The 66,578-nt window shown below is 42.3% G+C and overlaps 1 protein-coding gene across 9 annotated transcripts; it reads left to right on the top strand.

Annotated features, from left to right (window-relative positions):
* The first annotated feature begins 19,268 nt into the window (after window positions 1-19,268).
* Window positions 19,269-56,926, top strand: NKTR (natural killer cell triggering receptor). Of its 9 annotated transcripts, none has more exons than XM_057370863.1 (17): window positions 19,269-19,317; window positions 19,554-19,633; window positions 27,802-27,876; window positions 30,153-30,260; window positions 30,916-30,960; window positions 32,637-32,724; window positions 40,732-40,761; window positions 41,581-41,726; window positions 42,566-42,788; window positions 43,351-43,500; window positions 44,562-44,649; window positions 46,884-47,029; window positions 47,950-50,883; window positions 51,544-51,639; window positions 51,768-51,827; window positions 52,648-52,743; window positions 54,445-56,926. In XM_057370863.1, exons 2-17 carry the CDS (start codon window positions 19,576-19,578, stop codon window positions 54,521-54,523), a joined length of 4,422 nt encoding a protein of 1,473 aa, XP_057226846.1. In that variant the 5' UTR covers window positions 19,269-19,317; window positions 19,554-19,575; the 3' UTR covers window positions 54,524-56,926. The 9 variants fall into 9 exon arrangements, with proteins under 9 accessions (XP_057226846.1, XP_057226844.1, XP_057226845.1 ...); XM_057370861.1 differs by having other exon boundaries at window positions 52,645-52,743; XM_057370862.1 differs by having other exon boundaries at window positions 43,348-43,500.
* Window positions 56,927-66,578: the final 9,652 nt, after the last annotated feature.

The raw sequence follows: 66,578 nt of genomic DNA, 5'->3' as shown, positions 1-66,578 counted from the left end.
AGGACCGGGGGAAACGGGCCGAGAGGACCGGGGGAAATGGCCTGGGACCGGGAGGACGGGAAGGGGGCTGGGAAAAAGCTGGGGCCGGGCCGGGAGCGGGCTGGGGATCCGTCGGGATGGGGATGGGGTCTGGGGATGTGGATGGGGCTGCGGCTGGACTGGGGATTGGGATGCAGATGGACATGGGGATGGGATGTGGGGATGTACATGGGATTGAGATAGGGATGGGCATGAGGCATTGGGTTTGGGAAGAGGGTGTGGGTATGGGGATAGGGATGAGAACTGGATGCAGATGGGAATGAGGTATAGAAATGGGGATGAAGATGGGGTTGAGCATGAGAATGGGAGTGGAGATAAGGTGCAGGGATGGGGATGAGGCTGCAGATGGGAATGGGATGGAGGTGTAGGGATGGGGATAGAGATGGGGATGGAGTGTGGGGATAGGGTGGGGTGGGGACTGGGATAAGGGTGGGGATATGGGAATGAAGATGGTGTGGGGATGTGGACGGGCATGAGAATAGGATGTGGGGATCACATTGAGGCTAGAGGAGGGTAGTGGGGTTGGGGTGCAGGGATGAGGATGGGGATAAGGCTGAGGATGGGATCTGGGAGCATTTAAGTGGAAGCACTGGTGGGAGCTGTGCCAGAGCACCAGCAGCAGCCAAGGAAACAGTGGGATTTTCCAATGATGCAAGTCCCACAGCTCGGACCCCACAGCCAGCTCTCCTGCTGTTGTGGCACCTTTATTTCCTGGCTGAAATAAAACCAAGCTCTGTAGCTCAGTTCTCGTGCTGGTGCTTCAAGACAAACTCGGTACCACTGGACATCCCAGGTGACAGATGGATTTTTCCTTTTAATTTGGAGCAGCCGCAGAAGATTAACTGGGACACAAAGCAGATTCCCATCTTCCTTCGTTCTGGGGGTGCCAGGCGTAGGAACAAGTCAGGAGGCTCTAACCTGACATGGTGCCTGTGCCTCAGGGTTGTTCATGTTCGTGGGGTTGTTCAGCCTGGAGAAGTGGTGGCTCAGGGGAGACCCCACTGTGGCCTTTCAGAAGTTAAAAGGGGCTTAGAAAGGAGCAGGAAAGCAACTTCACATGGTCACATAGTGATAGGAAAGAGGGAATGCTTTCAAATTAGGAGAAGAAATACTTAGATTATATATTTGGATGGAATCCTTCCCTGTGAGGGTGGGGAGTCCCAGGCACAGGGTGCCCAGAGAAGCTGTGGCTGCCCCTGGATCCCTGGAAGTATCCAGGGCCAGGTTTGGAGCAGCCTGGGATAGTGGAAGGTGTCCTTGCCCACAGCAGGGGGTTGGAAATCAATGACCTTTAACAATGTTCCCAAACCCAAACCATTTTATGATATGATTCTGTGTTCCGCATTGCAGGTGTTGTAGCAATAGCACAACACAAACTGTTCTCACCGGACATTCATCTGAAAAACAGCAGAATAAAAAGAGTAAACAATCATTCCTGAACAAGGGAGCTCTGAACTCAAAATTCTGGATGTGGAGGTGTTACCTGAGTGTTACAGAGTTGTTGCTGTCTGTAAGGAGCAGCAGCCCTGCTCAGCACCATGTGAAGTGAATAACCACTGATGTTCTGCTGTTCCTCTGACAGCTCCGCTCCCCATGAATGCATCCCACTGCTGCAGGTCTGCCTTGCTTCACACTCTGACTGCATCCCTGCTGAAGGTTGGTGCTTTGGACACCTTCCACTACCCTAGGTTGCTCCAAGCCCTGTCCAACCTGCCCTTGGACATTTGCAGTTTGAATGCTGAGTCCAAACATTTATAAGGGAAAAATATTTCCATGTACACATCAGCAGTGATCTCATGTGGTGCAGGAGAGAAACAAAAAGCTGCTTTTTCTCTTGCCACAACCCCAGCTGTAAGAAATGTGAACAATGAGGCACAGAGCAACACTGAAGTTCCAAAGAAAACAAGGTTACATGCAGACAGGCTTGAGCCAGATAAGCTGACACAATCTGTATCCTATATGAGAAGCTTTGCCAGGGAATTTGAAGCCAATCTTTGCTTCCATTTTTAAGCAGCAAATCCTTATGGCAAACTAAAATCTGTAGAGAAAAGCATGGACTTAGTATTTGGGGCAAAAGACATAAAAATAAACATGTACCACTAAATATTGGACTGTTGGGAGAATCTTTCTCTGTTAAGCACTACAAAACAAACAATCATAAAATCCACAAAACAACCAAAGCCAGGGCAGAGTCTGCAACAGCAGCATGGTTTGTATTTTAAGGTTTCCTTCCTCAGTGTGGTATGAAGTGTGGTCAGCACACATTAGATATGGCACATGCAGGGTCAGGCAGCCCAGCCAAGGGGATCAGACAAACTCAGGCAGTATTCCCTAAAACCCCAGCGAGCTGTGGAAGTGCCAGCCAACATGAGAAGTGCCTTGCTGTAAAAATACCGGGCAGTTACTTCACTGAGTGGGTTTTTAGAATGTATTAAATGCAAATTCACTACTTCTTGCCATGGCATGGGGGTTAGAAAGAGGCAGGGCACTCATCTACTCAGCTCCCCAAGGCACTCTGGAAAATGTGATTTTTTTGACTGACCTCCTGTTTGAATTATCCTGCCAGCCACAGAACAAAAGACTGCTTTATTAGATTGCTTGCCTTTGGGATTTTCTTAGGATTTAATGATCCTAGTCATGACTGGGAAAGAACAGAGCATGGCAAGTACAGAAACTTTCTCTAAAATTTTAAATTAAACAAGAAGAGAACACACCGACATGCAAAACCCTTGACAGCTTTCTGGATGAATACAAGTTGGCATTTGGTGGTTGTGTTAAAATAGACATAATGGCTTGTTAGAGCTCAAATGTCTTCACCAATACTTCCCGAGTGAGCAGGAGGGCTGGACACAAATCCTGGATTTAAAAGGCCACAGTGCTGGTTCCAAGGTAAATAATCGTGAATTACCCAACTGATAGCACACAGCTCTGCCTGAAAGGACAGGTACAGCCTGGTCTGAAACAGAAGGCTCTGACAGGGTTTRTGCATTTCACAAATGCTTATTGATAGTATGTGGATGTGCCTTGTGTGTGTCTGAGTAGYGGAGTTAAACTCTATACTGAAGGCAGGTTTAAATGAGATATTGGGAAGGAATTGTTCCCTGGGAGGGTGGGGAGGCCCTGGCACAGGGTGCCCAGAGAAGCTGTGGCTGCCCCTGGATCACTGACAGTGTCCAAGGCCAGGTTGGATGGGGCTTGGAGCAACCTGGGATAGTGGAAGGTGTCCCTGCCCATGGCAGGAGATGAAATGAGATGAGCTTTAATGTCCYTTCCAACCCAAACCATTCTGTGATTCTGTGACCTTAGATATGCAAACAGTGAATCCAGAGGATTGTGAAATGGGGGAGGAGTGTAAGATTAAAACCTGCTCAGCATGCTCAATTTTACACCTGCCCAGGAATCACAGCCTCAGCACAAAGGTGTTGAGGAGACATCAGTCATTTTCTGAGTGGAGATTTGATGTCTTACCCACAACAGTGGATCAGAACACTCCTCTGACAGTGGCTGGCAAGACCAGGTAGCTCAGGACCTCCTGTAGCAGCTACATTTCTGTCCCACACTGTCAGAAGGGAAACAGGATGTCGTGAGAGATGTCATTAAATGTTTTGTGTCACCAGCACATCAGTGTAAGAGCCTGGCTGAGTTGTACATTCACATAGTAATGACAGTCTCCAAATCCCATCATAATGCTCATTTCATTTCCTCCCAAAACATCCGTGATGGAGGAACACGGGAAACAAAGTCTTAAATTTTCATTTCCTAGGAATTTGGGAAGCTGATTTGTTAACCTTTGGAACAGCTTATTTAATACTGTGCCAGGAGGTAAATCCTTCTATTTGCTGTACATTATTGCAGAAGAACATGTCATAATTTGTAATCTAAATCCTCAATCTTGTGAGCACTTGATGAGCACATGGGAAGTTTATTTGTCTGATTCTCCCTGAATTGAATGCTTTCCATCACATGCCTTTAAGAAAGGTAATGTTGGCTTGTTTAAATGTTCTGCAGATACAGGGCTTGTTTTAATATGAGAAGAGTAATTCAATAATTTTTCAGTTCTGTCATATTCATGTTAGTGGCTTATTGTTAATAAATAAATACTATCACAAAGGCAAAGGAACAGGGATGCTGATTCAGATGGAATGCACAAGTAGTCCATTACCCTATTTTCAAAAGTAACCATAAGCAGATGTCAAAAAAAGAATAAATGATACTTCCCCCATGAACTAGAGCTTCCAATGACTTTCAACCCAGAGAAATCCATGAACCTGATGTGGTTTTTCTCCTTCCTAATCCTCAAGAGATCTCTCTAAAGTCCTGCCCTAATTTCCCTTTCAATTTCCCAGGAAAACTTTCTACACCCAYAACCCCCGGCAAGGAGCTCAAAGGTTCAGCTGCCCACAGCATGAAGAACCATCTCTTCTTCCCTGTATTAATATTGAAATATGCAAATCCACACTGACCTTCTTTGCAATGTTTTCTGTTTCGTTTTGTTTTTAAATTATGAATTTACCCTGAGTTACCGTGTCTTTACCATGTTATCATAGCTTACATACAGATTATTTCCATCACTCCTGCTCTCACTGTCTCATGAACCCTGAGAAATCCCTGAGTGTCCGGGCTTTCTGTTCTTCSACTCCCCTGCTCACACTCCAAGGACAAAGAAAGCAGCCAGATCCTCRAGGCAGCTCTCAGCAGCTTTTCACTTTCTGCCCAGGTTTTACAGGAGGTAAAAGTGACTCAACTTTTGAAATCTTCCCACACCGTGCTGTTCATCCCTGTCCTGCTCTGCCACGACTGTTGTGGTGAGTTGTGAGACAGAGACTGGAGCCAGAAAAAAGAGGAGATACACCTACTCCTCCCTGCAAGCTATGTCAGCTCCCTGCTCGGGTTCAGAGCGGAGCCCCGGGCAAGCGGTGCAACMAAAGGAGCAGTTCAGGAGGAGGTGAGAGTGTTTCAAGCTTTGAGGAGGTTTCACGTTACGTTCACCCTGGAGTCAAGCAGCAGTTCGGAATATTTTTATCAGCAGGGAGCCCCGCGTACTTTGACTATTAAAAGCCTGAACAGCATAAGCAGTAAGCCAGATGTGCTTTCTGTCTGCTAAATGTAACCCCATCACCGGAGTTTCATTCTGGGTCCGTTTGAAACGAGGACTAAAGGGCATGATGCCTCTGGAAAGGGAATTAATAATCAATTACACATTTAAACTGGCAAAGAATCCCACCATTTTAATACTTAAATGAGCAGAGTGGGAATAAGCTTTGATTTTATTATATTACTTCCTACTTCCCTGTGCCAGGAAGAGCTGCTTGGCAAGGCAGGGCAGGCAGMGCCATATCTGCACCTCAGCTCAGGCAMGGGACAGGGGCAAGGGCTGGTATTYAAACAGAGCTCTCAAGCCCAGGGTTGGCAGGTTCAGGGGCAAAACCTCTGAGCAGGAATTCTCAGGTTTCCACAGCAGCCTGATCCAATGTTCCAGCTGCCCTACACCAGGGCTGACCCCGAGCACCTGCAGCTAAAGCCCTGGGAGGGGCAGGGAAGAGGCTGCAGAACCTGTTGGTGCACTCAGTGCTGTGACAGTCACCTCCTTTCCCAGCACCGCTTGTCCCCACACCTTGCCAAGGTCCCTCTCTGGAGAAGCAGGTGTGAAATGCTTGGTGCACAGACATGGTCCCTCAAAGGCCAGGTTCACCTCAAGGTGTTCAGGGGCCACCWGCTCAGGGTGCAATGTTGTGAAGATGCTCCCAGATGCTCCCAGCAGGTTCTGCTTGTGCTGAGATCACACCRATGGGGCAGCCAGCAGGACAGTGATGTGACAGGGTTTCTATTCTTTTTAAAGACCTATCAAAGGGCCACAAAGATGTTCTGAGGGCTGCTCTGGAGCCAGACTGGGAGAACTGGAGAAGAGAAGGCTTCAAGGAGACTTAAGAGCAATTTCCAGTCGCTAAAGGGGCTCCAAGAGAGCTGGAGAGGGACTTTGAACAAATGCCTGGAGTGACAAGAAATGGCTTCCCACTGCCAGAGGGCAGGGTTATATGGAATACTGGGGAGAAACTCCTTCCTGTGAGGGGTGGGGAGCCCTGGCACAGGGTGCTCAGAGAAGCTGTGGCTGCCCCTGGATCCCTGGAAGTGTCCAAGGCCAGGCTGGATGGGGCTTGGAGTAACCTGGGATAGTGGAGGGTGTCCCTGACATGGCAGGGGATAGAACTGGAAAATCCCTTTCAACCCAGACCATTCTATGATTCTATGAAAGATGTTTGCAGTTCCTTCATTCACCTGGGATTGTGGCTGAGGGGCAGAATCCTATGTCCAAGGCAGAGACCTAATCCTGACAGTGCAGGATGGACAAAGACAGAGCCTGAGCACTCAGAGGCTGCAGTGGCCTGGAGGGGAATGGAAATGCAGGTGATAACCATGATAAACCTCCCAACGGGGGCTTGGTCCCACAGCACCCAGGCAAGGACAGCACAGTGAGAGTGGCTGAGAGTCCAGCACATGCCAGACAAGTCTAAAGCATCAAGGCAGCTCCAGGAAGCCGGGAGCAAGTCAGGATCAGCAAGGCACAAGGCAGGGCACAAACAGACTTCATCATCTCTCAGGCAAGGAGTGAGCTCCAAAACAGCTCCTGAAATACAGGCAAGAGACCTCAAACAGATCCTCCCACAGCAGATCCTCCCCCACACAGAGAGCACAGCAGAAAGACCCAAGACTATGGCTGAACCCTTGTCAGAGCTCCCCCAGCCCAGACAGCCACAATCCAAGGGGAGGGAGGAGGTTGTGGAGCTCAGTGGTACATGCATGGGCCTGATGAAGTCTCCTCTCTCCCTGTACATCCTCTTGTCACGCTGCATTAACATTTAAGACCAGACACAGGCCAGGAGCCTCTCAAGCAGACCAGGACTGTGAGGGAGCTGTTTGCAGCTTTGTGCCCCTTAAAACAGGGCCTCCCTCTCTCTGTTCCCTCTCCCCTTGTAATTCACAGCATTGTCAGGCTTTAAAAATTTTCATCTGCTTCATACTGGGGAGCTTTGGCATTTCTTGGGAATTAATAGGTCATTCAGCTCTGGATAAATGTTATGACAGCTCTTCCACTAAAAAAGCCATCATTGCTTCTCCTCCTCCTCCTCCTCCTCAGGCGGTGATGTGACAGCTGAAAAGCACTGACAGGACATAGTTTAAAAGCTCAGGCATTTTTCTGCCCCACAAATAGGTTAATTGCTGTATCTCTACTTGTAAATAAAGAAGGTTGGAGTTCATCCTCTGACCTGAGAGCAGGGCTCCTGTTGATGCACTCCTGAGCTGTGCCCTGTTCTCCCCACCAGGACAAGGTGGCTCCTTCCTTCTGCTGACCAGCAGGAGCTGCTGCTCCGTGGCTTTCTCAGACCAAGCCTGAGTCAGTCCAGAGATCCCAAAAGCACCCCAAAGCAATGCCAACAACTGCAAAGTACAGCCACAGATAAGTGCTCATACCAGTGTTTGACTGTCTTCACTGGTTTGTACACATCCATGTAGTCCTTTGGGTGGGTATGTCCCTAATTCTTTGTAGAGTTTGATCTAAAAGCTGTCTGATTTTCTCCTCTGATTCCCAACTCAAAAAGGGAGAACTTTAATTCACCTGCCATCCACAAGTTGCCACACCCCTTTTAGTTCCACCCCTTACATGACAMGTTATCAGACTCTGTGGAGAAACACATAAGGAAAAATCCAATCCCAAATGAGGCCAGATGGGATACTCTCCTCATCCTTTTTCGCTCTCAGTAACTGAGGATTTGGGTGCTGATACTTCTACATTTTCCAGTGGGTTTATTGTTTTGTTTTGGTTTTTTTTTTTTCTGTCTGACCTGTGTCACTGATCAGTCTGGCTCAGCTGGAGGTCCAACTTCTCCCTCAGTGCCAGCATGTAGGAATGCATCACTTCAAAGAGGCAGGACTGACCTTGGTTTGCAGCATCYCCCTGTCCCCTGAGGCACTGTCAGACACCAGATAAAGAGCCTCTGTGCTTGATGAGTGCTCTTGCTTCCTCTGAGCCAGAAARAATATTTCAATTTCACAGCCTGAGTTTCCTTTGTTAACCCTTCCTCACTTGCACTCAGGGTATTTTTATTCTCTCCAGTCTCCAAGAAGATGCAGACTGGAGGTTATATTTGACTAATTAGCAGTAGGCAAATAATAACATTAWAATGTTCAAAGAACCTTTCTTCCCCCTGAGGATTTTTAGGACTAGTGATTTAGAGTAACAGCATCATCCACCACAAAAATACACCCTGCTGTGGCACTGTCATGCTGAATGCACAGCACTAGAGAGCTGAAAATTTAGAAAAAGCTTATCAAAAGTGGCCAGTTATAATTAGAGGGTGGATTGAAGTCTGGCGGCAGCAGCCAGGAGCACCAGAGCTCACAGCCCCTCTAAAATGCTGTTGTTTGATGAATGCTGGGGATGGGATTAACACGGGACGAGGGACAGTGGCACCTACAGTGACGTTACATGGTGTAGCACACCCTACATTCAAAGAGAGAGTGACAGTGGTGTTACTGCTCCCTCCACCCCTGCTTCATGTCCCTGCGTCTGCAGGATGCAGCCTTTGAAGTCTCATGGATTCATTGAATCATTTTGATTGGAGAAGATCTCTAACATTATCAAATCCAACCATTAACTCAGCAGTGCTGTGCTCACCATTAAACCATGTCTCCAAGTGCCACATCCATCTGTCTTTTTGAACGGGATAGGGAAGATGTGTGCCAATGTCTTTGCAAACAATTCCGTGGGTGAGGGGATGGCTGTGAACAGCTTTGAAATGGCTCTTCATGTCTCTGTTAACTTCAAGGCACAGGTTTGTGACAGAGCCCAGTTCGGCTCCTGAACCAGACAAATGGGGCTGCACAAGCCCAAGTTTCTGAACTTTGGGGGAAAAGGACAGAGTCATGGGGGAATATGTGGTGGGTAACTCGGGAAGGCCATACCTTCCTGGTACCTCAGCAATAGGGAAAGGAAGAGGGCACCGTGCGGCCGGGAGTTTGGATAAAAGACCTTCCAAAATCTTGAAAGAGAAAACCCTGTGGGTGTGTGCCCCAGTGGTCTCTCTCCCTTTGTTTGAGTAAAGTTGCAGGATTCCTCTGTCTCCTTTATGGACACCGGCTTTTCCCAGCAGGATTTTCCATACAAATACATTCAGGGAAGTGTTTTATTACTGTGTGCAAAATATGAGGATTTAAGGTTCGAAAGGCTGGAATAGTGAGAAACCAAAGAAAATCCCAGCTTGCTTTCCAGAGGAAAGGTAGTTTTATATAAAGTAGATATCATAACCATGATATGGAGGAGAGTGCAGCTGAAATTTCGAATCCTTGAAAACATTTTTTAAAAAGTACCCCAGCCACCTTTGCTTTAAAAATCCCATAGACTTTAATTCTGATTTATGATCATTTGGGACTGGACTTAGGGATGAGCATCTGGAGGTGAGGTATCACAAATACTACATAAATTGTGCCATGGCAGGGAYRCCTTCCACTATCCCAGGCTGCTCCAAGCCCTGTCCAGCCCGGCCTTGGACACTCCCAGGGATCCAGGGGCAGCCACAACTTCTCTGGGCACCCTGTGCCAGGGCCTCTCCACTCTCACAGAAACCTTCCCGTCTTGCTCCCACATCCCTTAAAACCTCATTGCATCCTGAGATAGAGAGCTGCTTCCTGAACAATGCCCACACATCCCCTGCATCCTGCTCAACAAATCCTGGAGGATATTTGGTGGGTATTAAGGGAAGGATGTAGAAAATTACAATGTACTCCTATTTACACAAATCCCAGAGGTCAGGGAGGCAGGCTCAGGCTTACAAGTGGTTTCAATGTTGTTTTCTCAATTTCCCTCCAAAGAGCCCACATTTCACTGCTCTCGGCAAATGATACCTCTGCTCACAGATATTGTTTCTCCCAGAAACCTCCCTTCTAGGGCAAAGCTCATCCAACCGTGGCACTACAGCATTCCCGTTRTGCCTACTTCAAATTAACTTGTCTCAGTTTTCACACATCAGATACCTCCAGTGCTTGTAACAGCCCATAAAACTGCATGGGAGAGACCAAAGCATAGGGAAAATTATTTGGAAAGTCTGCTCCATTAGGGAGARAACAAACCAAGAGAAAATTACCAGCTCAGGAATGAAAATGGACTGCGTCCCCCAAACATGATGTTTGCTGGGAACATTCATGCTGACTTTTGCAAATGCTGCAATTACTGTCTGGCTGCCCTAAATAGTCACATTCATCTCGGGAGACTTTCTCTGCTCTGTGTGATTTTTTCTTTTCACAGCTCTTCCCCTGAGCTGTTTGCTCCCCGGCAGAGTTGTTTACATGCTCGTTATTTTTATGGGTTTCCCCTTCATTTCCTTGTAAGTAGAACAGCAAATAAAAGGTGTGGAGAGGGTGTGAGCAAGTTCCTGACAGGGGTCAGTGGCAGCTCAGTCAGGCCAAGCAGCAGAAGGTGGTTTCTGACAGCAGGTTCATCCTACAATTGTTTGAGACAAGTAAACGGCTGGGGTTGACTTTAGAGAAGGAAAATGATTGATGTGGTGCTCTGGCAGGAAAACAGGAAGAAAATTAAGGCAGAGACACAGTTTTCTTTCAAGAAATGAAYTGTTTTCACCTCAGAATTAAAGGACACGTTATTCCCATTTATAACACCAGGAGAATTTGATTCAGCCACATCTTACTTGTCAATGCCAGGGATGAAGGAGAAAGTGTGGCCATGGAGATGTGATTAAATACCCTTTAATAAAGTTTTCCCATTATTTTCCTTGGCTCCTGTTTTAACTAGACCCAGGTGAATCCAATGTTTGGGTCAGAATTTATAGTCAAAACCTTTTTCCCCTCGAGGGATCTCAGTCTGGTCACCTCTGAAGATGTTGGTCAGTAGCACTGAACTGGGCAGCACTTTACAGAATGGGGAAAAATCATTTTCTAGTGCAGCCAGGATGTAAAAGCCCAGGAACAGAGATTCATAGAATGGAATCATGGAATCATAGAATCATTTACATTGGAAAGATCTTCTAAGATTGAAATTAACCATTAACACTGCCAAGACCACCATTAAACCATGTCTCTAAGTGCTGCATCTACACATTTTTTTCCCATCCTGCCAGGAATGAGTAACTCCACCACCGCCCTGGGCATTCTGCTTCAATGCCTGACCACCCTTTCCATGAAGAAATTTTCCCTAATATCCAACTTCCCCCTTCCTACTTGAGGACATTTCCTCTCATTCTGTCACTTGTTACCTGGGAAAAAACTGACCAACTCCCACCCTGCAACCTCCTGTCAGGGAGTTGTAGAGAGCAAGAAGGTCCCCCCTGAGCATCCTTTTCTCTAGGTTAAACAGCCCCAGTTCCATGTGATTTATATATAAATGTGTATATATAGATWCATATTTATATGTTTAAAAGCTGTTTCTTGASTCAGAATCTGAGKCTGAATCTGCASCCAGTATTTTATTGATCCTGATTTATGTTTATAGACATTGTGTGATTTTATCACTCCTTCATTTACCCAAATCCATTAACACTTCCACATATGACTACCTAGTCAGATACTAACTGGCAGCAACAGCTTTATTTTTGGATTTCCCTTCATTCTGTTCCTTAATTCACCATTAAAACTTCATTATTATTGTGATGGTAAAAGGCTTAGTTATTCATTATTACAGTCCCTAAAGCCAGGCAGATCCCCTGGACAAACACTTGGCAGATTTGAGCACCAGGGCTACATCTAACAGAGTGATGCAGAATGTAACAGAAATTATTTCCCAGCTGATCTATAATCCTCCATCAGAACAGCAACATTTCTCTATCTCTGACTGACAGGAACAAACAATTTGATCAGGACATCCTTTGCCAAGCTGTAGGTACAGGATACCTCACCTGCATGACACCTGCAGCAAGATGATCTTTAAAAAGTCTGTTCAAACTCAAACTATTTTCTGATTTTTGAAATCTCTGTGTGGTTTCTTACATGGCCAATTCTATTTTCTTACACAGGGAGGGAAGTTTTGGTGTGCACTGGAAGCAAGCAGGCTGAAAGTTGGCTGTTCCCTGATTCACATTTTATTTACATGTTTACATTCAGGTTTTACTTTAAGCTCCGGTCTTATCATAAGGCAAACTCTTCCTATGCAGAGGCATAAATAAGATTTTCACATCATGCCAGAGTTTTATATATCTCTGTCCACCAAGATGTCTTTTAGTATCAAATTAAGTGAGGCATTGAACTCCCAGCATAGATATTTTGCTGCTGCTGCAGGAAAGAGAAATTGTCATTYCCAAACAGATCGATGCAGTTTCCTGTCTCTGCCAGTGGCCAGTGTTGAATGTTTCAGAAGACACTATAAATCCTTCCCTTCTTCCAACCTGCTCTATCTGTAAGTGCACACACTGCACTTAATTGTTCAATCCGGAAYAATAATATCTTCCTAACCTTAGCTGATTGTAATTGCATAGAGCTTTATTTATATCAACATCAATATTCATCTGGATGGTTATTACCAGCACTGCTACCAGGAGGCACTGCATGTTTTATTACTGCTGTTCTCTCAAGGCACTGTGCCAATCGAGGACCTCTGGCAATCCTTCATTCCTCCTATAGAAACCACCCACTCCTTTGCTGGAACTCCCTGCAGGAATCCATCCTGCCTGTATCCACAAGCTAGAATTGCATAGAATCATAGAATCACAGAATGGTTTGGGATTGAAGRCACTTTAAAGATCACCTAGTCCCAAATCCCCTGTCACAGACAGGGACACCTTCCAGTACCCCGGGTTTCTCCAAGCCCTGTCCARCCTGGTCTTGAACACTTCCAGGGATCCAGGGGCAGCCACAGCTGCTCTGGACATCCTGTGCCAGGGCCTCCCCACCCTCATAGGGACRGATTTCTTCCCAATATCATCATCTAAACCTTTGTCAATTTAAAGCCATTCCCCCTTGWTAACTCCAAGCCCTTGTCGCAAGTCCCTCTCCACTCTCTTGGAATTCTTTTAGGCACTGGAAGGAGCTCTAAGGTCAGCCCAGACCTTTTTGYTCTCCAGRTGAACACTCCCAGCTCTCCCAGTCTGGCTCCAGCCCTCGGAGCATCTCCATGGCCTCCTCTGGACCAGCTTCAACAGATTCCACATCTCTCTTGTGCTGAGGACTCCAGAGCTGGACAGGGCACTGCAGGTGGRGTCTCAGGAGGACAGAGTTTAGGGGCAGATTCACCTCCCTCGACCCGCTGACCTGAATTTTTCAGTGCCCTCTTTTGTTACCAGGATTCTCTGTTCATTCCTCAGGTTCAAGTGCAGGGAGCTGTTCCTTTTTGCCTGCTCAGATCTGCTGAGAATTCCCCGCCTCACTGCAGCCATGGCTCTGCCAACTGCTCGGTTTTTCCTTTCTGGCACTGCTCTTGCTGTTATTATCACTCTGCTCTGGAGCCTCAGCTGCAGATTCACCACTTTAACACTAGAACAAAGCGCTGTATCAATTAGTTTGACCTCCCAGCTCACAGGGGCCAATACMTTTCACCCAGTTCCCTTCATGCTGTGCCTTGAATTCTTCATTTTTAAAGCAATGGCAGCTGCATGGATTTATCCATCCCTGAGATGGCTTTGTGTGGAGTCAGCGTGGTTTCCATATGATTTAATGGTTCAGGATCAGCAGTGCATACAAATGGAGCTGCACTTGTTCCAGGGCCAATCTGGGTCTCGGAGCAATGCAGAGCTCAGCTGGTTCTGCTTGGAGCCAGCTCCAGCCTCTCYGTGCTACATGTCACACCCCTGGAAGCGAGAAGGTTGGGACAGCAGTGACAAGGTGTCCCACCAGCGCTACGTGAAGTCATTTCTGGCTCAGCACAGCAAATCAATGTATCTCTGCCACTCTGCAGAGCTGCTTTGATGGTCCCCAGCACAGGCAGGGCCCTGAATCTCCACGTACATTTGCATCTCAGCTAATTAACAATCCCTCCTGCGAGCCGCGGCACTGGCACCGGGCTGCAGAAGCTGTCTGAGCTAAAGCTAACAAGCTCTGAAGCACCTGAGCTGCCTCAGTTTCAAGCGTTTCAAGCTGCATGACAGAGTGTTCTCAGATGGTGCTGGGTGAGAATATTGAGCTGGGTTTACACGTCTTTAATAATGCAAAGGCAAAAAGGTAAATTAAACTTTAGTGGGGGAAAAGAAAAGGAAAAATCTAGGGGAGAGGAATCGTGCCATGTTCCCCTCAAAAAGCTATTAATTAAATATTAGTTTGAATCAGAGTGATCCTGGGGATATTACACTTCATACCAAGCCTCTTACAGAGTTGTGTGGCTGCCTCCAGCAATACACATGGATTTTCCTTTTCTACTTGCTCAGTACCATTTTTTATTTCTAATCTCTGCCTTGGTGTCACTTCTGAACAAGAGCAGGCTTTCAGGCAAAATTGCCTTATCCCTTTTACCGACAGCAGACCGATAGAGGTTGTCAAAGTCCCTACCAAAAGCCCTCTGTTGTCACCCATTCCGAGAGCTCAGGATTTAATAGGAGAGACAAGAGGCACAGRGAAACAGATGGGAGGTGGCAAGAACACAGTAACACAAACAGTCTAATTTTATTGGAAAGGGTAAAAACTCCCTTGTGCTGCTGTTCTGTAGCGTGTCCCACTTACTGAGTTTCCACGCAAGACTCCACATGCAAAAGCAGACATGGTATCATTAACCTCCACAATCTCCTGCGGCACCAGGTTTCACTGGTTAATTATACGCTGCATAAACGAACCTCTTGTTTTTGACCTAGTTTGAGTGTTACTGAGTGGGTAAATCAYGTCTGATATGAGGTAATACATTTCTGCCTTTGCATGAGGAATAGTTTTGATTGCTAGCAAGACATAAGGGTTTGGGTTGTTTTTTTTCTTTTTTTATTCCTGAGTTACAGGCCCCTGAAGTAAATGAAAAAAATGATTAATCACTTCGGGGTTTGCATCAGGCCAAGTGTGATCTTGAGACATTCACGAGATACTGACCCACACATCAGGCATTTATTGCTTAAGGAAATGTAAAGTCATGAACCCTTTAGTCTACACACAGTAGAGTATTTTTAAAATGGAGGTATTTTTGTAAAATTATTTGGGGAGAACTCATACTAAAGCAGGGGARCAAATAAGCAGGTAGGTAGACAGGAGGATTTTAGAGGTAGGGATCATCCYGCAGCAGCTGAGATGAAATGTGGATTTCAAAGCCTGAAGAAGCCACAAGCACAGGAATATTCCCTGCCCCATTAAGCAATTCACACATAATGGATTAATGAGTTGCTGATATTTCTATCACGCTGGGGCAGTCATTAACAAATTCTGTTTACTGCCTGGATAGCAGATGGGGCCACCTACTCATGCCAGGGATGGAAACAATCCTAAAGCTTCAGGGCAGGATGGGGGGGATGCTCAGTAATCCTTTAGGAAGTGTGTTAGTGGTTCAGGTATTAAGTGGGTTCACAGGAAATCCCAGGGGAAAAGGAAGCCTGAGTGAAGAGAAGTGCAGGCAGCATTTGGATGGTTGAGGTTATAGATATCCCTGCGACTGTCCAAGAGTGCCCCCACATCCATGCTCCTTCCCAGCAAAAGTCCTAGGACAAAGGTTTTGCTTCAGATGTGCCATTTCCTCCTCCTAGCTTTCCAAACTCTGCACTCAAATGCTGACCTGGGGATTTTTTAATGAAGCCCCTTTTTACTACTTCCATTTGCTTAACAGATAAACTGCCTGTCAGCCTTTCACTTTTGACTTCTTGTATGCTCAGCACTGAGRCTTGGTGTAATTAAAGACCCTTTTCAGTTATTCAGGTCTGCAGTATTTATTTTTCATGACAAATACCAAAGAAATCGCTTTGCTTGACTGACTGACAGAAGGAAACACTTAAGGTCTGTTTTCTGCAACACAAGCTTTTAACTTAAATGTTGAATTTTCTGGCTCTTTTTTAATCTTTCAATGCTCAAAACTTCAGTGACCCCCGTGAACAGCTCTGAGTCAATTCCTCTCCTGGTGTCAACACTTTGCATCCCTCCTGGAGCAGAATCTGCATGGAACACTGAAGAGTGAGATTTTGGACAAGCAGCTGTGAATTTGTCTCACAAAAGTATTTTGAGCATCACCCACCCACCCCACCCCCCAAACTAAAATGCCCTAGATAATAAGAAGCTTTGTTGGAAATTCCTTCTTCTCCTTAAACAACAAACTAGGTAAGAAAATAAAAATACTCAGCATGGAGGAGCAGAGAAGAGGTTTCTCAGGCACTTGGGCCTGCTACCAGCAACTTGTTGCACAGAAAAAACCTTGTTTCCCACTGCAGTCTCAGGTTCCATGTATGGAATTTGCAAAAAAGATAAGGAAAAGCCCCTATAAATACCTAAACAAAAGCAGCTTAGTTCAAGCTTTCGTGGCCACATGGAGACTAACACTTATTAAGGCAAYCTGAGACACTTTGGAAATTAAAGTCTGTGCCCCAATTTAAGTAGTTTTACCCCAAAGTGCCCGCAGGCCCTGTAGCTGCTCCACAGTGGTTTGCACCTTCCTATTTTTCAACCTCCYGGGCTCTGTCTCAGGAGAGAATGCAGCTTCCAGCCAAGATTTGTCAACGTGGATTCTTAAGCATAAACTGTACCACTAAGAGCTCTCTAAAGTTGATTCGAGGTAGGATAAAGCTGGATCCACATATCTCAACATGCACAAAAGTTGTGCCTTGGATTGAAAAAGAACCAGGAGAATTTTAGCCTATAAAAGGGGGGCGTTTCACGAATTTATGGCTTATCAAAAACTAGAATGATACTGAAGCAATTACTCATAATCGTGCTGAGTGTGATCCCCCTCACACAGCCTACACCCAGAGCCACTGCCATCAAAGGGGACTTTGTCACTGTTTTCAATGGACACAGGATGTGACCAGARCAGCATCTGCAGCAGCTCCAAGGGAGGGATATGAGGAAAAATATCTTCATTTGTAACACAGTGTTTCATCTTTCAAAAGACCAGCCTCAGATGTGCTTTGGAAACTCCTTTTTTTTTTTGGTATCTTTTTCTTCCACCAAGCTGCATATTTATCAGCTCTAGTCCTAGACATGATCTTAAGAGCTTATCTCCCAAGGGATCAGMACTTCTTTCCAATTTGCTTTTTTATTAAGATAATCAGGGCTTGAAATTAACTTTTTTTTTTATTGCTCACAATCCTTGCTATTTTCATCATGAGCAAGCAGCACATTTCCATGTCTTTTTTGAGACTTTTTGCTTATTTATTTGCTCATCTGCCTCTAGCAAGTTCATGTTCTGAGGACAGAAAAGCAAGAAACTGTAGGTGAAAGAGAATTAATAATTTATTTGAAGATTAGGGAAATCAAGGAGATGTGCTTTCAAATTTTCATTCTGGCAAGGAATTCCTGCAGACCTCCTGCAACTCAGCTTCTCAGTAGCTTTGTTTTTCAGCTACCATGGAAAAGTGAGGCAAATAACACCCTTCCACATTATAAGAGCATTTCATAGCTAAATAATTTAGGACCAGACTTGCTACATTTTTTTCTTCACATTTTTTGACAGCTTACCCTGTWAGTATCCCCAAGGACCAGCAAACCAGTGTGACAACTCCAGTGACAGGACTCCTGAGGGACCACTTGCACAATCATGTGTTATTAGACCTAATGAAGAATGACAGAACCTGGCTGTTAAAACTTCATGAGATGCTCAAACACTATCGTGACAGCAACCATTAAACTATAGATAAATTACATCTAAAACAACCCCACTTTGCTGCATTCCCAACTGCTAAAATATCCTGTGATTTCAGCATTGCTACTTCATTCTCAGCAGGGTTTTTTTTTTCATCTAAAACATCTGAATTTCTCCTCAGACAAGGACATAATTGCAGATACTGCTGCCAGGTAAAATTACTGCAGAGTTCTGGWTTGTACAACTTTTGGGAAGCATTGGAAATAATTTGCTTTTTGAGTGCTGAGGACTAAGTGTCCTTCCTGCTTAGCAAGAGATAAAACTCTTTTCTGGAATTAATAAAGGTACTGTTACAGCAGTATTTATATAAATTAAATTAATAAACAAAACTGTTTCAAGCTTCTGGGCATCCTCAGTGTGAAGTAACTTGGCCTGAAGGATGTGTTAGGCTGAGGATTTACACTTATAATACTCCTTCCTGAACAGTTTGACACTTCCATTTCTCATTACCACTTCCACACTCCAGCATGGTCCAACACTGAATAAATAACCTAARGCCTGCTGCAATCATTAAAATGGATTTGGTTTAATTTTTTGGGGTTTCTAAGATGCAGCAAGGCTGAGGCTGAGCAATGGGCAGGATGATCCTGGACTGGCCCTGCAGCTGCCACATCCTTAACCCGAGGGGGACCCAGGAACCCATTGCAGGGAACATTTTCCATACATAATGTTCTSAGGGCTTATTTATAGCCACAAAAATATTTTTCTTTAATGGAGAGTCGTCTTAGACTCCTCAAATTAAAGGGATGAAGGAGCTCCACAGTCCTGCACAGCCATAAGGGTGAGGGGTCAGGACCCTCACCATGGGGGGTTATTTATTCTGTACAGGTTATTTATGCTGTTATTTATTCATTATATTTATTCTGCAAAGGTTATTCATTATGCATTTGTTCTCGTTATGTATTCTGTAAAGCCCCCTCCTCCCCCCCGAGCCGCGTTCAAAGAGGTAGGCAAGCAATATCCACTCCCATTTTTAGAGGGGAAAACACCAGAGGGAATCGAGCCGCTATTTCCAGGATTAAAACTCACAGCTTACCACTTATAGGCAATTACACTTCCCATAGGGGGAAAGCATGAGTCAAGAGTCGGAATTTTTTTTTTWRATTATTTTTTCACATTTATCCCCCCGGCAAGGGGGGGAGCTTGGCCACGCCATGTCTAGGAGGGAGCGGACCCCCCACCCCATAYGGCGCCGCCCCCTTTTCCCCCCATCCCGGGACAGTATGAGTTAAGAGCTGGATTTAYATTTCACATTATTATTATTATTATTTAAGCATTCATCATTTCAAACGCGGCTCGGGGGAGGTCGGTCACGCGTCCCCTCACAGCGCCGCCCCCCCTGCCCCTCACGCAGAGGGCGGGAAAGCGCGGCGGGSTGGGCGGGCAGCGGGCGTGGCCTAGCGCGGCCATTGAGCCCGGGCGGGTAATGGCGGCCGGGGCCGGCGGCGCCGCCTGGTGGCGGGGCGGGGGGGCAGCGGGGGCTGAGGGGGGCGCGCCGTGAGGGGACAAAGCGCTGGAGCCGCCAGGTAAAGCCCCGCAATAGGGAGGGATGGGAAGCGGGTGGAAGGAGGGGATGGGCCGCGCTGACGGCGCCGAGCTGGGCTGCGTGTTCGCGGCAGGAACCGCTTCCCCTCAGAGCGAGTTTCCCCCGCCGCCGGGGTCGGGGCTGAGGCGGAGCCGCCCCGCTGTAATTGAACCCCCGGGTGAGGAGGGAGGGACRGAGGGAGGGACCGCGGGGGCTCCTTCTCTGCTTTGTGTCCAGGTGGCGAGGCCGAGGGGCGGCCATGGGGGTGCAGGACCGGCCCCAGTGCTTCTTCGAGATAGAGATCAACAGGGAGCCAGGTAAGGCTGTGTTTGGGGCTTTTAAATCACCTTTTTGCMTAAATTATGGGCCCAAGCTGCTAGCACCGAGTTTGGCCATTGATGCGTTATTTCTGAGTTACTTTTTAATAACTTCGGATGTTTTCTGGGGTGCTGGGTGCTCTTTATTCTCCCTTGCGAATGATTTTCATTTGCACGCGTGAATGTAAAGGTTCGGCAGGGCTGATAAACACTGTTCTGAAGGTAAAAAGCCGTCTGGTGATGTATTACACCTTTTCTRTTATACCTTTGTTATGCCAGTTCTATAAACTATGGAAAATCAGGGAGGCTGTGAGGAAAGTGGGTGTTTACTCCTATAGGTATTTTTCATGATACAGTAATTAAAATTGGGTAGAAGCTTAGGAAGTCATCTGGTCTAAATCTTTCCTGGTCCTGTTCAAAATGCGTCTTCTGACGGAAGAACTGGGCATTCAGTCATAGAAGCACAGAACATCTCACCAGCTGGCCTGTTAAAAAAAAAAACAAACCAGTAATTAAAATAAATCCATCTCTTAATTCATATTTTCCCTATGCAAGTGTAAGTGCTCGTAAGTGGTAAAGTGTGAGTTTTAATCCTGGAATARCAGCTTGGTTCCCTCTTGTGTTTTCCCCTCTCTGTAAAGATGGGAGTGGAGATTTTCTCACGCGTCTCTTTGAACACGCATTTATCAATGCATATTAGTTGTCTCACACATACTCCGTGCTTTATCTTGCTACTACTTGTCTCTAGAAAAATGAATGTATGTGATGGCTTCATTATGCTTTCACTTTCATTTTCTGCTTCAATGTTTCTCTGAAAACCTTTGAATTAAGAGCTTATATCTCCGAGATTTCAAATTTCAGCTACATTCATATGCAACTGAAACCCTTTTAGCTTTTTATTTTCACTACACTCTCAAAAGAGAGGTCCTATTCTAACTTCAGAGACCTGRTAGGGCGTATCTGTAAATTGTTGCTGTTGTTACTCCCGAGTTATTTTGATTGACAATGTGTTTTCTGAATACTTCCAGTGAAGAGATAAGTGGTGATGTAAAGGGAGCTTTAACATCTTTYGTTGCTTTAATTTCGGGTGGAATTTAATATGGAATGAGACAACTAAAACTGTTTCAGGTTGGGTAGGTTTCCAGTTAGGAATKGTAGTTTGATGGGATTGATTTAGAGCAAAGACAATTCATTCTTCATCTCATTTGCTGTTAAATCTCTTTAGGTTTAGAGTGATTTATTTTGTTCTGATTCCATCTGAAGGATCTCTCCCTGTGCTGTTTTCTCTGCTCTTCCTGCACAGGTTGCTGCTTTCATTTCATAATCTTTCTTCCTGCCTTGTCCCTTTCTCATCCTTGAGCTGTGCCTCATGAGTGAAAGTGGATTACCTTGTTTTCCCCCAAACCCATTTGGGTTTGGTGACTGATAGAGCTGTCAGAGAGGAATTGCAGCGTTGCTGTTCTTGGTGGTGCAGAGCTTGAGTTACCTGGAGCAGACCCAGGGCTTTGGCTCTGTTTGTGTCTGCATTTRTTTTCTCTTGAAAGTAACAGGAATCCCCCAGCTGTGCATCAAACTCGGAGCCCTGCTGGTGTCATTGCACCTGACTAATGGCTTGGATTTTTGCAGGAAAAATGACASTTTGTACAATTGGCGTTGGGAGTTGTATGCTGTCTGGTCATCCTACTTATTCTAGTGCCTGTTTATTAATTCACCATGTAACTCTGTCTCGGGATTTAAGGATATATTTAAAAAGCTTAAACGTTGCTCTCTTAGCTTTAAGATGACCTTCAAAAGCTGAATCAAGTGGTAAATCAGTGCTTCCAGATGACACCAAGCACTAACTCTGAGAGATGTGTTCTCCTGCTGGCACTAGTGAGGTATTAATTTTAACTTCTAAACTGCCAGCAGATTTCCAAATGAACATTTTGCTTATTTGACTTTGCTAAAGCTTGTTCATTTTTATGAGATGTAAGGAGCAGAACAGCCCTGAATTTTATTGGTAGCCAARAAAAAWGGTCTTGCCCCCACCCTGTGTGCACTGGAAAGCTCAACTAACATCTCCACAAAATGCAGAGAGAAGAGGACGTGCCTCTTGCARCACTGGAAGCATCTTTTTGCCTGCRGAACACAAAATTGTGTCATTTTTTACACTGTAGGTTGCTGGGAGTCCAAAAATGTTCCCCCCACGCAGCTGCCAAATCTTGGCTCTCCCTTTACAAGCTTTGCTTGCCCAGTGTGTGCCAGGATACCTGAAGCAATTAAAAGKCAGATCAGTTTTACTCTAATAAGATCCCTTGGAAGATGCAGGAGTGAATGTCTTTGCTTTGGCTGTGCTTTCAGAAGCTTTATTACAGCTTTTGTGTCTATATTTTATTGCAGCTACAGAATCTATGAAAAAAAACTCAGTGCCAGCTTGTACTTGCCTCTTGCAGTGGGGCAAACTTTGTTGGCTTGGTGGTTTTTAAGGCTATATTTAGGCTGCTTTTAATATGTTGCCTGTTAAGCGTGTTTTTCTTTTATGAATGCAGGTTGTGGCTCATAATTTTTAAAGGGCAAATGGAAAATAAATCAGGAAGAAGCATTTATTTCGATACTGGTACAAATAGTGCTTCTCCCTTCTTTTGGGCCTCCGTGGATTTGGACACATAGAGCGTGCACACAGGATTAAACTGCTTACAGTATTCCAAGAATTTCAGGATGGCAGCAGATGCCTATTTAAATAATTCTGTCTTTACTCTGTGAGGCAAAATCTGTGTGAAGCTCCAGTCTTTCAGGTACCGTGATAATTGGAACAGATGTCCCACTAGGATGTCACAGATGCAGTCGGCTGCTGTAGCAGTTCCTGTGGCCATCCAAGATCTTTTTCCCACACCTCCTCTCCTCACCCCACCCCACCCCGCTCCCTGACTGGCTTTATCCATCATAAAGTATGTTAAATTTACTAATTTTTGCTTTTTTTTGTACTTATTCACATAATAATTTTCTTTATCATGTCTTTTTGCTTTTTTATCTCCTGTGTTCTGTTACTGTTTGACCCCTGGCTCACTGATTTGTTCCACTTCAGTTTCTTCCATTCCTGGGTTTTGTCGCTCCCGTTATCAGTCAGTCTGGTCTTTCCTTACTTCTCTCTTTCTAGTCACTTTTCCATGAAGTTTGGTGTATTTTGGGATTTCAGCTGTTATGAATTTATGTGAAATGAACTCCACTGCAAAAGTCATTGTATTGTGCCTCCAGAATAGACCCAGTGATGTCTTAYGGAGTTTTTGTTACCTCTCCTAAAGATAGAAACTGTTCTCAACTGGCTTCACGTCAACTTTTAGGCTTTAGAAGGGAAAAAGTTGCAGATTGTCAGAAAACAGACCAGCACTTTGGCTGTCCATGAGCCCTTGGGCAACAGGAACCAAGGGGGCTCCCACATGGAGAACCCCTATTAGGGGTGATAAGATGGAGATTTGAAAGGATCTGGTTTAATGAAAATTGTAGTCCAGTTATGGTGTAGAGTTGTTGTTGTCAGTGCAGAGTGAAATACTCTGAAGACTTCCCCTGAGGTCTGGAACAAGTTGGATGAGTAAACGGAAGACTAACTGATCAGCCTTTCCTGTCAGGAGAAGGCAAAGAGCTGTCTCTCACATCCATGTCTCTGGGAACTCAGGGRATTTTGGTGTGTGCAGTATTGAGATGAGTTTGGGTTTGTGGAGACCGTGGAAGAAGGGAATGGAGGGAACTTCAGGTGGTGTTTCTGGCAGAATGGGCTTAGTAGAGATCTGGGGAAAGAAGTTTTATGGAGGTTTTCCTTGCAAAGAGTGCAAGTCAGGCAAGGARGTGTTAACAAAGTGTTAATGTATGAGAACTACAGATCTCTGCTCTGGGAAATGGGGCATCCATTCTTGAAACTCATATTTAAATAAAATCTATTCTTGTCCCACAGTAAGCTTTGATTTCCTTGAAAACTGTAGCTACATTTCTACTTTGAAGCAGTTCTTTTAAAATGTATGTGCCTTAGCATTCACAGATTTAGGGATAAACAAATTAATAAAATTCAAATAGGGTCCTTTTAGTGAGSTATTATTTAAACTTGTAGGCAAATCTGTCTGAGCCTTTGGGCCCTTGGCAGCCATCCTGGGCTGTGCATCACTGTTTTAATAGTTGTAATCCCTGCTTTCTCCTTCAGCAGGATATTCCTGCTGATAGATTGGGAAAAGTACCTCTAGTTTGGTTTACTCTAAGAAACTGAGAAAAAATAAAACCCAATAGATACAGTTTTGCTTAACCAGGTTTATTTTGGGAGCATGTAGTTGAATTTGATACCTGTGTGGTCTAAACATAATAAAAGCTATCAAAACAGTTTGCATTATTTGGAAAATAACTTGAGRCACTGTGTGTTTGGCTCCCGAGGTTTTCTTTTCTAAAAAGTTAAGCAGTTTTTTTTTTTTTTTTAAATTGGAGGATTTACCTTTGAAATAATAAACATTTGAAATCAATGATTATTTTAACAAATTTAGGTAGCAGGAGCCCTTATTTGAGTATAGCATGGGTATTCCTACTCTCAGTTTTTACCACTTAATTTGAATCAAGTACTAGTTCTTTAGCTGGAAAATTGTTGAGGAGTTCAAAAACAAAAAAATTTCTTCTTTTAGTTTGAAATTGGATTTTTTTCTGATCATTTTGCCTTCTGGTTTCTCTAATTGGTACAGCTCATTAGCTGCAGAGAGCACTTCATCAAATTTCCAAACAKCTTAGACTTTATGTAGGCATCACTTGCTGTATGTAATGTATATATTTCTTTCACCAATTACTCTAATTCTTAAAAAGGTAAGTTCAAAGCCTGCTAGCAAATAATACTTTATCAAATTATTGTTTATAAATAACAGGCAAATGTAACCCTAGCACTTTTTGCTTTAGCCAGGAATTGAGGTATCTGTGCAGGCTCATTTCTTGGCTAAAGCCAACTGACAACTGTGGGTAGGTTTGTGAGCAGCCTTTGCCTACTTGACTGGCTCTTTTTAGCAATTTTTGTTTGTTTGTTTTAATTTGCTGTTCAAATATTATGGTTAGTCACAGAGAGCCTGTTCCCTAATCAGATAACTTAACCTTTGCATCAGGAAAATGAAGCTGAAGAAAGCATTGGAAATTCTCTCTCTGCAGTGAAGGTGGATCATATCACAGAAGAGGTGTCTAAATCTGAGGAAATTAGCAACATCTCAAATGCTGTTTTTATCTGTGCTATATCAGCATATACCTCAGCTCTAAGTTTAAAATGAGATTTTCTTTTTTTTCTGCAGAAAGAAGCAAGAGGAAGATTTGTAGGTTCTAATCATACATACTTTTATTATTTTTTTTATTAACAGCCGTTATTTCGTGCATCTTTGACCAAGGTGTGAAAATGTGTTTGATCTTTCTCTGGCACATTTAATTGCCTGTTTGTCAGTGGAAAATATAACCTTTCAGTGATAATGGTATTCATGCAGTTGAARTAAAATGCAGACAGTAACCCAGCAGATGGATACACAGTGTGTGGTTTGTGTCTTAGAAGCAGACGGCAGCATTTTCTGTGGCTGGATCCAACTGGGTAAGCAGTGCTCCAGGTTTTATGGAGGAGAGAGCCCTTATCTTTTAAACTGGATCTGTAGCCTTTGGATGTTGAGTATGTGCATTATAATTTGTGGGAGCTGAAGGGCCTAAAAAGACCTGGTTGGATGGGGCATGGAGCAACCTGATCTAGGGGAAGGTGYCCCTGCTTATTGAACTGGATGATTTAAGGTCCCTTCCGGCACAAATTATTCTGTGGCTCTATGAGCAGACTTTGTTATTGACAAAGCAATGGTGAAAAGTACTGCTGAAACTGATATCTTAGTTGTGAATGTCTTCTTCCATCTTCTGCCTTGTCATCTGCAAGAACATGAGTTCTTCCGTGGAACACAGAAGTGGTGGTGTCTGCTGCTTCAGGTGCTAAATGTGGTGGGTTTGTAAGTAGGGCTTGCAACCAGAATCCWATGATTTACGCCTCAGGGTAAAAGTCCCTTCTGGAGCCTGCAGGGACTAACACCCCTCAGTTATTTGGCAGCTGGCACCTTGGTGAAGCAGCAGCTGGGCTGGAGAGTAGAGTGGGGATAGTGACAGCTTTTTCCCCGAAAAGTGTCGTGTGTTATTTCACACAGTGAATGTGGGAGGAATCTTCTCTCATGAAGACAGAGAGAGTTGAGGCTGTTGAGCCTGGAGAAGAGAAGGTTCTGTGGAGATCTTAGAGTCTCTTTCAGGACTTGGAGGGGTCCCAAGAGAGCTGGAGAGGAACTCACATGGTCATGGAGTAATGGGACCAGGGGGCGTGGTGTTAAATGGAAGGGGGGTAGATTTAGATGAGATATTAGGAAGAAATTCCTCCCTATGAGGGTGGTGAGGCCCTGGCACAAATTGCCCAGAGAAACTGTGGCTGCCTCATCCCTGGAAGTGCCCAAGGCCAGGGTGGACAGGGCTTGGAGCAGCCTGGGATAGTGGAAGGTGTCCTGCCCATGGCAGGAGCGCTGTAACGAATGATCTTTAATGTCCATTCCAAGCCAAACCATTCTGGGATTCTCTTCTGTGATTCTGTAAAATCTGTTTGTGGCTTTCTAAAGTACTTGGTCACTGTTCAGTTTGGTGCTTTTGCAGCAGAGGAATGGGAATGGGACTTGTGCTCTCCTGCAYTCCTGGGCTATACTGAAGATTGATAGCTCTTCTACTAAAGTGTCTTCTCTGTTGTATTCTTTGTAGGAATCTTCAGTCCACACAGCTTAGAATGGTTCCTTCACTTACAAATAGCAGTTGTGTCATAGTGTTAGCTACAGAACTGTTGTATGATGGGGGAGTTTGAATATTCCCTATTTCTTCATTCTTTGGACACTCTGCCTACCCATTTCTTTTAGATGTTCCTGCTGTAATTGTGAATGCTTAGAGAACATTCTTCCTGCAGTTAATGAGATGCAGACATTTCAACAGCTCAAAGCATCTTGAATTTTTATCTAAGAGTACAAAGTACTGATGGTGTTATGTTATTTCTTTCTTTCTGAACCAACTCTTTACCATGTTATAATTGTATATATTTGGACAAAGCCTTAAAATTGAATGCGGTTTTTTAGGAACCTCTCAATTTTTTCTTTGGTGACTATAATACATTTGAACTTCATTTTTTTTTCTTTAAAGGAAAGGAAAGAGAAGTTATTCCTGGAGTTGTTACTTTTTAAAATGATGAAGTCTTACCAGTGTGCACCACTAGAGTGTAGTGCTCATTGACAGATGATTGTCTCCTTGTAATGCTGCCCAGTTGTGTGGCTTCTATGGATTATTTCACAGCCTGCAGAAATACATTTTTTCTTTAATAATTATGTATTTTTTAAAGATTTCATATATTTGGAAGTGGCTTGTTTTGGGGGTTCTTTTTAGTATATCCCAATTTAATGGAAAATAAAATAGAAAGTGTAAATCCATTTTTAAATAGTTTTTTTTTTATATTTAACCATTTTTCAGCAATATTTTAATAGTTTTGAAGGCACACAGCACTACTACCACYAGTAGCAAAGAGAAAGTATTCAGTTCATAGTATCTGTCAAGTGGAGCATTAGTCCTGCCTGCCTTTCATCTTCCCTGTTTGGTTCATCTGTTTTTTTTTTTCAAACTAAAGGATTTTAGGCCAAGAGTGCCAATGCATCTGTAATGCTCAGTGCAATATGGAACTAAGCCAGTTGGACTTTTCAGATAATGATCACAGGGAAAACTGTGGAAATGTGATTATTAATGTATTTGTATAAACATGGTAATTGGGGAGGGAATTGCTCCAGCTCTCTGAGGACCTGTATTTATGGGAAATCATTTTCAAAATGGAAAAGATCTGACATGATAAACTATTTTAGTAAATCAGCTTGGCTTTCTGGGTTCAAATCACAATGGAATCACTAGGACTTCTGATAAATTGGATATAATGATATTGCTTAATGTTCTATTTTTATAATTATGTTACTGTTCTTGCTGCTTATTATAATATATAGATATTTAGATGTTTTCTTATTCTGCTTGATAAAAAAACCTTTTCTCAGTAAATTACAGTTTTTAAAACGCAGATTAATTTATATGCAGATTTTCTTATTCCAAACAGTTCTAAAACTCTAATTGTTTTTTTTTTAATTATTTTCTAGTTGGTCGAATTATGTTTCAGCTCTTCTCAGACATTTGTCCGAAGACTTGTAAAAACTTCCTTTGCTTGTGCTCCGGTATGTAGCTTTAAAAAAACAATTCAGATTTTTATTGTTATTTCCAGTTATTATTTGTTTATATAAGTACAAACCACAGCCAACTGCAAGGCAGGGATGCTRTCCCATTCTGGACCATATAATCTACATAAAGCCATCATCAAGGCATGGTGTTTTTGGCAGGACAGATGGAGGAGGACAGAGTGATTCTGCCATTGCTGTCAGAAATAGATTTGGCCCCTGGAAATGTCCCTGTCTGTCCAGATAGAGAGAGGCTCCTGCTTTTAAATTGCAACAGCTGGACTTGCAAACTGGCACTTGCAGATCGTGCCCACCTATGGAATAAACGCAGGCCCATCTGCTGTGGTRCTTTGTCAGGAGCTTCCCTTCTAATCTCAGATGGGCAGCACTTGGCCCCTGATTCAAAATATGTCATGTTTTGACCTGCTGCCAGTTCAGGTGTTAATAGGGCAGGTGAGTTCTCCTCTGCTGACCCATTTCCAAGTGATCTGCAGTGCATGGAAAGAGCTTCTCAGGAAAGAAGGCTGTGAGTACATGGGGCTCAAAGACAGTGATTTATCTTTTTCGAACAAAATTCATGATTATTTAGAGCAAAAAGAATAAGGCTGTATTTTGAAACAAAAGAGAAGCTAAATCCATGGGGATTGTACTGGTTGCTGTGGAAAAGTGTCTGCGCTTAGGGAGGTGCTGCAGCTCTCACCTTGTCTTTTACCTGACTGGGAGCGTACTGGCAATGCTGTCAAGGGAAGTTAAAAAAGGGACTGTGACTTCTGGTCATGGCCAAAGCTCCCATCTCAGTGTACCAGCTCAATTATATGGTCAAGTGCCATGCAGGATCCCATTCTCTAAGGGGATTATCCATAGCCCTGAGGGACATCSGAAACACAACCAAAAATGCAGGCAGATATTCCATGGTATTGTTTGATGAGAGGTTTCCAGTGCTGTAGCAAATAGGGGCTTATTTGGGGGAGAAAAGGAGTGTGTCCATCCCTTACATGGGTTATGCTTTGCTTGCATAACTCATGTGGTAAACAAAAATGGGGTTAGGAGGAGGCTTGGATTATGGGTGTGGAAAGTAATGGAAATTAATTTGTATTCCCTGAGTGAAGGATGATAAACAGCAATGCCTTGAGTRGGTTTTGTGGCACAAACTACTGTTTGCCTTCATCCTGGCAGTGATAGGCTTGGAATAGCAAATTTAGGATGACTGAGGTGTCAGTTAATTTGGGGTGGCAGAGTAATAGGTTGCAGAAGGGGAGTGCTGGCTCTGGGTAATGAGTGTACCTGCGTTTCTGAGAGTGCTACATGGTGCAGAATATTTGGKTAAATGTCCTCTAACCCCGTGCCAAATGCCTGTTCCATAACCAGTGGTGGGATGAAACTGARCATTGGGTTATTTGTCCTGTTATTTGTCCTATTGGTTTGTGTTTCATTACACAGCATCTGCTGTACATGTGGATTGCGTGGGGTTTTAACTATTGCACAGTTATTTTARTACKGCACACAATATTGTTACTGCACACMATCTGTTACTCTTAATTGCCATCTTCTGCCAGACCCCCTGTCCTGGGATGCTCAAGRCAGTGTCTCTTAACCAATATAAATCCTTCATGAACCTACTGTGTAGGACTTCAGCCCTCCCAGTMATAGTGACCTAATCCACAAGTCCAGGGCAGTTTTTCTTCTGAATTTTGGAAAAAATGTTAATGAAACCTGAGCTTCTGGGATCACCTCGCTCAAAAATGACGAGTGTTCCTGATCTGCAGCAGGCGTTAAKGGATGGCCTGACACTTTGCATGGATTGATGAAGTTGTGGAAGCTTGGAGTAGCTTAATCCCACTTTTCCAGTCATGGACCACATTGAAACGGAGTTGAAACCTATTCCAAGCTCAGATTTTTCTCCTGGTAATCATCTGGTAGATCCAGATGTATGAGTGGTTTGAAAAGGGCTCTGGAAGCTTCATGGGAGTGTAGCTGTAACCACAGAAAATAGTTAATCCACCATTATCCTCGTGTTTTCTTATAAATTATCGTGRGTAGATTAACATGCTGCTCCTTGAGGGAGGGAGGGAATTTTTTTAAGAAACAATTTTCACCTGAGAGTCCCCTTGTAAAGATTCCCCTTCTGGATGGTGAAAAGGCATTAGAAAGACTGTGTTATCTTTTACAGTTTTGCTATTTTGATGGCTCCCACGTCCATTAGAACTAGGGAGGGAAAACCCTTGGAATTTGTTCAGTCATAATCTGTAGACTCTTTTTGTTTCACCTTCTTGCAGGTGAAAAAGGGATTGGCAAAACAACTGGAAAGAAGCTGTGCTACAAAGGCACCACATTCCATCGTGTGGTTAAAAACTTCATGATTCAGGGCGGAGACTTCAGCGAAGGTAAAATGGGCTTTTAAAACTGAAAATGTTAAATGGAACAGACATGTTATAATTTGTGTGGTTATAATGTGGTCATAATATRTAACTTCAGAAAATACCATGAAAGTATAACAATGCCATAAAAATCTTTCATTTGCTGTGAAGTATAACATAGCCCACCCATTTTTTGTTAATTTTTAAAGTTCTAAAATGTTTTAACTCATGTAAGATTAAATAGAAAAGTGAGTTAAAAATCCTTACTGGAGGGTTTTATGAAATTCTATTTTATTAAAACAATTCCAGTCCAAACTGTAACCTTAATTGCTTTTCACTTCTGTGTCTGCTGTAGAGGCAGCACTGGTGCTATTCTGTTGGTACAGGAATGTATCTGTTTGAATAAGTTTGAAATAATAATAAAGCAGTGAATGAGCTGGAAGTGTTTTCAAAGTCTCCAAAAGTAGTTCTCCARTTTTTTTTTGTTTCTTTCCCTGCAATAAATCCTTTCCTGAAGCACCTGTCCTTACCAAAATACCTGTTTTCACTGTGTCCTGAAGTCMCGTGCCTGATCAAATGAGCCTGGAGAGGRAATATCCTATTTGGAGAATGGGTGGAAAATTACGCACAGCTTTTATATAAACAAAATGTAAGTTTTTTAATTTCTGCTTTTAATCTGTAGGTAATGGAAAAGGAGGTGAATCTATTTATGGTGGCTATTTTAAAGGTAAGAGCAAATATGTCTTTTCAGATTCTTTGTTCAGTTCTGAGATAAACAAGTCTTGATTCCCAAACTACTTAATGAAAACAGGTCCACTCATAGATCACCTTTTGCATGAAACTAATGTTGCATGAGAATTCCTTTTATATGCATGACTTTCGGATAATTTTTTTTTGTTAATATTTAACTTAAATTGACAATTAATTAAGGCTAACATTATTGGTTAAACATGACTTTCAGCATGGAGGCTAGGCAACTTTATTCATGAATAAACTCCTATCTTCCTGCCTAAAACTGTCAACATATTCTTTTGTTTATAGAGAATGTGGTCTTTTGCAAAATGAAAAGGTAAGAGACAAAAGCTCAGTAACACAAATTCAAACTCTGTTCCCTTGTCCCCTCCCTAGTAAATATATAGACAACTGCTAAGTCCCTTTGTAGATGGATATCTGTATTGCTTGGAAAAATGAAGAGTTCTGTATCTAACCTTTCTGAGGGATAATGACTTATTCTGAGAGAGAATTCGGGCATAATTCCTGTTCTAAACAGTGATTTCTTCTTTTGTTCATGTCCCTTTTCCTCCCYGTCCCTACTCATGGTTTGTATGCTTAGGGTTCATTTTTGAGAAGGTTTTACTTTATTTATATGCTACACAAGTCATTTTCCTTGCAAAGAATTGGTAAACAAATTTACACTTACTATTTACAAAATCTGTTGGAAGGAAAATGGTGAGTTTATAAAGTATTTGTTTAAAGACATACAATTATTTCTTGATAAAAACAGGTGATATTCAACTGTTAAGACACTGCATATATTTATGTACCGCCCCCRATTCTGTGTGCTTTGCAAGTAGCTCTGGTTAAGTGCATGAAATTAAGTTTCTCTTTACAAAGATGCATAGTTTGATGTTGGAGTATTAAAGTTTTAGTCAAGGAAGACTTGAACAGATTCATTTGCTAAGAAGTTGCTCAGGGTTTGTTTCTCATGGTGAGTGCAAAATGTGCAGGACTGTGTTTTGATATCTGATCTAAAAATTAATGGCTTTGTACATTCAAATTWGTATTTTTACCCTTGGAGATGACCTTGAGAAGGTCTGGTTTTATATTCTGCTGTGCAACCAGAACTCCTCTTTAATTCACTGCAATATAAAATGCATGTTCAGTTTAGTCTTAATAGATTTTATACTTAGATTTAGATATACAGGGGTTTTTTTCCTTTTATGTTTTGAAAGTTCTAGTTTTGAATGAATAGGTGGCATCTTTTAGTGTGCCATAGCAGGGAAATAAATGGCTTTTTCTCCTGGTTTTCCACCTGGACTATAAATAACAGTATCAGGTATGTTAATTCTTGTTTTAGAGTGTCAGTAGTTCTGCTGACCTTGTTCTTTCTCAAGTAATGTTGGATTCAAATCCAAATGTTTATTGAAGACACTTAATAGTGATTTTATTTTGAATTAGAAATGTTTGTRCTATACCTGAACCATTTTCTTTAAGAAACAATGCTTTGTCTCAACTGTAACTTTTAAGACACTTGTTTAAACCTGACTGTTGTTTTTTCTCCAATCTATTCACATTTCTCCAGCAGCAGCAGAATCTCTCCTTGTAGCAACCATAAATTACTAAGAAAACTGCATGCCTCTCTTGCCAGGGAAAATCTGACAAACATATTTTTTCTTCAAACAGATGAAAACTTTATTCTCAAACATGACAGAGCGTTCCTTTTGTCAATGGCAAACCGAGGGAAACATACCAATGGTTCCCAATTTTTCATGTGAGTAGATGTGATCCCACAGTCGAGCTTTTCTTACACAGAGAAGCGCTGTTCATGAGAAAGATGGTATTGCTAAATTATCCATATCTGTGTGATCCACCTGATTTTAGCTAGGAGTGAGTGGGACCTGCAGTAGGAAATGTAAGAGATCACMATTTGCTTTGTGACATTCATTTGGATTAAAGCTGGTGCTCCATGCATGTTCCCTCTTTGTAGTTTTTTTCCCTAAAAATATGATTTATGTTGAGTTTTTAGTGGCCAGAGAATGCATTCTTTGGCTTTGTGTGTGCACCAACCAAATCTCAGCAGATTATCTGCAAATGACAATGATGATCATTGTATGCAAGGGGGAGTGAGATCTCAAGGTGGTTTGTATGGTTTTTCTCCTTAAAAAAATGATGATTTATGATTTACTTTGCGGGTGGTGGGGGTTTTATTTGTTGTTTTTTTCAGGAGAGGAATGAGTGGAGCTGTTGTTTATTGTGGTTTTTTATTTGATGTTTTTTATTACTAATTTTTTGGAGTGTTTGTTCCTGACATGCTTTTTGAATATATATCCTGCATAATTCCTGTTTACTTGTGCATATACCAACCACTTTGGTTCCAACACTAAGTTAAATTATATGCTGATAACCAGATTTTCCCTTCATTATCTTAAAAAATCCATTCTAGTAGCTATATTCTGTTAAAATTATAGAAACTATTGAAAACACCTTTACCTTCTGTAAATACTCAGGTCTGATAGTTGAGGGTTTCCAGGTGTATTTTATATTCTATCAGTATTTTTAAGCTTGCAAACTTTGATGTGATTATTCCTCTTGTTAGCTCCCTTTCCAAAATTGCTTCCTGTTAATGTTTACCAGTATGTATTTGGAAAGAGCAGGTTGATAAYCTTAGTCAATAAATACTTTGTGCAACAACACTGGGCTTTTTAAGAGTAAATTTCAGCATAGTTACTTAACTAGAAAAAGTATTTTCTTCTTTGCCATCTTTCTTGGGGGATAAGAATGAATGGCGCTTCCCTGTCTTCAGTAAAGGAGTAAATTGTCCTCAGGAATCTTGCTTTTTTTCTTTGCCTGAAAAAGATCTTCAGTATGATATGATGTAGTTCAGATAAGAAACATTTTTAGGTCTTTTCCTAAAAAATGTCSTAAAAATGGAAAATGCATAGGAACCTAAAAGAAAGTCTTTCACAGTTACTACTGTTCAGACATTCCATAGAGATAAAATCGTTTCAAAAGCTTGTTTTCTGTTCCCTTCAAAGGAAATTTTAGATGTTGTGCTTCATTACAATAAATCTGAAAGGATATGTGTGCACATTAATATGGAAAACAGTCTGTAWAAATAAAATTCCATGGCTTAATAAGCTCTCTGAAGGCATTCCTTCATTATTTTTCACTTGATGACTTGCCTTTGGGTTCTCTTGCCATAATTTTCCATTTTTTAGCTTATCTGAACATTAAATGTGAAAACCTAATGATGTCACATCAGTCAAGCAGCTGTCATTTGAGGGCTCTAAAGTTTCTTTTTCCTCCTGCACTTGATTCCAAAGTCATCTTCTTTCCCTAATGCTTGGTGAGCTCGGCTTGTTCAATTAGATTTAAATACCTTGTCTCTCCYCACACACCAAAACAACCCAAAGTTGTGTTGGTTACTAAATTATAATTAATAMAGGACAAAAAATGAACATTAATTAAAAGCACTTTCATCAATTACAGATGTATTTTGAAAGATGCAGATTTCTTGGAAAATTCTGGGTTTTTTTCATAAAATCACTGTAAGGAGAAGTGTGAGTTCAGTGGGAATTGAGGCAGAGTGAGAGACCTAAACATTTCCATGTGAACTGGATTCACCTCAGCTGCCTGCAGGAATCCAAAGCTGGTTTAGGCTCCTGRCGTGTCCTCTGTGGCCCTCAGCTGCTGGGGAGAAGGATGAGGATGCTCTGGAGCTCTTGCCTTACCTGCCTGCCCCATGCAGATTTCTGGGGTATCCTATAATGTCTGAAAAGGCACCTGCCTGCCCTTCCCTTCTATCAGGGAAGATAATTGGGAAACAGCTACTAAAGGTTTTATCTAGGCAGTTTCTTTCTGCCTTCCCTTTAAAATGCAGTTTATTAAAGCAGTTAGTCTTGCTGGGTGGCATTTGTCTGATTCCTTTAGGAAATATACAGATCTATACAGCTTTTCTTTAATATGATATTTTCTTCTTTTAGTGATACACTTTAGGCTGAAATTAAAATTGGTTTTTTATGCTCCAAGTAATGCTCAGTTTCTCTGTGGTTTATCATTAGGAAAAATGTTCTTTCARTGTTTACTCTGAAAAGTGTGTGAAAGGCAATCTTCAGTGGTAGCCTTCAGGTTTTTAAAAAAATATATGTATATATTTAATTAAATTTWTAGAAAGAAATAATTCACCTCCATCTGAGCTTCTTTAGACCTGTGCATTTGTTTTCATAGATCATGGATGAGAACTGTTTCTTGTACACATTCTGATGTAGCAGATAAGGAGTGCAAATAAGTGATTYTCTTWTATATAACAGTTTGTCCAAGTAGGRCAAAAATAACAGCAAGAATCCTGAATATAACAGTTTTGTTAYTTCATCAGAAATCCCTGCTCACCACAGAAAAGTGTCATTTGGAATAATGAGTCTTYATAGGAAATAATCAGGCAGCAAATATCTCTTTGGCATATTGCACCAACATACCTGGCACAGTAAGAGTCGGTAGTGCCTAAAAGTTGTTAGAAGTTGGTTTAAAGTGGTCAGTTTTACTTGGAATAGAATCTCCAGACTGATCTTAATATAAACAGGCATCTCACCCATCCTAAAGAATCATCAGCTTTCTTTGATTTGTCAGGAATTTCTCTGGCATGAAAGCACTTGAAGAATTTATAAGCAGCAATGAGAACTGGGCATGGAAAAGGCAGTGGAARTGTTGTTAGGAAGCTCCAGGGAACAGCATGGACTGAGATCAAAGCACTGGTGGARAGTGGCAAAGTGCAGAGATAGAAAGAGGAGTCCAAAGTGTGTCTGTGTAGTATCAGAGGTGCTGTGTTTAATGCTTGTGGGCTGATTTTCCCCACCTTCTTTTTTTTTTTTTTTGCCCTTACTTGAATAGGAGCAACAGTTGGGTGGGAAKGAGAATGTGTAGCTGAGGGAGGATTGCGTGTCCCATGCACATGTGCTGTAAATAGGCCAGGTTTGTTCTCATGTGCCTGAGAAAACATTTCTGCTCTGGAGGAGCACATCGTACTGCAGTTCAGCAGAAAGGATACAGAGAGAATCCCTTTAGATTTGGGAAGTACTGGAATTTCAGTTTTCTCTACCCAGAGGGATCTGTTTGTAGCAGTTCATTGCAGGCTTGTGTTGAAGAGAGTTGTTAAGGCATCAGATTATAAATTATTTTTTTGTGTTTTCAGAGAGCACCACTCTGATTTTTCTGTGAATAACTTCCTGTAGAACCCTCAGTGATTTTGCTAGTGTTCTGAACACCATCTGGGTATGTTAATCCTTAGCTCTCCTGTTTCCGTGTGGGTCCTGGGGTATGGAATCCCTAGGATGGGGCAGAGATTGACAGGAACCACTCCAGAATCATCTTTTTCTGTATCACCAGTAGCTGCCTCAAATTGCTGCTGCTTACATCAGTAGTAGTTACTGGGGAGCACATCTAGAGCACTGCAGCAATAGAGCTGATGTCGTCAGGGTCCTGATTTAGGGTTAGGTTGGGGATATTTGGGCTGTTCCTGGATATCCCAGCTCAGTAGCTGTTTGTTACTCCTTTKGGTGATGTTCTTCTGGAGCCCTGTGCTCCCTTCTCAGTTGAGCTGATCTGGGAATATCTTGTGTCTTAAGAGCCACTCCACCATTCCTGTGTCCATTCCCAACCTGCTAGTGAGGCAAATCACCGTACAAAGTAGTGCAACTCTGGTGGAAATGAGTGAATAAAGTAACATTAATGAGACTCGTGATCCTCCCACCGGCTCATCTCTGCTTCCATTGTCATTCAAAATCTGTCAAATGACACTTTGTAGCGAACCAGAAGTGCCCATGCAGAAGGAAGAGTAAAGTAACAGTAGGAAGCAAAACAAAGTAACCTTTGTTAAAATACGGAAGTCTTCTGTAATAATTAATTTTATTGCYTTGTTCTTTAGCTGTGGCGTTTGCTGAGGAATAAGCCCTTATTGCAACCKAAAGAGGAGTCCTGGATTGAGTTCCTTATCAGTGCAAATGCTTGGAGTTCTTGCTTCTGTGTTCCAAAGCTATTTAAAATTTGAGTCTGATTTCCTATTACAGATTTTTTCTTCCTTGTTGAGCGTGTTACTGGTTTAATACATCTCTCAAGCTCTGCTCTCTTGCTTCGAATTAAATAGGTTTTTTTGTTTTTAAAATGTTTTAATGTGCAGTGCCATGCCCAGATCATAAATTGAAACAAAGGAACCACTTTGATTTGCTAAATGAAGGATAAAATAATTTGGGAGGACTCTTGTTTTRATTTTACAGATTATTTCTGGATGTTAGCAGCTCATTAAAAGTAGTTCATATCTTTGCAGTATCCCAAACCAGGTACTTTTCTAATCAACAGTTCATAATTTCCTYTTTTTAGTGTGAGTGAAATACCTTTGAGCTAATTATTGAACAATTGACTTAATACAAGAATGAAAAAATGTTCTATGGAAGGGGCTGATGTTGCATTACCTTTGACCATTAATGGTACATGTGCACTTATCACAMAAGCAGGTCTCATTGACTTGATCAAAAGTTTATGGAAAAGTGAAAACATTCCCAGGATACTTTTATGTAACAAGTAACAAAAAGATAATTTCCGCACTTGACTGTGGAGAGATAATTAAGCACTGATAGTTTATTGGTGTGGTGGGGGCTTATGGATAAGCTCAGCTGATAATGCAATTTTCAAGCATTGCTGTTGCTCAGAATTATAGCAGAGGACAAATCTAGTATCAGTTGGTGCAGATGTTCGGCTTTTTTGCGCCCAAAAAGTGATTTTTGTTCTAAACTTCTGAACAGAAGCAATTAATGCACATATTTTCAAGAAAATGCCTATTTTTTTCAGTTCTAGAAAAGCTTCATAGTAGGAGGAAGATGTCAGCTAATTATGAAAAGTGTGAAGTTGTGAACTTCCTGGCTGTACACGTTTCATTCGTGAATCCAAACTTTGTGTGCCAGCCTGGGGAGTTTCTGCTTAGGAGTGGATTCAGCAGAGCCTTTGAACCGCTGTGTAACTGCAAGCAGATGAATAAACCCACAGAAATTGGTTATTCATCTGCTTGAGGTTGGACACTTTTTACTGGATTGAGACTTAGAGGGGAGTGGTGGCATTCTCTTTCTAACTGTTTGTTTTTGCAGTAGTTTTGCAAGCAGGTTTTGTCTCAAGTTTTTTCATTTTGTTTTTAAGGAGAACTTTAGTTTTCAAAGTACCTTGTATTCTAAAGAAAATTTAGAGCCCTCTTTTAGGCATCCTTGTTCTGCATACAACTTGATTAATATTAATTTTAAACTTGTATTTAATAAAACATAGACTCAGTTTTGTCTGAAAATGTATTACAATTTATTTCTGCCATTTTTGTGTAAAATTTACAGAAACAGTGTTACATCGTGCGCTCCAAAGGTAATGTCTCATTCCTCTAAGGCTGTGTCCTTTCCTTTTCTTTCTGTTTTTATCTTTCTTGTTTTTCTGATCATATTGTTATGTGCATTGAACCCTTTGTTAGGCCTGAGGTTCTTTGGGGGGGGTGGGTGAGAAGGTGCTTTTATCAAAAAGTTGATTTTCTCTTCAGCAGTATCTTAAACCAGTTTCAACCCAAGCGAAGAAAGGTATTTGTCCTTCTGTAAATAACTTGCATAACAGTATCTATTATAAGGCAGATTTTGAATGGTTTAAATTATGAGAGCTTTATATAGAAATGTTCTAATAAAATATTATTTTGGGGGATGAACTKGTCATAACTTTAGGTTTCCATAGTGCCAAGTCAGGAGGTAAGTTTTCTCCTGGTTAACTTCTGAAGCCAATGCAAATACTCAAAGATTGATGCAGAAAACCTTGAAATGTTCTTTTAAAGTGCACCTTTGCAGAATAAATGTCAGGTTACAGCCCTAACACTGAGGTGAGAAAACTTCCAAAAGTGCAACCAGGATTTGGGGTTCTGCTTCCCAGAGGAGGTTGTGCAGTCCCCCATCTCCTTGTCGTGCATCTGAAAGGTTTCCCTTTGGTTAAAGCTTCTCCTTGTTTTCTCACTGGGTGAACAAGGAGCAAAACCCTGTCTATTTTMTCTCTCAAATTGCCAGGGTAGTGGGGTAGCCTCTGTGTAGGTTTTAATGCACYGTCCATCCCTTTCTCTGCTCAGCAAGGACCAGTTTGAAGAAAGTTTCTGCTTATGTGATTTGGTTAATTGTTCTGAAATGCTGCTGCAGCATGGCAGGAGCAGCTCCAGCCTCCCCAGCCCGGTGTTTGGGCCTATTGCTGTTTCTGGCTCATTCTAAACACTAAGTCTTCAATACTATTGGTTTCATTGAAGTAACCCACTTCTGGTTTTTTCACCCCTTTAAATCAGCTTTATAATTAAACCCACTTAAACTGTTTACTTAACAGCAGGTTGTTAATGCAGTTAACTCTTGCTTCAACAACATCAAAAGCTGTAAGGATTTTGCTCTTTGTAGCAATATGCTGTGTTAGCAAGGGAAAATCAAAGAACACCCACCGCTGTGGAGAAATTTAATGTTGTATTAATAGCATTTATTCCCYTGTGTTAACCCAAAGAAGTACTGTATTATTCAGTATTATAGAAGGGGAAAGTCTGGTTGACATTTGGAGCTTAAAAAAAAAAAAATCAGGAGTGTAAACACTCCTGATTCACAGTTCCACCTTTTGGGATGTGTTCCAGCACTGCAGTGTTTTGTGACCTAATAGTTCAAAACTCGAGGGAAGAGAAGTGCTTAAGAAGTAAAATTTTGTTCTAGCTGTTAAAAACTGACTTCTTCATACCAAATCTGTGTTATTGTAAATTTAGAAAAATCGTCTGTGATTATTTATTTTGATAGAGGGGAATTCAGTGGAAGAAGGCTTTAAAAGCAAATTAATGCTTAGAAGGAGAGAGAGGAAAAATGTTTTCACATATTAAAGTAACTTCAGATGTAATTTCTGTTTTATCTCTCCCCCAATATTTGAGCAGGTTCTGATGTTCTTTACTCAGTGTTTCTGCCCAGCAAGAATTCAKGCTCACTTGGAGAAGTAACTTCATTTTGGTTTTGGAAAAGGATTGCTAGTGTTAGAATTCAAAAGATTAGTAAAAAGTGTGGTTGCATCTTCCATTCAGGCACAGTGTGAGAAGATGAAAAATAGGGAGGAAGTGCTTTTATCATAGAAGTGCAGTGTAGGTGGTGTTTAATATCTGCTCTTGATTTTGGGAAGCCTATGAGTTTTTGAGCTGAAATGTTTGATGATTTAAGACAGAAACATTACTTTGTATTCCAAGTCAGAAGGACAAGCAGGTAAATGGGGAGTGAGAAGTGGTGGGAGGCAAGGGGAAGCAGAAAATCTCTCACATATCGTAACTCTTCTTTTTTTAAATCAGCTGTCTTTAAAGTGACCCTGCAATCTAAGAAGCTTACAAGCTCAGAAACATTTAAATCCCACTAGTTACCCAATATTTATCACCAAATTGTATCTTCTCTGTGATTAAAAATCGTAAAGTTAAACGTGTGTTWAAAGACACTTGGAAACTGTTTACTGCATGCATAAAATGATACTTGGTACAGCTTTCAATATGCACAGTTAGCTAAACTTCAACTATCATGTAAAAGCTTAAGAAAGCCTGTGTGTATAATCTGTAATTTTAATTTGTGAATGCTGTGTATTTAACTGCATTTTTTCACTATTTTTTTGTCTTACCTTCACCTCTTTTTTTTTCTGTGTCATTCTCCTCTTTTACTTCACCTGAATCCCTGATTTTATTTTATTTTACCATCTTCCCATCTTGCTGTTTGTCCAACAGAACAACAAAACCTGCTCCTCATCTCGATGGGTAAGAATCCTCTCCGATTTCTCAAATGATTGCTGCAGTTTGAAGGTTTTAAGTCTTCACATGTTACATTGAAAATAGACAACAATGGGGAAACAAATGCTTAATTCTGTGGGAGATTATACAATGGAAGAAGATGGAAAACAAAAGTTTCAGTTTATAAAAATTTCAACTCACAACTTACTTCCTTAAAGCTGAACAAAAACTTGAATTGTCTTAAATCCTAAGATTATTTCTTTAAAACGGGTTGCTGCTCTCAGCCCATAAATCAGGGAGTTGAACTGTCAAGTTTTATATGTTTGAGCAGTCATCTCTTTCGGGGCATCTTTTTATCCCCAAAATTTATGGGGCAAATGGAAGAGGGAGAGAGAAATGTGGTACTGTAGAACAAAACCAAGGGTTCCTTAATTTTAACTGTGCCTACAATGCCAGGGGGGAATTGTGTCCTGGGTTTGTAGAAACCTATAAATTCTGCTTCTCTGGGGAAGACTTTTGTCATGTTTATAGATGGACTCTTGATCTCTGTTGCACAAAACTGTAAAAATAGAAGGGTGGATTAGGAATTACGATCTGTTTACCCTGCCCTTGTAGAGGAGTGGAGGCTGCTTCAATTTGAGGGAGTTACTTGCAGTCAGAGTGGATCTTTGTTTCACATTGCATAAAATCTTAGCATTGTTGTCAATGTTAAAGTAATTTTTAAAAAAAATCATTTAATGCATTAAGAGCTCAATGTTTTATTCAGACTGATTTTTTTAAATGTGAAATTAATTGGAAAATAATCACAGTGATTTATAGATGTTTGTAAATATTTTCTTTCTGCAGTGTGCACGTTGTCTTTGGACTGGTTATTTCTGGGTTTGAAGTCATCGAACAAATAGAAAATCTCAAAACTGATACTGCCAGCAGGCCCTATGCAGACGTCAGAGTTATTGACTGTGGGGTGCTGGTTACCAGATCAGCTAAAGATGGTGAGTGCCAGCATTCCCAGAGTTCATCAATGTTCATATTGTTCTCAGAGAGTATAAAAATTTCACCAAYAGCTAAAAATGATTGCGGTAAATATCGAAAATCTTAATTAATGCAACCTTTCAAACATAAATCTTGGTGTAGGTGAGGAAGGCACAGCAAAAGAAAAGGTTTTCTGCCCTCAGCATTTGTTCTCTGTTCATGTTAGAGGTTGATATGACAAACTCAAAAAGTAATGAAAAGTTGTTTTTCTATGTTTGAAAGAGGGAGACACAGATGTGCCTTTCCTGAAGTTGGATTTTGTGCTCTTTCCAAAGGTTTATTTTAAGACTGTGTAATGTTAACATATGTGATATATGTAGTCAACACTAATTCTCTTTTCATGAAGATTCATAGGGAATAAATTACCTAACATATATGTTTGGACAGTAGCGGTGAAGTAGTGGAGTGTTGTAAGTTTGCATTTTCTACTTAATTTTTGACTTTCCTTAAGGTTATAATATTGTGGTTATTCATGTCCTTTAGACAAAGTCAGAAGAAGGCATGGTGTAAAGGTATGAGGATGSAGAAAAGGGAGAATTACAAAGTTTTAAACTAATTTGTTTTTCATCTTTGGTTTACTATCTGTGCATTGCTTCCTGAAGACATGGATTTATTTAGACTGAACAGAATTAGATGAATTTTTCTTACAGTTTTTTAATGTAGCTCATTGTGAAAAAGTTCACAGAGCTCCTCTAAAATGATACATTTGTATATTTTTACATTAAAAATGGTATATTTTGTGCTGTGTGCATACATACACACACATGTACTTGGTGTAAATTGGAAATATCTGTTTCAGCTTTGGAGAAGAAGAAGAAAGTCTGTTCTGACWCAGAAGCCTCAGAGTCCTCCTCCAGTGCATCCAGCTCTTCAGAATCCTCATCGGAGAGTGAGGCTGAGGATGAAAGGAGCAGGAGGAGAAAACGGAAAAGGAGAACTAAAACYAAACAGTCCAGGAAACGAAGGAAGGAGGAGAGGAAGAAAGAGGATCCAAAGTGCAAGCGAACGTCAAGCCAAAGACGGTGACTGGGCTCTTAAATTTAAGAATTTCAGGGAAATCTGGGAAATTCTGCTTTTTTTTCATGAAGTGCTCAAGTAGTGAATATGTAAATTCTTTTATTTAAGTTTGGGGCTGATGTTTGATGTTACAATCAAACAAGAAAAAATGCAAAAGCTGAGCTTGTTGTTGAGTCTTCCGTGAATGATTCAAGATTGTTGTAGATAGAAGAAAGAGTGATGTTGGAATGACTGAATTCCAGCATGTGGAAGTATTCAGGGCTCAGCACACCTGTGTAAAAGAGAGTCTTTATGCAAGTTATAGAACTTTGGTATGTATTTGATTGTATTTTAAAAATACTTCACAATAAGTTGTAAATGAAAGGCAGRATTATCTGCTGTAAAGCAAGTACTGAATGTTCTCTCCAGTAATAGTGGCCTATCCTTCCTTTAGTCAAAGATTGGTTATTAAACACATTTTGCTTGTTAAGCCAACTTTAGGTTTGATGCATCTTGTCTTGGAATTCAGCTGAAAAAGGGATTTTTCCAGCAAATTGTGATTTCTCACCCTGCTCTTTCCCTTAGCAGCCTTTCTGACAAGAGTGATGTCACAGACAAAATCGACCTTAGCACAAAGAGGGACAAGCCYGTGGTACGTCCTGAAGAAATCCCCCCAGTGCCTGAAAATAGATTTTTGCTCAGAAGAGATGTGCCTGTTGTCARTGTAGAGCCCGAACCGTAAGGAACTCTGAGCTTTTTATTCTGACTTGGTGAAAAGTGTGCATGAAATATTCCTGTTAACATTCTCTTCCTGGTGTGATGACTGGACTGTCAGAATTTCTGCATGAGGTCATTTAATTGTCCTTTTTACGGTTTCCTTTGTAATATTCTTTGTGACCTTTGCCAGGGATTTTCAGTGACATCTCGAGTTGGTTTCATTGGTCTTTAAGGATCACATATTAAAGTCAATTWAAAAAAATTAATGAATAATTTCAGAAGGAATCATGCAATGCAAACCACAAACCACAATCGTGCAATGCAAACCACTTGTTTGCAAGGCAAACTTGGGATTGGGAGAGGTGATTCTTCATTGTAGACTGATGAAGAAACTTTGGTTCAAAATCAGTCACCTGGAGTTTTATAGCTTATCATTGTGTGAGAATAAGAGAAAATACTCTTTTGCTACAAAGGAAGTCACAAGTTCATTGAATACTTTCCATGTGTTTTGTACCTCCATTGTCAAATGTCATTGCTTTTATAACTGAGCTAATTCATGACAGTGCTAGATACCTCTTGAATCATTGTTGGGCTTGTTTGGGGTTTTTTAATTCTGCTAATGGTGTAGTCTTCTGTAAGTCTTTCCTTGGAATATCAATCATGTTGCCAAAGATTTAGTAACTACTTTGGAGGATATTACATAAGGTGAAAGAAAAGAAGCAAAGCTTTAGAACCTGTGACCTATCCTGAACTGAGATCCTGAAACTCTTCCRCCCATGTTGTCTTCAGGATTTGTGCTCCAAACGCAAGTTAACCTCTTGTGACAGTATTTTGCAAGTTCATTGTTAGAATTTATTTCTGTGTCAAGAGATCAGGCTGCACATTTGGTTGAAAACAAATACATGTTGATTTGCCTTTTGTTGCAGAACCCTCTTGCTTTGTTTCTTGGAAAAAACACTGAGTTCTTAGTTCTGTCTAAAAWTGAATGAATAAGATGATGAACTTTTCTTATTTTTAACTTAAACTAATTGTAAGTTAATTGTTTTTTGCCATGTAAGTTCATACTTTATTMATTTATGTAGGAAGCTTCTTGATGCCACGCCAGTCCTGACTGACCAGAAACCATCAGTCTCTAAATCTGGACGAAAAATTAAAGGAAGAGGCACAATAGTATGTGACCATTTTATTTATTTCTTTATTTCCTCTTACCCAGAGTGTCTTCCCTGACTTTGAGCTTTGGATTTCCCTGGAGGGCTTTGTGTGACACTTTATTTACATATTGTAGATTATAGTTTAGAAAGCGCTGAAATCTTGTCAGGTAGTTGATTTTGTAACACTTTTTCCCCATCCTTCATGTTACTGTGTTTTTACTTAGAGATTGCTTGGGGACAACAAATGCCTAAATCTTAGCTACAAGAAGTCTTCAAATATAATAATAAAATAATTTATTTTTAAAGATGGAAATTATTTTAGCCTGATTTGTCCTGTCTGAGCCACGACTCTTAAAGTAATGAGCAGTGACGCTTCTCCGCTCGGATTTCCTGGCTGTTCTCTCTGAGCATCAGACTGTGACACACCAAGCTGTGTCCTGAGTGTCTGCAGCCCTTTCTGATGTTTAATTCAAAAGTTTTCCTGTTCTCTAATAATCCACAATCCAAAGCCCAAAATGCTGCACAGCTGTGCTGTTGTTTTTAGCCAGTAGAAGAGGAAGAAAGTAAGAAAACTTATTTATGCATATGATTCTGGTGTATTTCARATTACTGCCTGCCATAACGTATTCTTCCCTTTAAGAATCTTTTCCTGGATCAGTTAGCAGGCTGCTTTTGGATAACCATAAACCAAACCAAGATTTGGTGCTGCCAGATGTTTTCTGCAAGTGGAAGTCCTCCAAAAAAAAGTGTATATACAGATACCAATTTATCTAGATATATTCTAATTAAAAGTTTCATTAGAGTGGCTTAAACTGAGAGTCCTCTGACCATGATTTTCTTACGCAATAGTCACTAGATTTGGGAAGTTCTTTTCCACTGATTCCCMTGGTACAATTAATTTAAGCTACAAAATTTAACACCTTAGATGGCTGTGATGTGGGCTCCAAAGTGTTGGAGTGTTTGAGCCTCAATCCTTATTCACCGGCCTGGACACGGAATGGGACAGCTGCCTTTGCATCTGACAGCTTGGATTTGTCCTGGACACTTGTGGGATCCACTGAAGGAAGTCTTTTAAACTGAATGTTTTGAAATATTTATGTAAATAAAGGCTTGGGGAGATAACTTAAAGCCGAGTGGAATTGGCTTTTGTCAGTTCTTGGGGTTTGTCTTGTTTCTCRTCATTTTGGCACTGTCTTTGCAAAATTAAGAATGAAAAATATGTCATTTAGGGCTAGCAGTTGGAGAAACACATTTTCTGCCATCTGYAATAGTCTTTATTAGGAAAGGTTCCTGTCCAGGTAAAGTCTTTTTGCTGTTTTCCAAAATACTTGTTTATAGGTTCCAGAGTGTAATATGTGAGMATTAGGGAGGTCCATGAAACCCTTGAAATCTTTTAGGCCATTCTTTTRCAAAAGCTTTTTTCTAAATAGTCATTGCTTCAAATGATAGGGTAGCTGTAAGTGGCAGGTTATCTTGATTTTATTTCTTTTATGTAAGATGGGTGTCTTAAAGACTTCTGTAATTACCTGGATAAATCAATATATCCATCTTTGTGATTTTATTCAGGGAGGACAGCGCTATTCCCCAAGCCATTTTTATTGCTTTCATAAGTGACTCAAAATAATTGAGTCAAATCCAGATGTGTTTTTATYGAGTCAAGGAGCATCTGATTTTCTCACAGAATTTACCTGAGTGTGTATCCCACTGGGTAATGGAAAATAATGAGTTAGCAATAGCAGAGTTCTTTTTTTCTTTCTGCACAAGTAGTTCTTATTGCCTACTTGAGTGCTCTGCCTAAGCTTAATTTTTTTAATGTGAAGCTTCATTTATCTTTTTTTATGAAAGAGTTTGGGAGGTTTTTTTGTGATTAGGTTTTGTTCTGCTTTTTTTAAATTTGGTTTTCTGGTTTTTTTAATTGCTTTAAAATGGCTTAATCTGGATTCCCATTTCTGAAGAGTTGAACAGCAGTAACTTCAGAAATGGGCCTTGTCTTTGCTCCTATAAGCAATGAASTGTCTGACTAAAGTGAAACATCTGTGCTTTAGTATGCTGAAAACAAGGATAGTTATCTGCAATAATTGTGTTATTCCAAAAGGGAATCAGTGGCCTCTTGGTTGATTCTTCCTTTCATGTTTTGAAAAACTGGGTGAGCTGCTGGCCTCTCTCAGGCATTGCAGAATGCTCTGAGTATGAAAAGATGCAGTAGTTATGTAAGAAAACACTTCCTGCAGCTGTGTGTGTTTGCTCTCGCAGCGCTATCACACCCCACCGCGATCCCGGTCCTGCTCCGAGTCCGAGGATGAGGAAAGCAGTGAGACCCCTCCCCACTGGAAGGAGGAGATGCAGAGACTGAGGACGTACCGAGCTCCCAGTGGGGAGAAGTGGAGCAAAGGAGACAAGTAAGAGCCTTCCTGCAAGTTYGAAATGTCCTGGCTTTTGACAGGCTTTGATAGATTCTGTAGATGTACCATGTCAGTGTACGAGGATGAGAGGAAACAGCCTCAAGTTGTGCCAGGGAAGGTTTAAATTGGATATAAGGATYTTTTTTTCACAGTAAATGCTGGAACAGGCTGCCCAGGGATGTGTGGAGTCATCATCCCTGGAAGCGTTTAGAAACCATGTGGATGTGGCATTGAGGATGCRGTTTAGTGTTGAACAAGGTGGTGGTGATGATGGGTGGACTTGGTKATCTTAAAGGTCTTTTCCGACCTTAAGGATTCAATGATTWCCTTATCCTCAAACTGGATTACATTGTTTCTTTGGAGTAAARCAGTCACATGCACCAACCCTTTATTGTTTCAGTTGTGTGTTCTTTCAGTTGTTGGATGGATGGAAGTCAGCTCTCCAAAATTTCTGATGATTTGATATGAAATTGAGAGATAAACCTCAAAAGAAAAACTGAAAAATATTATATATCTAGCCATCAGTGAACAATTGAAAATGTTTCCACTGGTTCTCTTTTATATACTGAGATACATTTTAAATTATGTATTTAAATGTGATTTAAGAATCCTGTAGCTGTAGAGGTCAAAGTCCTGGAGACTGGGGTAATTAAAACCTTAAATCTTTACAAAGGTTCTACAGTATGCAAAAATTTGCTGACATTGGCTGATTTACTTAGAGAGAAGTGGCTCTTGGCAGTGCTGTAATTCTGTATCTTAAACTGAGTGTAAAAACTCAGTCAAAACACAATTCTCTGGTACTAAAGTGTGTGTGTTTGATTTTTTTAAAAACGTATTTTAATTTAAGTTTAAAAATACTTAGTTTATCTGAAGGTTTTAAAGAATTTCCACTTGGGGCTTTTTTGTTTGTTTTGCAGGTTGAGTGATCCCTGTACAAGCCGATGGGATGAAAGAAGTGCATCCCGGAGATCCAGGTCTTGGTCGCATAATGGTTATGCAGATCTRAGCACTGTGAGATATTCCAGCCATCACAAGAAGCACAGGAAAGAGAAAAAGAAGGTGAAGCATAAAAAGAAATCTAAAAAGCAGAAGCATTTCAAGAAGCACAAGCAAACRAAGAAAAAGAAAACATCGGCCTCATCAGATGTAGAATCCTCTCATTCCTTCCGCAGGAGGACAAAATCATCTTGTGATCGTGAGAGGAAATCTCGTTCTTCCTCACTGTCTTCCAGACGTTCATCCAGGAGAGACTGGTCTAAATCTGATAAGGAAGACCAGAGCTCATCATCTTTATCAAGCAGAGGGTCTCGATCGTACTAYAGGTCCAGATCCAGGTCTAGGTCTAAATCAAGATCTTACTCCAGAAGAAGTTCTAGATCAAGGTCAGCCTCTAAATCATCGCGTTCTCGAAGTAGGTCAAGGTCAAGTTCTAACCCCAGGCAGCAAAAGACTGTTCCCAATTCTCCACGAAATATTTCAACACGGTTAAATGACACTAAGTTGACCAAGACTGCTGAGCCTGTCCGAGCAGTGATACTGCCCAGTGACAAAGTTATTGTGCCACCAGTTGTCCCAGAAAACCTCCCTGTGATCCCCTTAAGTGACAGCCCACCACCTTCAAGGTGGAAACCTGGGCAGAAACCATGGAAGCCATCATATGAGCGAATTCAGGAGATGAAAGCTAAAACAACCCATTTAATTCCCACCCAAACTAATTACAGTTTAGTGGTCGTCAAGGAGGCCAACACTTCCTCCTCGTATCGCAAGGAGAGGAGCTCCGAGAGYGATCGGAGCGGTTACTCCAAAGGCCGCAGTGACAGGAGCTCGGAGAGCTGGCCGAGGTCAAGGAGCAGGTCCTCTCGCAGCCGGTCATACTCAAGGTCTTACTCGAGGTCTAGGAGTCCATCAAGCTCCAGGACAAAATCTCCTTCTTCTGGCAGGTCSCCATCCCCGAGCAAATACCGCAGTGACAGGTCGGGGTACAGTGAGTCGACGTCTGACTATTCCCTCAGCGATGAGGACAGGCACAGGAACAAAAGGAAATCCACATCCAGYGATCCCAAAGCTCGGGGCCTCAAACTGAGGCAGGAAACGAGCTCTGAAAGCACTCTGCCTTACACACGTCCAAAGGACTACGATGAGTCTTCCCAAGGATTGAAGGAGAGTGACAGCTTGTCATCCTCAGACTTCTCCTCCGACAGYGAGCGCTCTGCCAAAGCCAGAGCAGCCCAAGAAAAGGAAGGCCGTTWTCCAATAGAAGGAGATGCCGAGAAACAGGATAAAAATAGCTTAAGTTCTGAGAGAGGGGAGGAGAAAGCCAAAGGGGAGAGGGATTCTGATCACTCTAAAAAGAAAGYAGCTAAGGAGAAATGCTCGGAGCAACCCAGAGGTGGTGCAAAAACAAAACGCAAATCCTACTCAGGTAGCAAGTGGGACTCAGAGTCGAATTCTGAAAGAGGAGAGGCAAGGCATAATAGGGGAGATTCCAGACCCTCCTCTAGTAAAGAAGAAGGAGAGGCCACCTCAGGGTCTGACACGGAGCTCAGTGTAACCAAAAGGATAAAAAACAAATCCAATTCCTCAGAAGGCTTTTTGGGTTCTGACTGCGTGTGGAAGACAAGCAAACAGTCGTCGTCTTCTGAATCYGAGAGTTCTTGTTCCAGCTCAGCAGACACTCGAGGCAAATCCAAAAAACACAAACATGGGTTGAAAAAGACTCCTAAAAAATCACATTCCAAAAAGGCAAAAGAAAAATCGAAAGGCAAAAAGGAGAAAAAACACAAAGTTCAGAAAAGAAAAGAAATGTTTCATTGGCAGCCCCCCCTTGAGTTTGGGGAAGAAGAGGATGATGAGATAAATGAAAAGCCAGTTACTAAAGATGATAAAAAAGAAAAGCAGCTTAGCAGGGACATAAAGGATAAAAAACAAGTTTATGAAAAGGATGAAATAGTCACAGATAAAATGGGAAATAGTGAAAAGTTATGTGTGAATGAAAACCTTTCAGATAAAAACACCACATGTGGGGCTTCGCCAGATCTCAGCAACCTTAATAAAGAGCCCATTGAAACAAGCACTTCAACCAGTATTTTCAACTCAGGAATAAATGTGGCTGCCTGCAAGAGTGAGATGAAACAAGCAGAAGAAAATAACCAGAATGGGCTGGWAGATGTTATTCAGACAGATGACAACATGGACATTTGTACTCCGGATCGTAACTCGCCAGGGAAAGTGGATGTGGATGTTTTGTCTCCTGTCATTCTCACTGCTAAACCTTTAAGTGCTGGTATAAAAAAAGAGTTGCAGGTTGAGACCCCTGAGCAAGATGCTGTCAAACTGGGAAACAGCATTAGAGACTTTATTAATATTAAAGAAGAAAAAGAGACRGGAAGGCAAGAAAATAACTCTGCCCCTCTGTCAGGTGCTAAAGACTGTAGTTTAAAAAGTGAAATTACAGAAAATACACCAAGCAATATGGTAGACAATAAATGGAAGCCTTTGCAAGGTGTTGGTAACTTACAACTAGCACCAGTTAGTACAACCACGGAGGTTAAAAACGTAGCATCAGCACCAGAGCCTAAACCAGCAGGTTTAAGAATTGAAATAAAAGCTAAAAATAAGGTAAGGCCTGGGTCTCTGTTTGATGAAGTGAGGAAAACAGCCCGGCTAAATCGGCGGCCRAGGAACCAGGAAAGTTCCAGTGAGGAGGAATCTCCAAGCAGAGATGACAACAGCCCTTCCAGGAGTCTCAGCAGGTCACGAAGTAAATCTGAGTCTAAATCCAGACACAGAACAAGGTCCATATCCTACAGCCACTCAAGAAGTCGATCCCGAAGTTCTACATACTCATATAGGTGAGAAGTTTGTGCTAGTCCCACAGCCTGCTCTGATAACTTGGATGTTCTGATSTTTTCAAGCCATGTTTTTGTTTTTCAACTCCCGTTTTTTCGTTTTGAACATTCCTGTGTCATAGAACCACAGAGTGGTTTGGGTTGGAAGACACCTGAAAGCCAGTGCCAGCCCTTGCCATGTGCAGGGACACCTTCCACTGTCCCAGTGTGCTCTGAGCCCCATCCAACCTGGCCTTGGACTCTGCCAGGGATACTGGGGCAGCCACAGCTTCTTTGGGCACCCTGTGCCAGGGCCTCCCCACCCTCACAGGAAGGAAGTCCTTCCAAATATCTAATCTAAATCTCTGTCAGYGTGAAGGCATTCCCCCTTGTCCTGTCACTCTTCCTRTGTCCCCARTCCCTCTCCAGCTYTCCTGGAGCCTATTTAGGCCCTGGAAAGGRCTCTAAAGTCTCCCTGGAGCCTTTTCTTCTCCAGGTGARCACCCTCAGCCTGGCTCCAGAGCAGAAGGCCTCCAGGCCTCAAATGAACTTAGTGGCCCTATCATTTAGCAAGTATGGAATAAATATTTGGTAGAAAGATAAAGACCTACAACTTCTTTTGTGTCCCATTTTGTGCTGTTCTTCGTCACAGTTGTGTTCTCTCTTGGTGTTTTCTGGTTGTAGGTCCAGGAGCTACTCCAGGAGCCGAAGCCGGGGCTGGTACAGCAGAGATCGCTCCAGAAGCCGCAGTAGTTCCTACCACAGCTACAAGAGTCGTAGGTGAGTTTATCCAGCCAGAGATGGTGTCAAACATGTTCTCCTCCTCTTGATCCCACTCTGCTCCTGCTCTCTTCAGCACTTTTGTTTTTGGTTGACCAAAAAACCCTCTGTGCTTTTGTTTCTGTCAGTCGGAGCTATAGCAGGAGTCGATCCAGGAGCAGTTCCTATGGTCATCACAGTAGATCCAGGTATGGATTGTACCTTTATACAAACTCTGCAAGAAATGTTCTGCCTATCGCCTCAGTATAAGTATACTTCTATTTATATTTCTTAAATTGGACTTTAATATATAATTATTATATGTGATCCTATAACATGTCATGCTACTATTTTATTATATATACTTCAGTATAAATGCATGTATAAATACATATTTGTTTATACAAATACTTTAATCTCATAGAATCACTGAATAGTTGGGGTTGGAAAGGGCCCTAAAGGTAATCTGGTTCCAACCCCCTGCCATGGGCATGGGTTCCTTCCCCTAGACCAGGGTGCTCCAAGCCCACTCCATCCTCTCCTTGGACACTTCAAGGGATCTGTAGTACTTAAAACTGTTATTATAATATCATGATGGTGACTTGAATCAAAACAAAATGAACATTTTCAAAAGCTGAAAATAACCAAACCATCCTGGTATTACAGTTACAGGTGATACTGTGAGAATAGTGACCAAAACCAAAATTGAGTTATAAGCGGAATCACTTTATTGCTTGTTTTCGAAGTGTCAGCAAACAAGAATTTTACTGCCTCTACAAAAAAAAGCACAAATTTTTTTGGATGCTTAGTATGTCTTTCCTGATAAAATTTGAGATTTTTACTGTTATTTTGAAGATTGTTGTTATTTTGAAACTTTTATAAAGTGTAGAATTGTTTGCCACATCCTTGAAAGTAATTTCTGTCCAGTACCTCATCTCTCCCTGTAAATATCCTTTAAACCAGCATTTAAAATACCATTTTACACCAGAAATTGTAAATTCTCAATGATTTTTTCCCCCTTTAAAGCAGGTCTTACACCTATGACAGTTACTACAGCAGGAGTCGGAGCAGGAGCAAGAGGAGCGACAGCTACCGGAGATCTCGGAGCTATGACCGGAGATCCAGGTGGGTCTGACACCTCACTGGTGCAGAAGGATTTGCTGAGCACAAACACAGGATGGTTAATAAGGCCARTGTGCAGTTTTTTCCCCATGAGAATAAGAAATACACTTAGCAAAAGTTATAACTAAAACCAGCTATGTGTGAGCAAGGAATTTGGAAGTCCTGACATTCCAARTATGAGGATGGGGAAGCAATCAGGATAAGAAAAGGTTGATTTCCAGTTCGCTGTGTATATGCATTCAAAATTAGCACATTTTCCTAGGGAAATGGTGGAGTCCTCATCCCTGGAAGCRTTAAAAATTTGTGGAAGTGGCACTTGAGAACATGGTTTAATAGTGAAGACAGTAGGGCTGGGTTAAACCATTGGACTCAGTAGACTCAAATGATTCTATGATTTCTTTTTTTAAAAAAAATAATAATATTAAGTGTTTCTTAAAACCTACACAGTGAACAAGGTCTCAAGATTTAAATCAAGTGCCCTGTTATGGATTAAAAGCTGCCTGGTATGCAGAGAATTCCACTGGATGGTAAATACTTCTTGGTTACCCTGCAGAAGTGKATTTCAAACAATCTGGAAGGGAAATAAAAAGTTTTGTTGCAACCCAGATTTMATTTTTAACTTCCTAGAATGTATTTTGAAAGACTATTTTAACCTGCRAATCTGATGAATTTAAAATAAATTTTAATTCTCCTCAGTCCAGGGGATTTTTATATTTGTATGTGAGCACATTTCATAGAGATCAGAGGTAGAACAGGGGATACAGAGAGTTATAGATACATTTAATATCCCTGATGATTTGTTTTATACCTTTTAATATTCCCCGTTAGTCATAAATCACATGAGTCTCTAAAACTGCTGTAAATCTTCATCCTCCTCTCTTATTAATTTTTTCACAGCTTTATACCAGCTCTTAATGGACATGGCTCTCACCCATTTCCACAAGACAACTTTCATTTTGTGTTTGAGGGAAAATTAATGAGATTAACAAAGAATRTGGGAATAAACTTAAAAACCCATTGCTTTATTACATTGAGAAGCTTCAGAGAAATGGTGTTGGATTAGAAAATGCTCACCTTTCACTTAAAAAGCTTCCCTTACAGGCGGGAGGCTGGAAAATCTCTGAAAGCTTATTCTGTGTAATTTGAACATGTCCTGTGGCTTGTCTGAAACCATCTGGGCTCTGTGTTGACATTTGGCCAGGTGCTGAGCTTGGAATTCATCTGGAGAAGCCAAAACATTTTAAATACAATTTCCACACTGCAGATGCACACACACTTCTGTTATGGTTATGGGGCCTAATTTTTAAGACCCTCCTTCAAATAACAAAATAYATAACTCATAGATTTGTGAAATTATCTTATTTGAGAAATGCCTGCTGTATAAAATTACACTTGTTAGGATACATTTCTCATTCCACTCAGTTAGCATTTACCAAAACAATAATTTTGGATAGTTTTAGCYGTAACAGAGTAAAGCAAGAAGTTACCATCACTTTGAGTTACACAGGGTTTTCATCCTGTAGAGTTAATGATTATTTCAATTTTGAGTATCTTGTAATAAATACTTTAGTTACAAGAAGTACAACCCTGTAAAAGATGTGTGTTTTCTTATGTATATCTATCTTGCCAATTTTTTATATGATGCAGTTTTAAATTTAAGGCTCAAACTGCAGTTTTGAGGCATTTGGATCCTTTTCCTTGCAGGTCCTAYGGCTCCGACAGCGACAGCGATCGCAGCTACTCCAACAACAGGAGCCCCAGTGAGAGCAGCAGATACAGCTGAGAACGTCCCCTTGAGGATGGAAACTATTCCAGAAGTTTTTCAGTGTTATATAAAAAAAAACTGTTTTGACAGTGTCACAAGTGAAGGTTGTTTGCTGAATTAGCTGAAACTTTCTYGTTTAACAGTGAACTCAAATCTCTGCTTACAGAGAGAAGGACTAAGCTCGACAGCTGATGTTATTTTTTATTTTTTTTAATGTCAAATGCAACTTTTACAAAATAATAATAATAAAAAAACCCAGTTTGATTTCCTTGAATCAGCTTTTCCAAGCCATGAATGACACTTAGGTGAATTGCTGCCAYCACTTTTTGAGTGCAGCAGTCAGGACTGTCTTCAAGTCTGTTTATAAACACCTTAGGAAATATGTGCTAGCAACTATTAAACTGTGAAGTCAATTTCTTATAAAGGCTGCCATTTCTAGTTGATGAAAATGCTTTTTTTATTGCTGGAAGCTGTTTCCATTGCTGGAAGCTGTCTTGATTGTTGATTATTGCATTCTACACAGGATATAGGTGAGGAAAACAAAGCCTGCCACTCTGTCTTAATCCCTCCTGAGCTGTGATGTTCTAGAATTCTGCTGGAAAAGGTGAGATGATGCACAGTGGGAATTGTCAAAGTGACAAGCAGTGAGCAGAAGTGTGATGAATGAGTTTGGAGCTTAATATCCAACTTGTCTCAACTTTTTATGTTTAAAACAGGAATTTTGTGACGAACAGCAATGTCCTTCAGAGACTAAAAAAGYGTTTCTAAACACTTCCTGACTTTCATTTCAGTTCCTATTACAGTGCTTGGCATCCTCCAACACATTTTGAACGTTGTAAAACATGAGTGTATCATGAGTTTGTCTAAAGCACTTTTTGAAAAACTRACATGATCATTTTTTGAGAAAACCAACCATAAACGTTCCTTTATAAAACCTTTGTAGCTGTATCCCATTCACTGTAGGGAGTATCAGATACTGATATTGCAGATACTGAACTTTATCTTGTTGAAGTAGGACTAAAAAAATATTGGGATGCCTCATAAAAAGCATGGATAATACTTGCAAAGTAAAATTTAATACCAAAACCAACTCTATGTTACAGGTAAATGGTTTGCAAAAAAAATAAATAGATTCAAGCTGAAGACCATTGAGTAATTTTTGCAATTCTGATTGAGTTGATTAAAAATAATTTGTGAAGTTGTTTCTTTTTTTGGGGGGGGTGTTTTAGAAAGTTGTGTACTGAGAACCAGAATTTTTAATGGCAAAATGTAACCTGAAACTTGGGGTCTGTGACCAAACAGACGAATGTGGTTTGATTAGAGCTAACAAGCACTGTTGTAGCACAACAGTTCCCATTACTGACTCTCTGTAATATCTGGACATGCTTTCATTTTCTCATTTTCAAATATTGGAAATTATTTTTCTCAATCTCATCAGGACCCAGTAGCTTTGAATGAAAAGTGGTAATTKCTCGCTTAGGCATCAATTCTCTTTGATTGAATTAAGCTCTCCCGAATTAGATGATTTTTTTGGTACACTGGTGAAACATGAAAAGCGAGTTCAAAGGGAGGTTTGTACATGGTGCTGATTCCTTCCATTTCTGTCCACCCACAGCACGTTCCTGAAACTGAATTGGCCATGGAGGTTTTTCACTTTTGTAGAAATACCCAAAACTCTGCTCTTACCCCTTTCCTACACATAGAGTTTAGTGACAAAGTGTGTGCACGCAACCTTTCCACCCTTTTGTAAACTTCTTATGCTTTTTAGTATTTAATACATTTAGTTCTCAAATCAGAATATATTTACAGACATGTTTCTAASAGAAGCAGCCCATCTCAGAGTTCTGAACTAATATTTCAGTGACATTTGTTGTAGTTCTATCATTTTCAGTAAAAATAACTTGTTTTTTTCCCTTACTAAGAAAATAGAACTAGAAGATTCATGGTGTAACAAAATATTCAAATATAACCATTAGTATTCAATWCCTATTAGTGAAAATTTTGCTCCAGAATCAGATTTTTGTCGTATTTCAGATCTGATTTGACTTTTTAAGGCCAGGAAAAGGTAATAGAAATAAGGTCAATTAACTGTAGTTATCAAGCATTACTGCACTGTCACTAAAGTCTTTCATATCTTTAGTCAAAGCTTTATAAAGATATTCCATCAGGTAGAGAACGGTTGGGGAGGGGTTGAGGGAAGGGTTGGGGGTGTTTTTACTTGGTGAAGACTGTTAAATTGTGCTTCAGATAGAAAATGYCCCCCTGAGCTGGTTTTCTAATGCTGCTCTATGTTTTTGCAATTTTGTTATTCCAAAGTAGTTGCTGTTTGTAAAATAAACTTTTGTACATATCTAAAAAAGCTGTTTTCTCTACGTCTGGAAAAATCCGTGGTGCTGCTCGAAGGAAACAGGCAGRAAAATTAAAAATATACTTCACTTTTAGTATCTGCTTTTGTTCTTTGCAAGACTCAGACACAAAGTTGCTTTTCCCTTTCCTGACCTACATAGGGAACGATTCCTCAGCAAGACTCTGGGTTTACATAACAGTCAGTGGAGGAACAAATATTTTGAAATTTCCAAGTGACTTGAGGTCTCGCCATTTCCTCGAGATCTATRAAAGGTTCCTCTCCTTGGTGCAAAGAGACACTGAGCAGATCTCCACRGAAATCTGGGAATGGGCTGAGCTTAGCCACTGCTAAATATTCCTTCCCAAATACACATTCCCACATCATTTCCTTGGCATATTGGATACATGGTATTAGTCCATGGCAGCAGATGTAATGGCTTGCAGAYTAATCCATTAGTCTTTCAGACCTTCTGTTCCACAGAAAAGGGATTTCATTGGAAATACTGCCTTTGGCATAACAAAAAACTGAATTGCCTTGGTCCAAGGTAAAAAAGGATGAGGGGAGGTGGTTCCTTGTTGGATGAGGTCTTCAGTGGGATTTGGTTAACCTTGACACTCCTTGATCTTGGAGGGSGAATGGCAACACCAGAGTGTTGGCCAAGCCCTTGTGTCACAGGGCGGCATCAGCCAGCTGCTTTTCATGGAATGRTTGGGTTGGAAGAGGCTTTAAAAGGGACCTTAAAGCCCTTCCAGTCSCCACCTCTGCCATGGGCAGGGACACCTGCTGTTTCTCCAAGTGTCATCCAACCTGGCCTTGGACACCTCCAATGATGGGGCAGCCACAGCCTCCCTGGGCAGCCTCTGCCAGTGCAGAGAAAATCAGGTTTCTTTGTAGTATCCCAGATATCTCAGTGTGAAGCCCCTCCCTGTGTCCTGTTCCTCCATCCCTTGTCCCCAGTCCCTCTCCAGCTCTCCTGGAGCCCCTTCAGGCCCTGCAAGGGGCTCTGAGCTCTCCTTGGAGCCTTTCCTTCTCCAGGTGAACACCTACAGCTCTCCCAGCCTGGCTCCAGAGGGGCTCCAGCCCTGGGAGCAGCTCTGCAGCTCCTCTGGACTCCCCAGCAGTTCCACGTGCTGTGCTGAGGCCTCAGAGCTGGGCACAGCACTGCAGGGCCGGGTAGAGGGGCAGAATCCCCTTCCTAACAGGTTGATGAGAGTGAGCAGCAGCATTTCTTTCAAAAGCATAATGTTTTTTATGCTTCCAGAGCTGCATTCCRTGCAGGAGCCAAAGGCTGGGATCCCAGGGCTGCTCTCAGGTCACACTGTCACCTTGAGCCAGCTCTGGCTGCGGGGCTGGAGGCAGGACTGGGGCAGTGCCTGGTAAAAATAGAGCGGTGACACCCCAGCATGGGCAGCTCCTGATTGAAACAGGTCTGAAATCCTGCAAGGAAGTGAAATTAGTGCTCAGTTAGCAGTGATTTCATAAAAAAAAAAAAGTTCTAAAGTTTGGTGTGCAGGTCTGGGGTCGTTTTGGGAACAGGTTATCCGCAGGATATTGTGGGGTGTCTGTGTCCTGTTGCAGGTGAGTGCCTTGTCTCAAACAACAATATTAAATGAACCATCTGCCTCTCGAACAGCTATTCATAAATCACAGGTTTACAAAGCTGCAGCRTAAACACACATTCCCTACAATATCACCATGCCAAGAGATTTCCTTCCCTCTCTATCACTTCTAAATAGGCTGTTTGTATCCTTGAACTTGAGGGGAAGGAGCATTCCCAGTGCTCCTGAGGATCCCCAGGTCTCTGGCAGTGGATTAAATTTCTGGTGTGGCTTTGTGTGGTTCCTGATGATCCCACTCGCAGTTCAGAGCAGAGCACAGTGTTTAGATGACCTTGAGCTGCACCCTGGAATCCCATCTGGTGTCATTCCCAAATGGAACGCTGCCGGGGATTTAAATCATCAGCAGATAAAGCTTTGCATGCTCCGCCCCCACCTCACATCCATGTAAATAATTCTTTTTTACGTGGTGCTGAAACAGGAATCATTTTCCACCTGGTACATTAAAACTGCTTACAAATCATCTGAACAATTAAAGGGACCCAGGCCTGAATTTCATTGTATCCACATAATTAATCCCTGTGAAGGGGATGGGATTGCGTGTGTGAAATCAGAGAGCCTGTGGCAGTTTTGGGGAGATTTTTTAATGAAAGTAATATTTGTGCATGGGGGATACACAAAGAAGGGCTCAGAAATTTGGGATTAATTGCTGTTTTTACTGTGTGTCTGTCCTTGCAAGAATGGGGTGCAGCCTGAGGAAAGCGATGTCCTTACCCCAAGGATGGCCTGACTTTGAACCTGGAATTCTGTGTCTGGTGTTGGGCCCCTTGCTACAAGAAATATTGAGAGGCTGGAGCATATCCAGGGCAGGGAACAGAGGTGGGGAAGGGTCTGGAGCCCCAGGAGCRGCTGAGGGAGCTGGGAAAGGGGCTCAGCCTGGAGCAAAGGAGGCTCAGGGGGGACCTTGTGGCTCTGCACAACTCCCTGACAGAGGGGGCAGCCGGGGGGTCGGGCTCTGCTCCAGGGAACAGGGACAGGAGGAGAGGGAATGGCCTCAGGCTAGGCCAGGGCAGGGTGAGGTTGGTTATCAGGGAAAATTCCTTCATGAAAAGGGTTTTGAGGCACTGGAAGGGGAGTCTCCATCCCTGGAAGTGTTCAGACAGGGTGTGCATGTGGCCCTTGGGGACAGGGTTTAGTGGTGAACACGGCAGTGTTGGAATGGTTGGATTTGATTTCAGATCTCTTTTTTAACCCTAAGGATCCTGTGATTCTGACCCTGGAATTCTGAGCTCAGCACAGCTTGTGAACACTTGCAGCTCCCACCCTGCCATTATGTCCCAGTGCTGGCCTCGGGCTGCAAAACTCTTTAATTAATTCCTTCATTCAGACATGAAGGGGCTGCCCTCCCTCTTGGGGTTTCTTTCTCTTCCAGCTCCAGCTCATGGTGCACCCTGGGAGGGAGGANAGGTTGGTTATCAGGGAAAATTCCTTCATGAAAAGGGTTTTGAGGCACTGGAAGGGGAGTCTCCATCCCTGGAAGTGTTCAGACAGGGTGTGCATGTGGCCCTTGGGGACAGGGTTTAGTGGTGAACACGGCAGYRTTGGAATGGTTGGATTTGATTTCAGATCTCTTTTTTAACCCTAAGGATCCTGTGATTCTGACCCTGGAATTCTGAGCTCAGCACAGCTTGTGAACACTTGCAGCTCCCACCCTGCCATTATGTCCCAGTGCTGGCCTCGGGCTGCAAAACTCTTTAATTAATTCCTTCATTCAGACAKGAAGGGGCTGCCCTCCCTCTTGGGGTTTCTTTCTCTTCCAGCTCCAGCTCATGGTGCACCCTGGGAGGGAGGATAAGGAAGATCCTTCCCCTCTCCTTGCCTTGGCCACCCACTCAGGCAGCATCCACATAACTTTACCCCAGTAAGTTCTGGCAAATGAAACACCATGAGGAGATTTGGGAATGTTCCTGTGAACCAGAGAGGCCAAGGATTGCTGCATTTCCAGGAGAAACACCTTGAGCATGTGAGGTGAATCGATCAGCAGAGGTTCTGGGACCTTCAGAAGCAGTATGTTGGAGAAAGAATGAAAGAACAAACCCATTCCACTGAGAGGGATGCGTATTTGGCATACAGCTTTTTTTTTAAAAAAAAATCTGTGTAGCAATGTCAATGTTAGATATTCATACCACTGTCACTTCACTTCCCTGATTCCCAGTGTGTCCCCTGAAGGAGCCAGTCAGTCCCTGTGGTGTCCCATGAGCTGCTGGTGTCACCCRGCGTCACCGGCACAGAGCAGCTGCTGCTCCACTCTTTGGCACCCAGRGGAGGCTGAGAGCAGGGATTGTTTAGCCTGGAGGAGAGAAAACCCCAGGGTGACCTCACTGTGGCCTCCCAGTGCCTGGAGAGAGCTGATGAGAATGTGGACAGAGATGATTTCCAAGGGTCTGGAGTGACAGGAAAAGGGGGAATGGCTTCACACTCAACAGAGAGTAGGTTTAGATGGGRTATCAGGAATAAATTCTTCCCTGAGAGGGTGRGGAGGCCCTGGCACAGGTTGCYCAGAGAAGCTGTGGCTGCCCCTKGATCTCTGGAAGCACCCAAGGCCAGGTTGGGGCACCCTGGGATGGTGRSAKRTGTCCCAGCCCATGGCAGGAGGTGGAACTGGGTGGTCTTTTAGGTGCCTTCCATCCCGAACTGTTCTGTGATTCTGTGATAATTTCAGGGAACGTGTTAAAATCTCATATTCCACACAGACCTGCAGGTTCTTCACCTCTGGCTAAACAGGAATCACCTTCAGCCTGTGGGCTCTTGACCCTGGGCCTTAGCTCTCCCTCTTTCAAAGACCAAATCTTTCTCTCGTGACAAAAATTTATTCATTTTAAGCAGTAAAAAAAAAAACAAGAGAGAGAGAGGATATTGAGTACTCAGTGTTCTCACCTGTGGAGAGCAGGGCTGAYGAGTGGGAGCCCTTCCAAGGGCTTTGAGGTGGATGATGGTTCCTCTTTGGTGCCACCAAACATCATCTGGGACAATTCTCTGCTCCTGAGAGCTCACAGGTTGCCGTGAAGTTGTGATTCCCTTCTGGGCTTGGCAGGGTTGGTTGTTACACAAGTGRGAGCTGTCTAAGGAAAATTTGGTCAACAGCAGGGAATCTGGGAATATGAGCTAACACGGTCTCAAACCCAGTCTGCCTCGTTGTGCCTCCGCTGTGATTTTTGATTTCATGACTGTAGCAATGCACCTCTCTTCTTTCCATTGAACCAGGAAGGAAAAAAAAGCAAAAAAACCCACAAAACCCCCCTTCTATTTTATCAAAACCACCCTCTGTAACAAAAGCCACATCTTGATGGAGAAATCCAGCTTTAGCAATGGATTTCCTACTGACTTTCTGCAGGAAATTGCCCMGATTCCATGCTCACCTTTCATTTCCATGGATAGTTCTGAACTGACACCTTTCACAAGGATCTTGTGCCACAGAACATGGCAAAAAAGGGACTTTTTCAGCTCTGCAGTTTCCTGCTGTGCAGAGTCAGAATCAGCTCCAGCTGCACAAATCACAGCAGTTCTTGTCCAACAAATCTACAAAAAATTTTCAGAGCTGATACTGAGCAGCTGAATTGCCAAACCCGAAATTGCCCGAACTAAGCACTCTATTAAAAAATCAAAAACCAAAAGCTAAACCAAAACCCCCTCTCATATTTTCTGTTGTCTAAATTAAAGCTCCTTTTCTGTAGTCCATCACTGCTGTCACAGAGAGGAAGGGAATGACCTTTTTCCTTCTGATAAATTCACAGAATCACAGAATGGTTTGGGTTGGAAAGRGCCTTAAAAATTATCTAATTCCAACCTCCTGCCATGGGCAGGGACACCTTCCACTGTCCCAGGGTGCTCCAAGCCCTGTCCAGCCTGGCCTTGGACACTGCCAGGGATCCAGGGGCAGCCACAGCTTCTCTGAAAATTCTATTCCAACCCCTCAGAACCCTCACAGGGAAGAATTCCTTCCCAAATCCCATCTAAACCTTCCCTCTGGCAGTGGGAATCCATTCCCCCTCATCCTGGCACTCCAGGCCCCTGCAAAAGTTTAAACAGAAGGGAAAAGACCTCTTTAAATGTCTGTAAAAGGTCTAAGGTAGCAAGGTAGTTCTTACTCAAACTTGGTCTCCTCTGCAATAAATACCTYCAACTCTATTGATTATTTTGTGGGATCTTGAGAGTGTTTTGGAGTGTGGGTGAGTTTGTTGTGATTTTTTTTTCCAACATCTGTGACTGACCAACCCCTGAACTCCACACCAGCCCCYGACCTCCCCAAATCCCCATATCCAYRAGGACAGCACACTCCARGYGAGGATCCACGGAGCCACACAGGTYTAAATCCTCACTCCCYGTGTCCTGCAGGCAGCATTCACCTCCCCTTGCCCCTGGTTGCTGCTTTTCCCCCAGGATGAGGGGGGCTGCTCCTCCCAGACAGGGCTGTGATGCCTCTGCCTCATTCCTGCTCCCCCATCCCTTGCCAGGCCGTGCTCTGCAGCCCAACTCCTCTTACACAAGCAGCATTTTCCCTTTGTTTCTCCAAAATTGCAGACTATTWTTTTTCCAGGCTAATTCTCTACTGCGTCAAGATTGTTTTGAAGTCCCAGCCCATCCTCCCAAGCGCTCCCGGTCCCTCCCGGCTCGCTATCATTTGCAGCTGTAAGAAGCAAATTTTCTATCCATGCAAGTAATTATTAAAAAAATATTTTGAGCAGCACCAGGCCTGGGACAGATCCCCAGGGAGTCCCAGGCAGGCTGTGTATCTCTCTGCCTTCCTGGCAGATCATAAATAACTCCTCCAAGCAATGTTCTCTCCTTCCAGCACCGCTTTCCTTCACTTTTGTGTCATCTGTCCCTGCCATTTTCCCTCTTCCAGCTGKGCTGGAGCTGCAGGGATRGGAGCAGGGACTGGCTGGTGTCTTTATTTAATTTCAACTTCAGTTTATCTGGCTTCAGCTTCTGGATTTGGGTCTGACAAAACCATGACTGAAGGTGCCCGTGGCTGGTTTTCCATATCTGCCMTTGGAGCTGGGGTTTCTAAACCCCYSTGGAAATTTATCTTGGAAAAATGGAGCCCAAGACACCTCTTTGAGGCCTTCACTTCACCCCTGTGTCCTTAGGATCAGAGAATCATRGAATAGCTTGGCTTGGAAGGGACCCTTCAAGGTCATCTACCTTTATGGGCTGGGAACCTTCTCTGCTGAACATATCTGCACAAATACCAGCAGTTAATGGGGTTTTTAGCACTGATATAAATCACGTTATTTCTGTGTGATCTTTGTCCTCCATTTTCTCTTGTTTTGGTTTTTTGTTGAGGTTTTGTTTTTGTTTTTTGGTTGTTTGGGTTTTTCTGGGTTTTTTTTTTTGCATTATTTAACATGGCTTAGGCAGCGGAGGAACATTCACTGTATATGACTGTTTGCTGAGTGAGAGGGTTTCTTGTCTTTCACGTTACCAATTTAATGGAATACCTGAATGGGTTGGAAGGGACCTTAAAGATCATCCCATCCCAACCCCTGCCATGGCAGGGACACCTTCCACGGTCCCAGGGTGCTCCAAACCCCATCCAGTCTGTCCTTGGACACTTCCAGGGATTCAGGGGCAGCCACAGCTTCTCTGGATACTCCAGTTATACTCCCCTAAATGCCAGAGGGAAGCAAAGGGGCTGTGAAATTTTTGTAGTTCATTTTGTWGTACAGCTGCTTTGCAACTGCTGCATTTCCCCAGCAGTCTTAAAAATCAGCATTATCCAAAGGAAATAAAGAAGGAATCTGGTTTGTCCTGAAAAAATAAAGAAAAGACAGGAATGATACGGGGGGGTTGAAAGGTGGGACTTCACTTTGCAGTGCTGCATCCCTGCACAGAAACTCCTATTTGGGGCAAAGTTCCCCCTGCTCCCTGGAGACTCTCTTGAATATAAATGCATCTCCGGGTATTTCCTGTAATTCTCGATAATTATTTCAATCAAGGTATCAATTTATAACTTCCTGACTAATGAAAAGCTGCTTCTTAGCGCATTCTCCTTTGATATGCAAAGCTGCCTTTGAGCTGCCAGCCCCGTGCTGGGCAGAGCGTGCAGATCCACACCTGGCAAACCTGGGAGTGACACCAGCGCCCTTCGGAGCTGGCACAGACATCCCGTCCTTGATCCATCCTTAACTTTGCACCAGGTGACACAGGAGCCTTTTAATGCACATTTGGGCTGTGCCTTGCATGAGGGATGAAGATTATTACTCCTGTGGATGAAGTCTGGAGGTGATGAGTGGAGATCCAAGTGCATCTTTTTGGATTTGGGAGAGCCTGGTCTGGTAACTGCCCCACTTTTCTGTGAGTTTGTCAAACCTGTTGGTCTTTTCCAGCAGGAGAAGGAGGCACACTCCAGGATGAGGTTTGAGCAACCTGGRACAGTGAAAAGTGTCCCTGCCCAGAGCAGGGGGTGGAATAAAATGAGCTTTAAGGTCCCTTCCATCCCAACCCATTCTGGGATTCTATGGTCTCCAATCATTTCATCAATCATCTTGCATTTACTGGCCTCGTCATCTTCACGATTTCCTGCCCCTGGTTCATAAGCTCCCAAGAGCCTTTCTTTCTCCAGGCTGAACACTCCTGAGCTGCAATCCCACCTTGGAAAGCAGCTGCCTCATCCCACTGAGCATTTCATTGTTCTTCCTGCTTCTCCAACACCTCCCTGCTCCCCTCAGAGATCAGGACTGCACAACTATCGAAAYGTGGTTTCCTGCAGCAGCAAAGTGATGCCTTGAGCACTGGGTGTGCTCAGGCAAGGCTGAGAAATAACAATTTCTTGTCTGTTTTTAGCTGCCACCTTGAGCACACCTTGGCCACACGCTGAGCCAGTGATTTTTGGGGGCAGTCCAAGATCTCAGCTCATGGTGCCAGCTCCAGCCTTGGTGCAGAACCAGGATGGTTCAGATTTTATCCTCCAGATTCTTTCTCCCAAAACTCATTAGAAACTTTTTTCTCTGYTTTTCCTTTCTTGAGGGCTTTTTGGAGTTTCCTCCCATCAGTGTGGCTCTTGATGCCCTGGGAGGACCTCGCCTGCCAAAATGGAGATGCGGGGCAGCTCTTGCTCCTCCAGGTTGTGGATGAGGATGTTAAAAAACCCTGGACTTGATCTCTACTGAACCACACCATGGACTCATTTCCATCCTGAGAAATGACCATTGAAAGCTCTTTCTTTCTGTCTTTTTCACCAGTTTTCAAGCAGCATAAGGTCATTTGTCCAACTTAGTTTCTTTAATAGAATTGTGAAAAAACCTAGAAATCTGTAAAATCCTGTGGTTTTCCCACCTAGAGCATACAACCCATGTGTTTATCAGGAAAAAGGTAAATTTTACTGCATTTACTTTTGTCCAGTCCCCTGAACATCCCAAGAGTTAAATTTTTCATGCAGGAAAGCAGTAGCCAAAAATGGCTGGAGAAAGGCCTGGTGGGAGAATAAAAATATTTCTTTCCCCAAAATGTTGAAACTGCCAAGTCAAATTGTTAATAGAGATTGTTTCTCCAACACAACAGCCGTGAGGACAACTTGGCTTGGGCTTCTTGGCTTGGCTTGGTTCAGTGCAGTTAGAGCACAGACCTTGGTCGTAAAACCTGCACTAAAGTAACACTCAAAATAAGCCTTTTTCCACCCAAAACGAAGACCTGGCATTGCTCTGCTGTAACTCATCCAAAGGGATGAGCAGAGCCAGCTCCAAAAGCAGRGTCATGGCAGCTGCTCCATGATCTCCTCCCTTATAATCCATTCAGGGGACCCTCCTGCCCCTGGATCCCTGGCAGTGTCCAAGGCCAGGCTGGACAGAGCTTGGAGCAGCCCGGGACAGTGGAAGGGGGTTGGAAATGAATGATCTTCAAGGTTGTGATCCCCAAACCATTGCGGGATTCCATGAAAACATCCCCCAAGGCCCCAGTTCTAACGAGTGTTGTTGCTAACKAGTCAATGGCTGCCAACATCAACACAGGCAGGGATGCACAGACAGTGAAGCCACGCTGAGTCAGGCACAGTGAGGAGACACAGCACAGCCTCACCTGGATCCAGGTGTGGTACCCAAGAAGTCCTTCTTGCAGTCCAGCAGCTGGGCAGATGTTTGGGCTGTGGTGGATACAGCTCCAGTGTGGGCCA

Source organism: Malurus melanocephalus, unplaced genomic scaffold (genome assembly GCF_030028575.1).
Source record: "Malurus melanocephalus ecotype Western Australia unplaced genomic scaffold, MMel_1.1 scaffold_135, whole genome shotgun sequence".
NCBI lineage: Eukaryota > Metazoa > Chordata > Aves > Passeriformes > Maluridae > Malurus > Malurus melanocephalus.
Note: the sequence above shows the minus strand (reverse complement) of the source record. Positions and strands in the feature narration are given on the sequence as shown.